This window comes from Plecotus auritus, assembly GCF_963455305.1.
Source record: "Plecotus auritus genome assembly, chromosome: 6".
Lineage (NCBI taxonomy): Eukaryota > Metazoa > Chordata > Mammalia > Chiroptera > Vespertilionidae > Plecotus > Plecotus auritus.
The window spans coordinates 91,765,437-91,837,525 of NC_137773.1; the positions used below are offsets into that span (position 1 = coordinate 91,765,437).

The following is a 72,089-nucleotide window of genomic DNA, read 5'->3' on the forward strand; positions in this document are numbered from 1 at the left end:
AATATAAAGAATGAATTTTTGAATTAACATAAAATTAAAAGATGTAGAAATTTAGACATGAAGATTTAAAGTAAATGGTAGACATGAACTTAAATGATGAATTAATTTGCCTACATTCATGCCTCAAAGGCATCAAAATCTGGAGCACATTTACATTTATGCAATAAGAAATTCTCTACCAGCTAAAGAGGCTGAATATCTCCAAACTGATTACACATTTCCTTTACTTAAAGGGGGATTATTACTCAAAATGTCTTTACCCAGGGAAGGATAAATGAATGAATTGAGACACTTAATCTCAGCTTCCTGAAGAAAATTTTCATTGGATAAAGGTGTATTCACTTTTTAATGCTAATGTAAAATTACCACACAAGTGATTTAAAACAAACACATTCATGGTCTTACAATTCCTGAGGTCAGAAACAGGAAATCTCAGTGGGCTAAAATCAAGATGTTTGCAGGGCTAGGATTTATCTGGAGGCTGCAGGGAAGAGTCTATTTTCTTTCCTACTCCAAGCTTAGATTAGCATGTAAAATAATTGATATATGTTTCTTATAACTAACAAATATTTCATAGTGGGGGACTAAATGATAGCTCTTAACTTGTGATATAAGGAGGAAATGCCAAATTGTTTTGGCTAATGTGTCATGAAGCCCAGTGTGTAACACACAAAGTTTATATCAAAGAAACTTAGTTTCCCCCTTTGTTGAAAAGAAAAATATCAATTGTCTGTAGATATTAGGGGCTGTGTCCCTATAAAAAGTCAATATTTGGAGAGTCAAGTTTTTTAATCCATACTACATCCTCAGTCTTAAATTTGGAAAAATTTTAAATCAGGGTTGAGATAGGTGCTGGAATGTTAGTCCTCTGAAACCCAACAAATGTAATGGGGAATAACTAGTAAAAACTGGACTCAATTGAATCCTAAACTGGTCTTTTGGGAACGCAGACTCTCCAGGAAAACATTCCCTTCAGTCCAGACCCACAGGGAAATCAGGTGATTAGGAGTTGGAGTAACAAGACAGAAATGCACCTAATGAGCAGACATAGGAAGCTGTAAATATCTCCTCATTTCCAGTCTCTCAGCGTGTGTGACCTTGGGCTGGATGGGACCTGGTTGTTGCTTTTGGAATCCTAAGTTTGTCTAGGAGACCTGTGCTTGCCTCCTTCCTGCTGTCTTGTCTGGGCAGAGAGCTTCAGTCTCCATCATCACCCATCCAGGAGATTGGACTTCCCCATGGAGAACTTCCCCTCAGAGTTCCCAAACAGGTGAGTCCAGAGGTCCAGTAGGTACTACAGGAAAGGGTCAGAGAGAGTCAAAGCCAAGCACATGTACCTGAGGTCTCTTGATAGGCACCGGCCTGTGGCTGTTTATTTACCTGATTAACAAATTAATGGCTAATTTATGATGCTAAAAGAAGTGAACATTGAACTAATTGCTGACAATTAACTGATGAAGGACCAATTAGACTGTAAATGTGAGGCATAAAGTAATTCAAGTAAAAGTAGAATCTGTACACTGAGTTTTGCAACTAAAGAGAGTAGGAAAATAGACTACTTACTAGGTATGGAGGGATGTCCAGTGAAGTAAGGGCAGTTCTTTGTTATTATCATGGTGTCTATTTGACTACATTTCCATTGATAAGAAAGATCTAGGTCCAATATATTTCTTGCAAAAAAAGTAGTTCATGAGACATACATTTCACAGGATCTTCTTTCACTTTGGTATTCAATTCACATGAAAAAGAATATATTTGGTAAGTAAAAAAAGGTATGCTAAATAGCTTAACTTTGCAATTATTTCGTTTCTGTGACCTGAATATATTTGTGGGTTAGTTATCCATTTGTTTTCTCTCTTGTAAGTTGTCTGTACAAGTCCTGACATTTGTGTAGCTGGATTAGAGTATTTTTATTACCGTTTTTGATTGCATTCTTCTAAACAAGGAATTGGAGGTTTCACCCACTTTGTTGCTTGTCATTGAGTACCTTCATGGGCAATTGTGAATGTTTTTAATAGTGTGGGCTCAGGTCTGTCACTCAGTTATTCTCTCCATTGCTTTTTAATTTTTACTTTTCTCACTGAAAAATAGTCAGCTGTTACTTTTATATTCTTCACTTGTGAATCTTTGGTATCAGCAAAAATGAAAGTGAATCTTCTTCTGTGTACATAGTGCTAGTAAATGACCCTACACCCACATTCCCAACTTGTTTCACATCTCCATTTATACCTTATTGTTCTTTTTGGCCTTTTGTTGTTAGCTCTATTTAAAAAATATGCATCATCTTTTACAGTACTCTGGAAGGCATTCTCTTTTATTTACTAAAGATTACCTTTACCTCCATTAGCATATTTGAACCCCATGTCTTTATATAAGAAGAAACTATAGTTTTGATACTGCTTTCCTCCAAATTTAAAATTCATTCTAGCCTTGCCAGCATGGCTCAGTGGTTGAACATCAACCTGTGAACCAGGAGGTCACAATTCAATTGCTGGTCAGTCCAGGTTGCAGGCTTGGTCCTTGGTAGGTGGTATGGGAGGGGGCAGTCAATCAATGATTCAATTTCATCATTGATGTTTCTATCTGTCTCTCCCTCTTCCTTCATCTCTGTAATCAATAAAAATATTTTTAAAAAGCCATTCTATACAATTCTTTTATTTCAAAGTTATTGGAAATTTAATCTGTTAATGTTATTAAGTTATTAATAACATCTGTCTCTATATATATTAATTCAATTCTCACTTAATTTTGTTTCATACAGTTCTTTTGTAACCATTATACTTAACCTAATTTCACTCCTTTGATAATCTTTATTCCATAAATTCTTATGTTTAAAAAACTTCCTTCTGTGTTATGCATACATATACACTCATATGCATTTGTACAAATGCATAAATAGCATCTTGTGCCCATCAGAAAATCTTTTTATGTGTTGTGCAGTGTTTTTTTTTTCTAAGTATCCACTCTTCCTTATGATCTTTCATCCAATAAACTAGTGTGATGCCAATTCATTATTACCATGTATACAAAATATTTTATGATGTGGCTGTGTTATTCACACTTGAAAGCCTTTCCTATACAGTTTCAACGAATTGCTATTATAACAATTATATAAAAATATTTTTAATTGTTATATTAAAATTCATGGTTCTCTAATGGGTAGACAGTATTTTTTTTCCCCAAGGGGACACTGAGCAATGTCCAGACACATTTTTGTCTGTCATATGGAAGGTGTAGGTAGAGTCCAGGGATGCACAGGAGAGACCACACCACAGAAAATGATCTGGCCCAGAATGTCAATAGTGCAGAGATTGATCAACCATGGCTGAAAGAATATATGTACTTGTAATATTTATAGCTGTCTTCAGATTGGTTTCACAATGTTATAACACTTTACTGTTCTGCCAGAAAAGAAAATAAAGTACCCCTTTGCTACCTGTTTGCAAGTTCCAACCCTAGTCAGTGCAACAACTTTTTAAGTTTTACTCAGGCTGAGAGATGTGAAAGAATTTTTTTTCTGAAATTTTTTCTGAGTTTCATCAAAGATTCATATATTTTATGGCCTGTTAATTTGAATATTATTTTATATGCCTATTGTTCTTTCATATTTAGCCTTTTAAATGATTTCTAAACATTATTATGGTGGGGCAGGTTGAAGAGGGTAACGGAGATAAATGGTGATGGAAGGAGACTTGACTTGGGTTGCTAAACACACAATACAATATACATGTAATGTTTAATAGAATTGTATACCTGAATACTACCTGATTTTGTTAACTAATGTTATCCAAATGAATTCTATGAAATTTAAAAATAAATATAAATATAAATCATTATTTTTCAATTGACTTTGGGGGACGTTATTGCCATCAAAATTTTTTACATTTTATTTAGTTATATCTGTCTGTCTCATTACTTCTAATTCAACTGACTTAATTATGATGGTTTGGCCCACTTATACATATTAATATGCAGTTTTCTATCATTTCATATGAAAAGGATTGGTTACACTTAACAATGAGTAGGCAATCCGTCTGACTTTTTGTAATGTTACTGGGGGAGGGGAACAACTTCATTTCGTTCCAGGTTGATATATTCCCAGCTTTTATTAAACAATTCAATGTTCCCAAATATATTGAAATGCAGACTTTCCATGGGTTCAGTGCACTTATATACTGAGACCTAATTCCTGATTCAGTCAACAAATAATAACGGAGCATCTGCTGTTTGCCACAATTTCTAGAAACATTATTGATTATCTTCTATGTCTATGCCATTGCCAATTTGATTACTAATCCAAGTTACTAACACTAAATTATTGCTATTTCTTATACCTTGTTTTGGTTAGTTTTTGATGCTCCACTTAATTTTCTTTAATATAGTTGCTTGGAATTTACTCTGTTTAACCAGGTTTCATTCTCCTTGTCATGCCTTTCATTTCATAATTTCACATTTACTTAAAGATTTGCCTATAAAAGTGCACATGTATGCACACACATTTGTGAAAATACATAGGTGAACAAAACAGGTGAAGTCCTGCTTGTCTGGATCTGGCACTGTGATTGTGAATTCAGAGTACAATGAAAAAATGTTCCCTTAAAAATATGGTCAGGATTAAATCATATGAAGAAGGTTACTCAGTGTAGAAGGATGGCTCCTCATGGCGTGTGGAGGATTTATTGATCATGTCCTGGGAGGCCTTTGCACATTGGATGAAGACCAGAATGAGAATTAGACTGTGTCCCTTGATTTGTCAAAAATGAGATCAAAACCCAAAGTCCAAGATAAACAATGATGCCACATAAGAAAAGCAGGAAAGGGGCTTGTCTCATCCACCATCAACCATATAAAAACCAAAATCTAATAAGTATAGAAGAGGCACAGAAAAAAACAGTTTTCTACTCTTTGATGTCAAAAATACCCAAACAGTGTTGTTTTTAGATATTTCCTTTTGTGAGTTATTAGTTTATTTATTTATTTTTTTGGTCCGTTTTCTCTTGGGGTAGTTACATCATCTTATATAATAAAAGCCTAATATGTTAAGTGTCTGGTCATCCTGTCAGCTGTTCAACCAATCAAAGTGTAATATGCTAATGATATGCTAAGGCTGCTCAACTGCTCGCTATGATGTGCACTGACCACCAGGGGGCAAATGCTCCAACCCGTAGGTTAGCTTGCTGCTGGGGTTCAGCCGATTGGAACTGAGCAAGAGGGCCGGACATGCCCTGGAGCCCTCCTGTGGTCCCTCCCCAGCTAGCCAACCTCCTGCATACTTCCCTGGCACCAATTGTACACCGGTGGGTTCCCTCGCCCTGGCCTGTACCCTCTTGCAATCTGGGACCCCTTGTGGGATGTCAAAGAGCCAGTTTTTGGCAGAACGACCAGCTGCTATGACACACACTGACCACTAGGGAGCAGATGCTCAATGCAGGAGCTTCCCCTTGGTCAGCCGTGGGCAAACTGCGGACCACGGGCCGGATCCGGCCCGTCCAGCTGTTCTATCTGGCCCGCGGAGCCTAAAGAGCGGAGGGTTCTCTTGCTCTCCCCTCTGCTCCTTCACCAGCAGCAGTGTTAACATGGCAACGTCAGGAAACATGGCCGCAGCTCCTTTTTCTGAGTGGGCTGATTTATATCCGCCCATTCAGTAGAAGGAACAACCTCTCAATTTTCCAGAGGCTCCTTGTAATGCCCGAGGACGCGTCTCCCAACATCACCCTGGGAATGCGTAGACACGTTATCATGGTGATGTAGGGAGACACGCCCCTGGAGAGCACAGTATCAGAGCCTTTCTGAGGTAAGATTAAGAGCTCTACTCAATCGCTTCTCGGCCTTTTGGCTAAGATCAAGTGTGAAGAGCTCTACTCAAACACAATTTTTTCCTGTTCCCACATTCTGTACATCACAATGACTTGTTAATAAAACAACAAAGACTTTCAGCTTTTAGGGCTTGTATCCACTGCAGTTTTTTTTTTCCCACTGTGGACACACGCAGCAGGGAAAAAGACACACAGAGGACATGTCACACTAGCCATGCTGTGGCTGCATTTTTTTGCTGATACGGATGCGGTATCAGTAACGCTACCGTGGCCACTATCCGCATGTGTTAGCGGCAAAACAAATGCATTTTGCGCTGCATTTGCTTCTCCCCCTTGCGCCTGTAAAAATGCATGCTACAGGGCATTTGTGTTAACATGCACCACTGCACATTAGCATCAATGCAAACATGATGGAAACCTGTGTACCCTGCATTAACCCTAGCTGTGCTGCATTGCAGTACTGTACCACACTGCAACGGCAGCACGGCTAGTGTGAATGAGCCCTAATTCAGTGGGTTGAACATAAAGATTGTATAGAAATGTGATGAACTAAAGATTTTATTACAAAATCGCTTAATTTCAGGGTTTCAGAAGTAATTGGACAAATGAAAAACTGAAAATCAAATGTTCATATCTAATACTTGGATGAAACCCTTTCCTGGTAATGACAGCCTGAAGTCTTGTACTTATGGACATCACCAGATGCTGGGTTTTCTCCTTTGTAATGCTCTGCCAGGCTGTCACAGTAGGGGTATATATATAAATATCCTGCCATTTCCAGCTTTTAATAAGAAAAACTGTTGCAATGGGCATTTAAAAGTGGCACTTGGTTGTTTTTATAGAGTCCAGTGGATGCAATCTGACATTGATAATGGGCTCTTTCACACTATGTGCACTGCGGCTGTTTTTTGCCAGTAACGGAAGTGCTAGTGGTAACTACTGGTTACCCATGTTTTGCACTGCCCTAGCACCTCCCATACAAGTGTGTCTGGAAGACACAACAATGTGCAGCTATGTGTGTTACCATAAAGAAAGGGCCTGTGTGAAAGATACACAGGTTTCCTATGGAGGAAAGGGGTTGTTCTCTATGGTCAGTGTGTGCCTCTGTCCCATGTCTGAACTTTTCCAGATGATTTTGTTATATATATATTTTTTAGAAGACCGAAAATGTTATAGTAGAGCAAATTTAATCACTTATTTTTATACTTTACTGTCTTATTTTAGTAAAGAATTTAATAAGAGAACGGTACTGTTGGTTTTAGCCAAATATTAAACATGAGTGGACCAAAGAAAAAAAAGTGGACAGTGAATGCCAAGTGTTTAAGAGGGAGTGGACAACAAAATATTTTTTCACCGAAGTCTGATCAATGCCGGTATGTCTGATATGCCAGGAAACACTTGCAGTCTTCAAAGAGTACAATCTCAGCTGTCACTTTGCCACAAAGCATGGCAACTATGCTAGCCAGCAGTCACCTCAAGAACGGGAGGCTACTGCACAGAGGTTGATGGCTAAATTACAGGCTCAGCAAAATGTCTTTCACAGACAAACTGCAATTCAAGAGACAACTACCAAAGCAAGTTTTATGCTATCATTCAAATTAGCAAAAGCTAGCAAACCTCTCTCTGAAGGCGAGTTTTTGAAAGAATGTATGATAGAGACAGCAGGTCTCTTGTGTCCAGAGAGCAAAGGCAAGTTTGAAAAACTCAGCTTATTGCGCAGGACAGTGACTCTTCGAGTGGAACTGATTGATGAAGACTTGGCCAGCAAGTTAAATAGTAAGGCAGAGTTATTTAAGTTTTATTCACTAGCATTGGATGAAAGTAATGACGTAAAGGACACTGCTCAGCTCTTAATTTTTATCTGAGGGATTAGTGACAATTTTGAAATTACAGAGAAGTTTTTAGCCATGGAGTCACTGAAAGGAAAAACACAAGGAGAGGACTTGTATGACCGGGTGTCTACTGTCATCGAGAAAATGAAGCTACCATGGAGTAAACTTGCTAATGTCACGACAGATGGATCTCCAAATTTAACTGGAAAAAATGTTGGACTGCTAAAAAGAATTCAGGATAAAGTGAAAGAGGAGAACCCTAACCAAGATGTTATTTTTCTTCACTGTATTATTCATCAGGAATCATTGTGCAAGTCTATATTACAACTTAATCATGTTGTTAATCCAGTCGTAAAGCTTGTTAATTTCATTCGAGCAAAGGGACTTCAGCACCGTCAGTTTATTAAGTTTCTGGAGGAAACTGATACGGATCACCATGACTTACTTTACCACTCTCATGTCCGCTGGTTGAGTTTGGGCAAAGTTTTTCAACGAGTGTGGGAGCTCAAAGAAGAGATTGGTGCATTTTTGAAATTAAAGGGGAAGTCTGACGAATTTACTGAGCTGAGTGACAAGAATTGGCTGTGTGACTTTGCATTTGTTGTAGATATATTTTCACATTTGAATGAGCTAAATGTGAAGCTACAGGGAAAAGATCAGTATGTACATGACATGTACACTAATGTGAAAGCCTTTAAATCGAAGCTGATTTTCTTTTCCAGACAAATTTCAGACAAAGTCTTCACTCATTTTGCCACACTAGCCACACAGAAGGAGACCATCCAAAACGTGAAGAAATACAGCAAATCACTGGATGACCTGCATGCAGAATTCTGTCGTCGGTTTTCTGATGTTGAAAAAATTGACCAGTCACTTCAACTGGTGGCCTGTCCTTTGTCACAAAACCCTGAAACAGCACCAGAAGAGGTGCAACTGGAACTCATCGATCTTCAGTCTGACTTTGTCCTAAAGGAGAAATTCAGCTCTCTTGAACTAAGAGACTTTTATGCTTCACTTAATGAAGCCACTTTTCCAAATATCCGGAGGATGGCACAAAGATACTGGTGCTGTTTGGGTCAACCTATGTTTGTGAGCAGACATTTAGTGTCATGAACATCAACAAAGCCCCTCACAGATCCAGCTTAACTGACAAACACCTCAGATCTATCCTGAGAATAGCCACAACAAAACTAACTCCAGACTTTGATGCATTAGGTAAAAAAGGAGACCAACAACACTGTTCCGACTGAAGTTGATGTTTTAAAGACCAAAAACCTTTCAACCCAGTCTACATTGCCATCTACATCTACGTCCCGGGCATAATTTGGAAGTTGCACTGAAGAAAATGTTTAATTTACTGTTTACACATTTTGTTCTTTTCTATTTATTTTAGTTTTAAATTATTTTATTATATTTAAGTTTAATTTGAAAGGCTTTTGTACCTTTCCTTTGTTAGGCAATTTTATTTTGCCTTTGCCATCTTCAATATAAGGTATGTTATTGTGCTATGATTCCTCCATTTTTTGAAGTTTCAAATTATAATCATTAGTGTTTACATTCTTCTTGTTAAAATGTTTGAAATGAATAAAACTATTGAAATAATAAAAAAAAAGACCGTACCCTTTTATGTAATGATGTTTACTTTGAATTTATATTAGTTCACACAAACACTCCATTCATGCTTTTGTTCCGGCCCTCCGGTCCAGTTTAAGAACCCATTGTGGCCCTCGAGTCAAAAAGTTTGCCCACCCCTGCCCTTGGTGGTCAGTGTGCTCCCACAGGGGGAACACTGCTCAGCCAGAAGCCCAGCTCATGGCTGGTGAGCTCAGTGGCGGTGGTTGGAGCCTCTCTTGTCTGTGTGGCAGTGCTAAGGATGTCCAACTGCTGGCTTAGTCGGATATCCCCCGAGGGCTCCCAGACTGCGAGAGGGTGCAGGCCGGGCTGAGGGATTTCCCTTCCCCCTCCCCCACTGAGTGCACAATTTCATGCACTGGGCCCCTTGTATATCTATAAATACCTTTGTATTTTTGACAATTTTATTTTTTCTCTTCTATTATTTTTGCTTGACTTTGCTGGGGATATAATTAGGGTTGTAAAGCAGTCAGAATCCAAAGAAGATTTTCCTTCCTCATTGTCTCTCAAGGACCACCTGAGCAAATTAAATATCTCTTCTTCCTAATGACCAGTTTTCGCTCTCTCTCCCTCTAAGTTTATTTAACCTATTGTTTATATTTCTTTAACTACAGGACAGAAAACGTGCATAGCAACATGAAACTCCAAGCTTATTTGTCCATGGAATGCTTACAATAAGAATATCTAAATTCTATTGCTAACTTCTTTTTGGATAAGCTGCTTGATTTCGACACATTGACTTATATCTTCTCATAGTCTAAATAGTATGGGAGTGAGAAGCACATGGAAATAACACAGATGAAGAGGCCACGTTATTCTATAGTGTGTGTGTGTGTGTGTGTGTGTGTGTGTGTGTGTGTGTGCACATCTTGTAAACTGAGAGCAGAGGTGCCTGGCCTCATATATTCCAATGTGACTCTAATATGAGGAGATACTAAGGATGGGATCCTTTTCAATTCACAAGATGCTTTTGCAACCAGATTAATAAAGTACAAGATTTATATAGTGTGAACAAGGCACTCTCTATGACTTGAAGTTACAAGAGCAACATGCAAGCTACCTTGTTTCTTAATATCCACTGACTCCACCTCTGATCCTGCTTTGCTATGTTTATTTCCCTTGACACTCTGGCTCATTTTGAGCCCTGACTTTCTGAACAATCATCTTCCTCAGGGCCTTTGCACTGGCTGTCTCTTTGCCTGACAAACACTTCAGCTTCAGTCTCCCAGTTAGTCTTCTTTGAGGTATCTGTTAAGTGTCACCTGTTGGCAAGTCTTGGCTAAACTGTTTCAAAAAGATCACTCTCTATCCACTCTCTCCATTTAATGTGATTTACTTTTCTTAATATCATCTTCACCATTGGTTATGTTTTATTATTATTTTATTATATTCTTTCTCCATCATTAGTTTGTAGAGACCTTGTTTTTCAGCATCCCATGTTGTGAACAATGCCTGGAACATGGTCTATGGTCATTATATATTCCTCAAATGCATAAAAGATATTCTCAATAAAGCAACAATATATACAATGTTTAAAGAACAGGTTGATGGTAGAAAAGAAAATTCTATTGAGAAATGCCAATAGAGATACCATGATAGGGAATAAATCACACACCAGAAATGGAAATTATTTTCCTGATTCTAAACATAAATATGTCATTTATACTCAGTGACTAATGCTTGCTAATGTGAAAATTTGTTTTTGTTTTCTTCTATTTTCTGGTAGTCATGTTCTCCAACACAAGAAATCAAGCAATGGTACACCAATTTCAGAATTCCTTCTTCTGGGACTTTCACAGGCACAAGAACTACAGCCTCTCATATTTGGGCTTTTCCTCTCCATGTACCTGATCACTGTGCTTGGAAACCTGCTCATCATCCTGGCTGTCAGCTCAGACTCCCACCTCCACACACCCATGTATTTCTTCCTCTCCAACCTGTCCTTGGTAGACATCTGTTTTACCTCTACCACCATCCCTAAGATGCTGTGGAACATCCAGACACAGAACAAAGTCATCACCTATGAAGGCTGCATCACACAGATGTATTTTTTCATACTTTTTGCTGGGTTGGACAACTTAATCCTGACTGTGATGGCCTATGACTGGTTTGTGGCCATCTGCCACCCCCTGCACTACATGGTCATCATGAAACCCCAGCTCTGTGGACTGCTGGTTCTGGTGTCCTGGATCATGAGTATCCTGAATTCCTTGCTAGAAGGCTTAATGGTTTTGGGTCTGCGCTTCTGCTCAGACTTGGAAATACCCCACTTTTTCTGTGAATTCAATCAGGTGCTCCAACTTGCTTGTTCTGACATCTTTCTTAACAACATTATAATGTATTTTTCAGCTGGACTGTTAGGTGGTGGTCCCCTTGCTGGGATCCTTTACTCTTACTCCAAGATCATTTCCTCCATATGTGGAATCCCATCAGCTCAGGGGAAGTATAAAGCATTTTCTACCTGTGCATCTCACCTCTCAGTTGTCTCCTTATTTTATGGTACAGCCCTAGGAGTGTATCTCAGCTCTGCTGCTTCCCAGAGTTCACACTCAAGTGCAATAACCTCGGTGATGTACACTGTGGTCACACCCATGCTGAACCCCTTCATCTACAGTCTGAGGAACAAGGACATAAAAAGGGCCCTGGAAAGATTCCTTGGCAGGTAAGCTTTTCATGGGCCAACTGTACTAGGCTGAACAATTGCCCAGGAATGAAGGGTTCAAATCCTCAAGGTCACAAGTTCTGACACAAATTAATTGAATATTAGCACCATATGTAATTAGAAATTCTCTTTTATCTCATAGGTTAACGTGAATTACTTTAGCATAATTTAATATTTTATGACACTTTTCATTCCAAGTAATTTTCCTTTTTTTTTTTCCTGAAAGAATAGTCATGATTTATACTACCCCTGTGTACAAAATTATACTTGGATGCTAAGGTCGTTTGTATAATTTTATTTTAGACCAAAACCTGAGACCATAGTTTTCACTTATATGTTCATTATTCTTTTCTTTAAAAAAATATTTTAATTGAGATCTTGAACGGGAAAGTGGAGCTTATCAGAAGCCTGAGAATCCACAACTGCGGCATCCACAGAACAGCTGCGAGCCCCAGAACACCGGTCCCCAATTGGCACAAACACACGGATTCAGAGGAGCTCTACACTCCACCACGGAAAGGTCAGATTTCGCCTGGGATAAGGTGAGGTCTCTGGTCCCGGCGGGAGAGAGGAACGCACGTTTTATGGGAGTTGGAGGACCGGGGAAGTCTGTGCCTAGAAAAATCCGTGGCTGTTGGGGCTGGCATCATCTGTGAATGTGGAAGGGGGTTCTCAGAGCTGCTAACAGAAGGGCTCTCTAAAAAGCAACCCATTTTGATCTGACGTGCAGGGACACCCTAAGAATTTCAAAGGTGTGCCGGCTGCCTAGACTTGCGCGCACCCCCGGAGTTCGCACACTTGGGCTTTTTCATCTTCAAATCCTTGCTTCTGATTACTAAGCCCAATACATAGGATCACCCAGTTGGGGACACCCTGGGAGACTGCAGGGGAAAGTGTTTTTCTGGAACCTGGGGATCAGAGCAGGGAGTGACCATCAGAGAGCCAGCTCTGAGGCAGCCCACTCCCACAAACAGGTAGTGAGTGCCACAGGGAAAGAAGGCTCTAACACTGCCTGGAGAGGTCATATAGAGACCCAGAAGTCAATCCAGAAACACTGCCATCCAGGGGCTGAATCACAAATTGACTCTTGTGTAATCAAAAATAAAGGAATATGAGAAATTAAGACACACGGCCTGCTTAAAATCAGGACTGGCTTACAACACCGAAGAGCAGTGGAACGCAGGGAACTGCAATACTGTCTGGACTGAGAAACAGGCATGCCAAACAGAATAACAGAAAAAGTGAATGACCTTCACTACTGCACATTTTATTTTTATTTTTTTACTTTTTTATTTTCATTTTTTGCATCTTTTACTCAAGAAACTAATTTTTTTTTTCTTTTTTCCTCACTTGATTTTACCTTTTTAATTATTAAATTTTTATTTTCAATTTGTATTATTACTACTGCTATTTTATCTTTTTTTTTAAGTGTCATTTTATTTTCTCTTCATTTTATTTTGGGATTAGTGTTCTACATTCTATTTTCATCTTTCCTTTAGCATCGTTTTACTCTACCTTAACTCTACCTTTATGCCATCACTCTCTTCCTAACCTTCCTCTTTTCGGTGTCCTGTTTATCTTACCCCTTTCCTGCTTTAGATTTTCCCTATTCTTTCTGTGTACCCCTTGTTAAAATTTCACCCTAATTACATATCTAATCTCTAATCCCCTGCTCCAAGTCCATACACACCTCTCTTCGCTGTCTTAACTATGCAAAAAATTGTTTTTCTCTCTGTCCTTTTGTTGTTGTTCTCTTGAATGTTGATTATATCAATTTTTTTTTCAAATTTTTATTAAGGTATTATATGTGTACATATCTTACCATTGCCCCCCACCCCCACCACACTCCCATACATGCCATCACCCCCCAATGTTTTGCATCCATTGGTTACTCTTATATGCATGCATACAAGTCCTTCAGTTGAGCTCTTATTTCCCCCACCTCTCCCTAACCTTACTGCTGTAATTTGACAGTCTGTTTGATGCTTTACTGCCTCTGTAACTATCTTTTTGTAAATCAGTTCATAATGTTTTTCATTATCCCCAAATGAGTGGGATCATGTGGTATTTTTCTTTCATTGACTGGCTTATTTCACTTAGCATGATGTTCTCTAATTCCATCCAAGTGTCTACAAATGGTAGTAATTCCTTCTTTTTTATGGCAGCATAGTATTCCATTGTGTAGATGTACCATAGTTTTCTGATCCAGTCATCTGCTGATGGGCACCTAGGCTGTTTCCACATCTTAGCTATTGTAAATTGTGCTGCTATGAACATAGGGGTGCATATATCCTTTCTGATTGGTGTTTCTGGTTTCTTAGGATATATTCCTAGGAGTGGGATTACTGGGTCAAATGGGATTTCCATTTTCAGTTTTTTGAGGAAACTCCATACTGTTCTCCACAGTGGCTGCACCAGTCTACATTCCCACCAGCAGTGCACAAAGGTTCCTTTTTCTCCGCATCCTCGCCAACACTTGTCGTTTGTTGATTTGTTGATGATAGCCATTCTGACAGGTGTGAGATGGTATCGCATTGTCGTTTTGATTTGCATCTCTCGGATAATTAGTGACTTTGAGCATGTTTTCATGTGTCTCTTGGCCTTCCTTCTGTCTTCTTTCGAAAAGATTCTATTTAGGTCCGTTGCCCATTTTTTTATTGGATCATTTATCTTCCTTTTATTAAGTTGTATAAGCTGCCTGTAGATGTTGGAAATTAAACATTTATCAGTGATACCATTTGCAAATATGTTCTCTCATACAGTGGGGTTTCTTGTTTTTTGTTGATGGTTTCTTTTGCTGTGCAAAAGCTTTTTATTTTGATGTAGTCCCATTTGTTTATTTTCTCTTTGGCTTCCATTGCCCTAGGGGCAGTATCACTGAAAAAGTCCTTTTGGCATATGTCTGAGATTTTGCTGCCTGTGGATCCCTCTAGTATTTTTATGGTTTCCCGTCTTATATTTAAGTCCTGTATCCATTTTGAGTTTATTTTTGTGTATGGTGTAATTTCCTGATCTAGTTTCATTTTTTTGCATGTATCTGTCCAATTTTCCCAACACCATTTATTGAAGAGACTGTCTTGACTCCATTGTATGCTCATGCCTCCTTTGTCAAATATTAATTGCGCATATTGGTTTGGGTCGATATCTGAATTCTCTATTCTATTCCATTGATCTATATGTCTGTTCTTGTGCCAGTACCAGGCTGTTTTGAGGACAGTGGCTTTGTAATACAGCTTGAAATCTGGTATTGAGATCCCTCCTACTTTATTCTTCTTTCTCAGGTTGCTGAGGCTATTCGGGGTCTTTTTTTATTCCGATGAATTTTTGGAGAGTTCTTTCTAGATCTGTGAAATATGCCATTGGTATTTTAATGGGGAGTGCATTGAATCTATAGATTGCTTTGGGTAGTATGGACATTTTGATGATGTTGATTCTACCAATCCATGAACATGGTATGTTCTTCCATCTGTTTACATCTTCCTCTATCTCTTTTTTCAGTGTCCTGTAGTTTTCCGCATATAGGTCTTTTACCTCCTTGGTTAGGTTTATTCCTAAGTATCTTAATTTTTTTGGTGCGATGGAGAATGGGATTGCTTTTTTAGTCTCTCTTTCTGTAAGTTCACTGTTGGTGTATAGAAATGCCATAGATTTCTTGGCATTAATTTTGTATCCTGCTACATTGCCGAATTCATTTATTAAGTCTGTTAGTTTTTTGATGGAGTCTTTCGGGTTTTTTATGTACAATATCATGTCATCTGCAAATAAAGACAGCTTTACTTCTTCTTTTCCAATTTGGATGCCTTTTATTTCTTCTTCTTGTCTAATTGCAATGGCTAATACTTCCAGTACTATGTCAAACAGGAGTGGTGAGAGTGGGCATCCTTGTCTTGTTCCTGTTCTTAGGGGAAGTGGTTTTAGATTTTGCCCATTGAGTATGATGTTAGCTGTGGGTTTATCATATATAGCTTTTATTATGTTGAGGTATGATCCCTCTATTCCCACCTTGTTGAGAGTTTTTATCAAGAAAGGGTGTTGGATTTTGTCAAATGCTTTTTCTGCATCAATTGATATGACTATGTGATTTTTATCTTTCAATTTGTTTATGTGATATATCACATTTAATGATTTTCAGATATTGTACCATCCTTGCATTCGTGGAATAACCCTACTTGGTCATGGTGTATGATCTTTCTGATGTACTGCTGGATCCGATTTGCTAGAATTTTGTTGAGGATTTTGGCATCTACATTCATGAGGGATATTGGCCTGTAATTCTCCTTCATTGTGTTGTCTTCATCTGGTTTTGGTATTAGGGTGATGCTGGCTTCATAGAAAGAGCTTGGAAGTGTTCCTTCCTCTTGAATTTTTTGGAATAGTCTGAGGAGGATAGGTTTTAGTTCTTCATTGAATGTTTGGTAAAACTCTCCTGTGAAGCCGTCTGGCCCCGGGCTTTTGTTTGCCGGAAGCTCTTTGATGACTGCTTCAATTTCTTCCATAGTTACTGGCATATTGAGCTGTTTAGATTCTTCTTGATTGAGTTTTGGAAGGTTATATTTTTCTAGGAATCTGTCCATTTCCTCCAGGTTGTCCAGTTTGTTGGAATAGAGTGGTTCGTAGTATTTTTTAACAATCCTTTGTATTTCGGCGGGATCTGTTGTTATTTCACCTCTTTCATTTCTGATTTTGTTTATTTGGGTCCTCTCTCTTTGCTTCTTGGTGAGCCTGGCTAGAGGTTCATCAATCTTGTTTATCCTTTCAAAGAACCAGCTCTTGGTTTTGTTGATCTTTTGTATTCTTTCTTTGGTCTCTATGTCGTTTATCTGTGCTCTGATCTTTATTATTTCCTTCCTTCTGCTTACACTGGGCTTTTCTTGTTGCTCTTTTTCTAACTCTTTGAGTTGTTGGGTTAGGTAATTTATTACCCCTGTTTCTTGTTTTTTGCAGTAGGCTTGTAGAGCTATGAACTTCCCTCTCAAGACTGCTTTCGCTGTGTCCCATAGATTTTGGATTGTAGTGTTTTCATTGTCATTTGTTGCCATGATGTTTTTTATTTCTTCTTTGATCTCTCTGGTAACCCAGTCATGGTTTAATAGCATGCTGTTTAGCCTCCATGTGTTTGATTTCTTTTGGTTGTTTTTATTGTAGTTGATTTCCAGTTTTATGCCACTGTGGTCTGAGAAGATGCTTGATATGATTTCTATCTTCTTGAATTTGAAGAGCCTTTGCCTATGTCCCAACATATGGTCTATCTTTGAGAGTGACCCATGTGCACTTGAGAAGAATGTATATTCTGTTGCTTTGGGGTGAAATATTCTGAAGATGTAAATTAATTCCATCTGGTCTAGTGAGTCATTTAGGATTGATGTTTCTTTGCTGATTTTTTGTTTAGAGGATTTGTCCAATGGTGATAGTGCGGTATTAAAGTCTCCTACTATGATTGTATTGCTGTCAATCTCTCCCTTGATATCCTCCAGGAGTTTTTTTATGTATTTGGGTGCTCCTGTATTGGGTGCATATATGTTTACCAGAGTTATTTCTTCTTGTTGGATTGCTCCCTTTAGTATTATGAAGTGGCCTTCCTTATCTCTTGTTATGTCCTTCAGTTTGAGATCTAATTTGTCAGATATAAGTATTGCTACCCCAGCTTTTTTTTCAGTTCCATTTGCCTGGAAAACCTTTTTCCATCCCTTCCCCCTCAGTCTGTGTGTGTCTTTTTTTCTGAGGTGGGTTTCTTGTAGACAGCAGATATATGGGTCTTGTTTTCTTATCCAATCCGTTACCCTATGTCTTTTGCTTGGGGCATTTAATCCATTTACATTTAAAGTTATTATTGATAGGTACTTATTTGTTGCCATTCCTATTCTTTACACCTGTGTTCCTTCTTCGCTTCCTATTTCTTTTTTTTTTTTTTTTTTTTTTTTTTTTACAGCAGACCCTTTAGCATTTCTTGCATTGCTGGTTTGGTGGTAATAAATTACCTTAGTCCTTTTTTGTCTGTGAAGCTCCTGATTTCACCTGCAGTTTTGATTGATAGCCTTGCTGGGTACAGTATTCTTGGATTCAGACCCTTCCTTTGCATGACTTTGTATATTTCATTCCATTCCCTTCTGGCCTGATGAGTTTCTGTTGAGAAATCAGTTGCTAGTCTGATGGGGGTTCCTTTGTATGTAACTTTCTGTCTCTCTCTTGCCGCTTTTAAGATTCTTACTTTGTCGTTGGTGTTGGCCAATTTAATTATAATGTGCCTTGGCATCGGTCTTTTGGGGTTCATTTTGCTTCGGACTCTGTGAGCTTCTTGGATTTGTGTGGGTTTTTTCTTCTCTATATCAGGGAAATTTTCTGTCATTATTTCTTCAAAGAGGTTTTCTATTCCTTGCTCAGCTTCCTTTCCTTCTGGAACCCCTATTATGTGGATGTTGTTTTGTTTCGTGTTGTCCCAAAGTTCCCTTAGGCTCTCCTCCTGCCTTTTAATTTTTTTTTCTAGAGGTTGCTCTACTTGGGTATTTTTTCCCATCTTGTCTTCTAGCTCACTGATGCGGTCCTCTGCTTCCTCTAGTCTACTCTTGATGCTTTCTATTGAGTTCTTTACAGCAGTGATGTCATTTTTCATTTCTTCTTGGTTCTTCTTCATTTCCTCTTGGTTCTTGCTCATATTGTCAAATTTGTCTTCCATTCTTTTCAGCCACCTTATGACCATTTCTCTGAATTCTTTTTCTGGAAGGTTGCTTGCCTCCATTTCGTTTACTTCCTTTTCTGGTGATGCCTGCTTTTCTTTCATATGTGGGCTGTGTCTTTGTCTCCCCATGGTCTCTCTTCTCTGGGTGTCTGGTTATGTAGTTCTCTCTCTCCTGCATTGATTTAAAGGCACAAAATACAGCACTACCAGGTACAACACACAAGGCACTGAACCGAAATGTATTCACGATATTAATAACCTCCAATAAAGGTGACCACCAGAGAAAGGCAAATTAGGGGATAGGAGAGAAAGAAGAAGAGGAAAAAGAAAGAAAGAAGAAGAAGAAAAAAGGAGTGTCAAAATGAAATTGGGAAAAGGGAAAAAAAGAAGAAAAAAAAAGTAAGAGAGACAAGAAAGAGACTAAGAGAGAAAGGGAAACAGACTATATATATTGGGGATAAAACTCCTATAGAACAATCACTTATTCCAGCAAATGCCAGCAACAAGTACCTGGGAATTAATACAAACTACAACACCAACTAATATTGAGTGAGGCAAGGGAAAACAGAAGCACTAAACAAACAAAAAAATAAACAAAAGAAGTATAAGCAAATAAATCTCACAAAAAAGCATAAAAATTCGATATAATCTACATTCAAGCGAACAACAACAAAAGGACAGAGAGAAAAACAATTTTTTAGATAGTTAAGGCAGCGAAGAGAGAGGTGTGTATGGACTTGGAGCAGGGTATTGGAGATTAGATATATAAGTAGGGTGAAATTTTAACAGGGGGTAAACAGAAAGAATAGGGAAAATCTAAAGCAGGAAAGGGGTAAGATAAACAGGACACCAAAAAGGGAAAAGTGAGGAAGAGAGTGATGGCATAAAGGTAGAGTTGAGATAGAGTAAAATGTTGATAAAGGAAAGATAAAAATAGAATGTAGAACATTAATCCCAAAACAAAATGAAGAGAAAATAAAATGACACTTAAAAAACAAAAAAGGGGGGGATAAAATAGCAGTAGTAATAATATGGATTGAAAATAAAAATGTAATAATTAAAAAGGTAAAATCAAGTGAGGAAAAAAGAAAAAAAAATTAGTTTCTTGAGTTAAAGATGCAAAAAATGAAAAAAAAAATAAAAAATAAAAATAAAATGTGGAGTAGTGAAGGTCATTCACTTCCTCTATTGTTCTGTTTGGCACGCCTGTTTCTCAGTCTGGACAGTATTGCAGTTCCCTGCATTCCACTGCTCTTCAGTGATGTAAGCCAGTCCTGATTTTAAGCAGGTGGTGTGTCTTAATTCGTATTCCTTTATTTTTGATTACACAAGAGTCAATTTGTGATTCAGCCCCTCGGTGGCAGTGTTTCTGGATTGACTTCCGGGTTTATCTATGGCCTCTCTAGGGAGTGTTAGAGCCTTCTTTCCCTGTGGCGCTCACTACCGGTTTGTGGGAGTGGGCTGCCTCAGAGCTGGCTCTCCAATGGTCACTCCCTGCTCCAGTCCCCAGGTTCCAGAAAAACACTTTCCCCTCCAGTCTCCCAGGGTGTCCCCAACTGGGTGATCCTATGTATTGGGCTTAGTAATCAGAAGCAAGAATTTCAAGAGGAAAAAGCCCAAGTGTGCGCACTCCGTGGCTGCGCGTAAGTCTAGCACAGCCCTGAAATTCTTAGGGTGTCCCTGCACATCAGATCAAAATGGGTTGCTTTTTAGAGAGCCCTTCTGTTAGCAGCTCTGAGGACCCCCTTCCACATTCACAGATCACGCCAGCCCCAACAGCCACGGATTTTTCTAGGAACAGACTTCCCTGTTCCTCCAGCTCCCGCAAAACGCGCGTTCCTCTCTCGCGCTGGGACCAGAGACCTCACCTTATCCCAGGCGAAATCTGACCTTTCCGTGGTGGAGTGTAGAGCTCCTCTGAACCCGTGTGTTTGCGCCAATTGGGGAGCGTTGTTCTGGGGCTTGCAGCTGTGCCGTGGGTGCCGCAGTTGTGGATTCTCAGGCTTCCGATAAGCTCCACTTTCCGGTTCCAGATGGCGGAGACTCCGCGTCCAAGCCCGCAGCACCGGGAGGGGACCCAGCCGCAGTGGGGGCTGCCAGGTCAGGGGAACCCCGTCTAGCAGTCTCCCACCTTCTTCTGGAGTTCAGCTGCCCCCCAACTTGCCAACAAACACTCCTTTTGCGACCCTCAGCTTTTCTTTCTTTCTGCTCCGGGACAAGGCTCGGAACACGTCTGTCTATTCCGCCGCCATTTTTTTCTCCCTGATTATATCAAATTTTTAAGCTTTTTTGTGAGATTGTTTTGCTTATTCTTCTTTTGTTTATTTTTTTGTTTGTTTTGTGCTTCTGTTTTCCCTTGCCTCACTCAATATTAGTTGCTGTTGTAGTTTCTGTTAATCCCCAGGTACTTTTTGCTGGCATTTGCTGGGATTAGTGATTGTTCTATTGGAGTTTTATCCCCATATATATAGTTTATTCCCCTTTCTCCCTTAGTCTCTTTCTTGTCTCTCTTACTTTTTTTTTTCCTTTTCCCAATTTCATTTTGACACTCCTTTTTTTCCCCTTTCTTTTCCTCTTGTTCTTTCTCTCCTATCCCCTAATTTGCATTTCTCTGGTGGTCACCTTTATTGGAGGTTATTAATATCGTGAATACATTTCTGTTCAGTGCCTTGTGTGTTGTACCTGGTAGTGCTGTATTTTGTGCCTTTAAATCAACACAGGAGAGAGAGAACTACATAACCAGACACCTAGAGAAGAGAGACCATGGGGAGACAAAGACACAGCCCACATATGAAAGAAAAGCAGGCATCACCAGAAAAGGAAGTAAACGAAATGGAGGCAAGCAACCTTCCAGAAAAAGAATTCAGAGAAATGGTCATAAGGTGGCTGAAAAGAATGGAAGACAAATTTGACAATATGAGCAAGAACCAAGAGGAACTAGAGAAGAACCAAGAATAAATGAAAAATGACATCGCTGCTGTAAAGAACTCAATAGAAAGCATCAAGAGTAGACTAGAGGAAGCAGAGGACCGCATCAGTGAGCTAGAAGACAAGATGGGAAAAAATACCCAAGTAGAGCAACTTCTAGAAAAAAAAAATTAGAAGGCAGGAGGAGAGCCTAAGGGAACTTTGGGACAACACGAAACAAAACAACATCCGCATAATAGGGGTTCCAGAAGGAAAGGAAGCTGAGCAAGGAATAGAAAACCTCTTTGAAGAAATAATGACAGAAAATTTCCCTGATATAGAGAAGAAAAAACCCACACAAATCCAAGAAGCTCACAGAGTCCCAAGCAAAATGAACCCCAAAAGACCGACGCCAAGGCACATTATAATTAAATTGGAAAACACCAACGACAAAGTAAGAATCTTAAAAGTGGCAAGAGAGAGACAGAAAGTTACATACAAAGGAACCCCCATCAGACTAGCAACTGATTTCTCAACAGAAACTCATCAGGCCAGAAGGGAATGGAATGAAATATACAAAGTCATGCAAAGGAAGGGTATGAATCCAAGAATACTGTACCCAGCAAGGCTATCAATCAAAATTAAAGGTGAAATCAGGAGCTTCACAGACAAAAAAGGACTAAGGGAACTTATTACCACCAAACCAGCAATGCAAGAAATGCTAAAGGGTCTGCTATAAAAAAAAAAAAAGAAATATGAAGCGAAGAAGGAACACAGGTGTAAAGAATAAAAATGGCGACAAATAAGTACCTATCAATAATAACTTTAAATGTAAATGGATTAAATGCCCCAATCAAAAGACATAGGGTAACGGATTGGATAAGAAAACAAGACCCATATATCTGCTGTCTACAAGAAACCCACCTCAGAAAAAAAGACACACACAGACTGAGGGGGAAGGGATGGAAAAAGGTTTTCCAGGCAAATGGAACTGAAAAAAAAGCTGGGGTAGCAATACTTATATCTGACAAATTAGATCTCAAACTGAAGGACATAACAAGAGATAAGGAAGGCCACTTCATAATACTAAAGGGAGCAATCCAACAAGAAGAAATAACTCTGGTAAACATATATGCACCCAATACAGGAGCACCCAAATACATAAAAAAAAAACTCCTGAAGGATATCAAGGGAGAGATTGACAGCAATACAATCATAGTAGGAGACTTTAATACCGCACTATCACCATTGGACAAATCCTCTGAACAAAAAATCCGCAATGAAACATCAATCCCAAATGACTCACTAGACCAGATGGAATTAATTGACATCTTCAGAACATTTCACCCCAAAGCCACAGAATATACATTCTTCTCAAGTGCACATGGGTCATTCTCAAAGATAGACCATATGTTGGGACATAGGCAAAGTCTCTTCAAATTCAAGAAGATAGAAATCATATCAAGCATCTTCTCAGACCACAGTGGCATAAAACTGGAAATCAACTACAATAAAAACAACCAAAAGAAATCAAACACATGGAGACTAAACAGCATGCTATTAAACAATGACTGTGTTACCAGAGAGATCAAGGGAGAAATAAAAAACATCATGGCAACAAATGACAATGAAAACACTACAATCCAAAATCTATGGGACACAGCGAAAGCAGTCTTGAGAGGGAAGTTCATAGCTCTACAAGCCTACTGCAAAAAACAAGAAACAATGGTAATAAATTACCTAACCCTACAAATGGAAGAGTTAGAAAAAGAGCAATAAGAAAAGCCCAGTGTAAGCAGAAGGAAGGAAATAATAAAGATCAGAGCAGAGATAAATGACCTAGAGGCCAAAGAAACAATACAAAAGATCAACAAAACCAAGAGCTGGTTCTTTGAAAGGATAAACAAGATTGATGAACCTCTAGCCAGGCTCACCAAGAAGCAAAGAGAGAGGACCCAAATAAATAAAATCAGAAATGAAAGAGGTGAGATCCCGCCAAATTACGAAGGATTGTTAAAAAATACTATGAACAACTCTATTCCAACAAACTGGACAACCTGGAGAAAATGGACATATTCCTTGAAAAATATAACCTTCCAAAACTCAATCAGGAAGAATCTAAACAGCTCAATATGCCAGTAACTATGGAAGAAGTTGAAGCAGTCATCAAAAGCTTCCGGCAAACAAAAGCCCAGGGCCAGACGGCTTCACAGGAGAGTTTTACCAAACATTCAATGAAGAACTAAAACCTATCCTCCTCAGACTATTCCAAAAAATTCGAGAGGAAGGAACACTTCCAAGCTCATTCTATGAAGCCAGCATCACCCTAATACCAAAACCAGATGAAGACAACACAATGAAGGAGAATTACAGGCCAATATCCCTCATGAATGTAGATGCCAAAATCCTCAACAAAATTCTAGCAAATCGGATCCAGCAGTACATCAGAAAGATCATACACCATGACCAAGTAGGATTTATCCCAGGAATGCAAGGATAGTACAATATCCGCAAATCAATAAATGTGATACATCACATAAAAAAATTGAGAGATAAAAATCACATAGTCATATCAATTGACGCAGAAAAAGCATTTGACAAAATCCAACACCCTTTCTTGATAAAAACTCTCAACAAGGTGGGAATAGAAAGATTACACCTCAACATAATAAAAGCTATATATGATAAACCCACAGCTAACATCATACTCAATGGGCAAAAACTAAAACCATTTCCCCCAAAAAACAGGTACAAGACAGGGATGCCCACTCTCACCACTCCTGTTTGTCATAGTACTGGAAGTATTAGCCATTGCAATTAGACAAGAAGAAGAAATAAAAGGCATCCAAATTGGAAAAGAAGAAGTAAAGCTGTCCTTATTTGCAGATGACATGATATTGTATATAAAAAACCCGAAGGACTCCATCAAAAAACTAACAGACTTAATAAATGAATTTGGCAATGTAGCAGGATACAAAATTAACGCCAAGAAATCTATGGCATTTCTATACACCAATAGTGAACTTACAGAAAGAGAGACTAAAAAAACAATCCCTTTTACCATCGCACCAAAAAAAATTAAGATACTTAGGAATAAACCTAACCAAGTAGGTAAAAGACCTATACGCGGAAAACTACAGGACACTGAAAAAAGAGATAGAGGAAGACATAAACCGATGAAAGAACATACCATGTTCATGGATTGGGAGAATCAACATCATTAAAATGTCCATACTACCCAAAGCAATCTATAGATTCAATGCACTCCCCATTAAAATACCAATGGCATATTTCACAGACCTAGAAAGAAAAAATTCATCTGGAATAAAAAAAGACCCCGAATAGCCACAGCAATCCTGAGAAAGAAGAATAAAGTAGGAGGGATCTCAATACCAGATTTCAAGCTGTATTACAAAGCCACTGTCCTCAAAACAGCCTGGTACTGGCACAAGAACGGACATATAGATCAATGGAATAGAATAGAGAATCCAGATATCGACCCAAACCACTATGCGCAATTAATATTTGACAAAGGAGGCATGAGCATACAATGGAGTCAAGACAGTCTCTTCAATAAATGGTGTTGGGAAAATTGGGCAGATAAATGCAAAAAAATGAAACTAGATCACCAACTTACACCATACACAAAAATAAACTCAAAATGGATACAGGACTTAAATATAAGATGGGAAACCATAAAAATACTAGAGGAATCCACAGGCAGCAAAATCTCAGACATATGCTGAAAGAACTTCTTCACTGATACTGCCCCTAGGGCAACGGAAGCCAAAGAGAAAATAAACAAATGGGACTACATCAAAATAAAAAGCTTTTTCACAGCAAAAGAGACCATCAACAAAACAACAAGAAATCCCACTGTATGGGAGAAAGTATTTGCAAATGTTATCGCTGATAAAGGTTTAATCTCCAACATCTACAGGCAGCTTATACAACTTAATAAAAGGAAGATAAATGATCCAATAAAACAATGGGCAACGGACCTAAATAGAATCTTTTCAAAAGAAGACAGAAGGAAGGCCAAGAGACACATGAAAACATGCTCAAAGTCACTAATTATCCGAGAGATGCAAATCAAAACGACAATGCGATACCATCTCACACCTGTCAGAATGGCAATCATCAACAAATCAACAAACGACAAGTGGATGCAGAGAAAAAGGAACCCTCGTGCACTGCTGGTGGGAATGCAGACTGTTGCAGCCACTGTGGAGAACAGTATGGAGTTTCCTCAAAAAACTGAAAATGGAACTCCCATTTGACCCAGTATTCCCACTCCTAGGAATATATCCTAAGAAACTAGAAACACCAATCAGAAAGGATATATGCACCCCTATGTTCATAGCAGCACAATTTACAATAGCTAAGATTTGGGAACAGCCTAGGTGCCTGTAATCAGAAGACTGGATCAGAAAACTATGGTACATCTACACAATGGAATACTATGCTGCCATAAAAAAGAAGGAATTATTACCATTTTTAGGCACCTGGATGGAATTAGAGAACATTATGCTAAGTTAAATAAGCCAGTCAATGAAATAAAAAGCACATGATCTCTCATTTGGGGATAATGAAAAACATTATAAACTGATGAACAAAAAGATAGATACAAAGGCAGTAAAGCATCAAACATACTGTCAAATTACAGCGGGAAAATTAGGGAGAGGTGGGGGAAATAAGAGATCAACTGAAGGATTTATATGCATGCGTATAAGAGTAACCAACGGATGCAAAACATTGGGGGGTGACGGCATGTATGGGTGTGGGGTGGGGGGGGCAATGGTAAGATATGTACACATATAATACCTTAATAAAAAAAATAAAAAAATATTTTAATTGATTTCAGAGAGTGGGAGGGAGAGGTAGAGAAAGATAGAAACATTCATGTTCAGAGAAAAACACCAATCAGCTGACTCCTGCAAACCCCACACTAGGGATTGAGACTGCTACCCTGGCACATGCCCCCACCATAATTGAACTGTGACCTCTTGGTGTACAGTCAATGCTCAACCACTGAGCCATGCTGGCTGGGCTATCATTATTTTCTATAGCGCTACCTTTACTGCTATTCTTAATAATGTTGACTTTAACATGTTAGTATGATTAATGGCTAGTTTCCTGGTTTTATATTCTTCATTCTATTATTCAGCTGTGTTTCCACATACCTACCATAGCCACTAGCAAAAATTGACTATCAAACACATTTCTAAGGAGATTCTATAAGGAAATACACATTATAATACATAGATTGGGATTCTATGGTTAGAGATAACCTAAAATGTAATGAAGCAATAATAGCCATACAATTTTTTACTGTTCAAAATGTTTTTCATTCATCTAATCAATAAAGTGTGGAATATGTTATCGATGTGTAAGGCTACTTATTCATTAGGGTGAAAAATTAGTTGGAGTATTTTATGATTTTTTTCTGAACTATTTCATTGTTTCTGCTTTAAAACGTTGTTTTTATATGGTCTTTTTAAAGTGAGAGGAAGAGAGAGAGAGAGACATGGAAGCAAGATGGAAATGTCAATCTTCTGTAAATCTTGAAAATGACATCCCATCACCATTGTCTTACTCTACTGTTAGAAGTGCCCACATGCAAGGAGGGGATTACACCTGGATACCAGGAGGCATGGATCATGAGGGCTGTCTTGGAGTCTGTCCAATTATTTTTCCCTTCTTAGAGTATGGTTCCACCACCAGCTCAGTTGTTCAGGCCCTAAACGGTGGTGTCATCCTGTCCATAAGGCATTCTAACCTTGTTCCAAATGGCCTTTCTTCTTTCATACTGTCTTGGTCTTCCTTTTCTTCTTGGAAGTTTAGTCCCACCACAGGGCCTTTGCCCCCACTGTTCCTCTGCCTGGAACTCTCTTCCCCCAGATATCTGCATGGCTCCTCCTTCAGCGTCTTTCATAGGCTGCTATCATATGTCCCTCAGCCTTCTGTATGTCCTTTTTCAAAAAGTGTCTATTTAGGTCCTTTGCCTATTTTCTGATTGGATTGTTTATCTTTCTTTTGTTAAGTTATATGAGTTCCCTGTAAATTTTGGAAATTAAGCCCTTATCTGAGATAGCATTGGTAAATATGTTCTCCCAAGCAGTGGGCTTTCTTGTTGTTTTGTTGATGGGCCAGCACCATTTATTGAAGAGACTGTCTTGACTCCATTGTATGCTCTTGCCTCCTTTGTCAAATATTAATTGAGCATAATGGCTTGCGTTGATTTCTTGGTTCTCTGTTCTGTTCCATTGGTCTATGTGTCTGTTCTTGTGCCAGTACCAGGCAGTTTTAGAATAGTGGCCTGTCATATAGCTTGATATCTGTTATTGTGATCTCTCCAACTTTGTTCTTCTTTCTTAGGATTGCTGTGGCTATTTGGGTTCTTTTTTATTCCACATGAATTTCTGGAGAATTTGTTCTAGGTCTGTGAAATATGCTGTTGGTATTTTAATGGGTATTACATTGAATCTATAAATTGTTTTGGGTAGTATGGACATTTTAATGATGTTGATTCTACCAATCCATGAACATGGTATGTTCTTCCATTTGTTTATATCTTCCTCTACCTTTCTTTTTTTCAATGTCCTATAGTTTTCCAAGTACAGGTCTTTTACGTCCTTAGTTAAGTTTAGTCCTAGGTATCTTAATTTTTTTGTTGCAATGGTAAATGAGATTGTTTTTTCAGTTTCTCTTTCTGTGAGTTCACTATCTATACTAATAAAAGAGTAATATGCTAATTAGACTAGACATCTTCAGGAAGTCCTTCTGGACAAAGCCACAGTGGCGGGGGCCAAGGCAGAGGCAGTTGGGGGTGATCAGGTGAGCAGGGGAGGGTAGTTAGGGGTGATCAGGCTGGCAGGGGAACAGGTAGGGGCAATCAGGCTGGCAGCAGAAGGCCGCTAGGAGTGATCAGGCCAGCAGGAGAGCAGTTAGGGGGTGATCAGTCTGGAAGGGTAGTAGCTAAGCGGCGATCAGGCCAGCATGCAGAGGTAGTTAGGGGTGATCAGGCCAGCAGGCAAAGGCAGTTAGGGGAGATCAGGCAGGCAGGCAGGTGAACGCTTAGGAGCCAGTAGTCCCAGATTGTGAAAGGGATGTACAAGGGGCCCGGATTTGAGACGGTGTAGGCCAGGCTAAGGAATCCCCTGCCCATGCATGAATTTTATGCACCAGGCCTCTACTTGGTGTATAAAAAAGTCAAAGACTTCTGGGTGTTAATTTTGTAACCTGTTACATTGCTGAATTCATTTATCAAGTCTAGTAGTTTTTTTATGGAGTCTTTAGGGTTTTCTATGTACAATATCATGTCATCTTTTGCCACAACCTTTTGCAGTGAGGATTCAGAATCTGGAGAAGAGGCCACACATAAATGGATACACTGGAAAAGAAATATAAATTTAAAAGGCATGGGGGAAAGCCAGGCAGAGACCTCACCCTCTAGTGGAGCGGCTGTCCAAATCTCCAGACCCATGGCTTTTTTTTTTTTTTTTTTTTTTTACATTTCAATTATGTTTTTATTATTATGTAGACACTTAAATGTAATAAGATGAATTAAAAGAAAAGGCTGCAATTATATTGTTCATAAATTTTTCATTGGCATGCATATTACAGAAACAGACTGAAGATACTTCATACTGAAGAATACTTCTACTTTGGTTTTATGTATAAGTAGACATATACTCTTTGTGGTATTGTTTGGAGATGATGTTTAGTAAAGTTGAGTCAAAGATAGAATTGTCAAGGAAAGAAGAATATTTAAGTAATGCATTTTATCTTAAGTACAGTATTTTCAAAAAATTAGAGAATTTGAACATTAAACATTTTGTGGTTTCTTTGTTAAAAATAGTTGTGTTTTGAACTATTTTTGAGCATAAAATAACATAAAATGTACCATAGTTTTTAAAAATGTGAATTTTCTATAGCATAAAAATGACAATGCTGATTATGAACCAAAGAAAATATTTTTCAAACAATAGCAATCAAACAATTGGTAGGCTACTTGGCAAAACATATCATAAAAATTAGCACATAAGAGTATATCATTAAATGCATTCCAGTTTGTACATATATAAATAAAGTTTTATTTATAAAATATAAAAGAGTAATAAACAAGTTACTAATATATAAATAACTAATAATTCTTTTTTATTGATTAAGGTATTACAAATGTGTGGTTATTCTCTCATTGTCCCCCCCCCCCCCCCCCGCAACCTCCTCCCCAAATCTGCCCTCACTCTCACCTTCTGTTGTCTGCGTACATTGGTTATGCTTATATGCATGCATACAAGTCTCTTGGTTGATCTCTCCCCCTAACCCCCACCCTCGCCTACTTTCCCTCTGAGGTTTGAGCATCTTATTGATGTTTCACTGTCTCTGGATCTGTTTTTGTTCATTGGTTTATGTTGTTCATTATAATCCACAAATGAGTGAGATCATGTGATATTTATCTTTCTCTGACTGGTTTATTTCGCTTAGCATAATGCTTTTCAGCTCTATCCATGCTGTTGCAAATGGTAGGAGTTCCTTCCTTTTTATAGCACCATAGTATTCCATTGTGTAGATATACCACAGTTCTTTAATCCACTCATCTGCTGATGCACACTTAGGCTGTTTCCAAATCTTAGCTATTGTACATTGTGCTGCTATGAACATAGGGGTGCATATATCCTTTCTGATTGGTGTTTCTGGTTTCTTGGTATATATTCCTAGGAGTGGGATTGCTGGGTCAAATGGGAGTTCCATTTTTAGTTTTTTGAGGAAACTCCATACTGTTCTCCACAGTGGCTGCACCAGTCTGCATTCCCACCAGCAGTGCATGAGGGTTCCTTTTTCTCTGCATCCTTGCCAGCACTTGTCGTTTGTTGATTTGTTGATGATTGCCATTCTGACAGGTGTGAGATGGTACCTCATTGTCATTTTGATTTGCATCTCTTGGATGATTAGTGATTTTGAGCATGTTTTGATATGTCTCTTGGCCTTCCTTATTTCCTCTTTTGAAAAGTATCTATTTAGGTCTGTTGCCCATTTTTTGGTTGGGTTATTTACCTTCCTTTTGTTGAGTTGTATGAGTTCCCTGTAAATGTTGGAGATTCAACCCTTATCATTGATAACATTGGCAAATATGTTCTTCCATGCAATGGGATTTCTTGTTGTTTTTTTTGATGGTTTCCTTTACTGTACAAAAGCTTTTTATTTTGATGTTGTCTTATTTTTTTATTTTCTTTTTAGTTTCCAATGCCATAGGAGCTGTATCAGTGAAAAAAATTGCTTTGGCATATGTCTGAGATTTTGTTGCCTTTGTATTCCTCTAGTATTTTTATGGTTTCCTGTCTTATGTTTAAGTCCTTTATTCATTGTGAGTTTACTTTTGTGTATGGTGTAAGTTGGTGGTCTAGTTTCATTTTTTTTTGCATGTATCTGTCCAATTTTCCCAACACCATTTATTGAAGAGACTGTCTTGACTCCATTGTATGTTCTTGCCTCCTTTGTCAAATATTAATTGAGCATAGTGGTTCGGGTCAATTTCTGGGTTCTTTAGTCTATTCCATTGATCTATATGCCTGTTCTTGTGCCAGTACCAGGCAGTTTTGAGAACAGTGGCTTTGTAATACAGCTTGATATCTGGTATTGAGATCCCTCCTACTTTGTTCTTCTTTCTCAGAATTGTTGTGGCTATTCGGGTTTTTTTTTTTTTATTCCAGATGAATTTTTGGAAAGTTCGTTCTAGGTCTGTGAAATATGCCATTGGTATTTTAATGGGGAGTGCATTGAATCTATAGATTGCTTTGGGTAGTATGGACATTTTAATGATGTTGATTCTACCAATCCATGAACATGGTATGTTCTTCCATCTGTTTATGTTTTCCTCTACCTCTTTTTCAATGTTCTGTAGTTTTCTGAGTAGAGGTCTTTTACCAAAGAGCTGGTTCTTTGAAAGGATAAACAAGATTGATGAACCTCTAGCCAGGCTCACCAAGAAGCAAAGAGAGAGGACCCAAAAACAAAATCAGAAATGAAAGAGGAGAAATAACAACAGACCCCACCGAAATACAAAGGATTGTTAAAAAATACTATGAACAACTCTATTCCAACAAACTGGACAATCTGGAGGAAATGGACATATTCCTAGAAAAATACAACCTTCCAAAACTCAAACAGAAAGAATCTAAACATCTCATTAGGCCAGTAACTATGGAAGAAATTGAAGCAGTCATCAAAAAGCTTCCAGCAAACAAAAGCCTGGGGCCAGACGGCTTCATAGGGGAATTTTACCAAACATTCAAAGAAGAACTAAAACCTATCCTCCTCAGACTATTCCAAAAAATTCAAGAGGAAGGAACACGTCCAAGCTCCTTCTATGAAGCCAGCATCACCCTAATACCAAAACCAGATAAAGACAACACAATGAAAGAGAATTACAGGCCAATATCCCTCATGAACGTAGATGCCAAAATCTTCCACAAAATTCTAGCAAATCGGATCCAGCAGTACATCAGAAAGATCATACACCATGACCAAGTAGGATTTATCCAGGGATGCAAGGATGGTACAATATCTGCAAATCAATAAATGTGATGCATCACATAAACAAATTGAGAGATAAAAACCACATAGTCATATCAATTGATGCAGAAAAAGCATTTGACAAAATCCAACACCCTTTCTTGATAAAAGCTCTCAGCAGGGTGTGAAGAGAAGGATCATACCTCAACATAATAAAAGCCATATATGATAAACCCATAGCCAACATCATACTCAATAGGCAAAAACAAACCATTTCCCCTAAGAACAGAAACAAAACAGGGATGCCCACTCTTACCACTCCTCTTTGACATAGTACTGGAAGTATTAGCCATTTCAATGAGACAAGAAGAGGAAATAAAAGGAATCCAAATTGGAAAAGAAGTAAAGCTGACCTTATTTGCAAATGACATGATATTGTACATAAAAAAACCTGAAAGACTCCATCAAAAAACTATTAGACTTAATAAATGAATTCAGCAATAGAGCAGGATAAAAAATTAATGCCAAGAAATCTATGGCATTTCTGTACACCAATATTGAACTTACAGAAAGAGAGACTAAAAAAGCATCCCCATTTACCATTGCACACAAAAAAATTAAGATACATAGGAATAAACCTAACTAAGGAGGTAAAAGACCTATACACAGAAAACTACAGGACACTAAAAAAAGAGATAGAGGAAGACATAAACAGATGAAAGAACATACCATGTTCATGGATTGGTAGAATCAACATCATTAAAATGTCCATACTACCCAAAGCAATCTATAGATTCAATGCACTCCCCATTAAAATACCAATGGCATATTTCACAGACCTAGAACGAACTTTCCAAAAATTCATCTGGAATAAAAAAAAAAACCCGAATAGCCACAGCAATCCTGAGAAAGAAGAACAAAGTAGGAAGGATCTCAATAGCAGATATCAAGCTGTATTACAAAGCCACTGTTCTCAAAACTGCCTGGTACTGGCACAAGAACAGGCATATTGACCAATGGAATGAAATAGAGAACCCAGATATTGACCCAAACCACTATGCTCAATTAATATTTGGCAAAGGAGGCATGAACATACAATGGAATCAAGACAGTCTCTTCAATAAATGGTGTTGGAAAAATTGGACAGACACATGCAAAAAAAAAAATGAAACTAGACCACCAACTTACACCGTACACAAAAATAAACTAAAAATGGATAAAGGACTTAAACATAAGACAGGAAACCATAAAAATAGAGGAATCCAAAGGCAACAAAGTCTCAGACATATGCCGAAGCAATTTCTTCACCGATACCACTCCTAGGGCAATGGAAACTAAAGAGAAAATAAACAAATGGGACTACATCAAAATAAAAAGCTTTTGCACAGCAAAAGAAACCATCAACAAAACAACAAGAAGGCCCACTGTATAGGAGAGCATATTTGCAAATGTTATCACTGATAAAGGTTTAATCTCCAACATTTACAGGGAACTCATACAACTTAATAAAAGGAGGATAAACAACCCAATAAAAAAAAAAATGGGCAACGGACCTAAATAGATACTTTTCAACAGAAGACAGAAGGAAGGCAAGAGACATATGAAAACATGCTCAAAGTCACTAATCATCCAAGAGATGCAAATCAAAATGACAATGCGGTACCATCTCACACCTGTCAGAATGGCAATCATCAACAAATCAACAAATGACAAGTGCTGGCGAGGATGCAGAGAAAAAGGAACCCTCGTGCACTGCTGGTGGGAATGCAGACTGGTGCAGCCACTGTGGAGAACAGTATGGAGTTTCCTCAAAAAACTAAAAAAGGAGCTCCAATTTGACCCAGTGATCCCACTTCTAGGAATATATCCCAAGAAACCAGAAACACCAATCAGAAAGGATATATGCACCCCTATGTTCATAGCAGCACAATTCACCATAGCTAAGATTTGGAAACAGCCTAAGTGCCCATCAGCAGATGAGTGGATTAGAAAACTATGGTACATCTACACAATGGAATACTACGCTGTTATAAAAAAGAAGGAATTCTTACCATTTGTAGCAGCATGGATGGAACTGGAGAGCATTATGCTAAGTGAAATAAGCCAGTCAATTAAAGAAAAATATCACATGATCTCACTCATTTATGGATAATAAAGAACACTATAACCCGATGAACAAAAAGATAGATACAGAAAAGCATCAGACTGTCAAATTACAGCTGGAAGGTTGGGGAGGGGGTGCTGATAAGAGATCAACCGAAGGACTTGTATGCATGCATATAAGCATAACCAGTGTATGCAAGACACTGGGGGGTGAGGGCATGTATGGGAGTGGGGTGGGGGGGGCAATGAGAAGATATGTACACATGTAATACCTTAATCAATAAGAGAGAGAGAGAGAGAGAGAGAGAGAGAGAGAGAGGAACATCGATCAGTTGCCTCCTGCACACCCCCTACTGGGGTTGTGCCCACAACCAAGGTACATGCCCTTGAATGGAATCTAACCTGGGACCCTTCAGTCTGCAGGCCAGTACTCTATCCACTGAGCCAAACCAGTTAGGGCTCAGCTGAATTTTAATGTCCCAGGGGGGCTGGTTTAAGACCCTTCTCTACTATCCTATCTGCCACTTCTCAGTTTCCTGTTAGGTAATCAGCACCGTGTTGAAGTTCCCAGAGATCCACCACTCTTCTGTGTCTGTCTCCACAGCCCTGGTTTCAGGCAGGCGGGACCAATCTGTCCACTTTGTCTGCCTGCTTTCAGTCGTATTTACAGAAGCATCTATTTCTGACACAGGCTCTAGGTGGGGGTGTTACTGTATTAGTTTCCATGACCAAATGGCCCCTCAACCCCGACCCTGAGGGCTACCTGGGGGTATTCAGATTCCTTGTTTCCCTGCAGAGCTGGAGGCTGGGTGTGGCTGCCCTGCTTGGAGGGGCTGGCTCTTCAGGAGAAAAATTGCTGTTTAGGGTTGGAGGAACTGGACTGTCCCAGAGCTGGATTCATAATCACCTCTCCCTGTCTTGCTCCACGGCCTCCACAAAACTGAACCTCCACCTGCACTACAGCCTCGATGAGTGTTTGTAATAGAAAGATCCTATGTACTGGATTTAGTGAGTAAAAGCAAGGAAAATATAAAGACAGAGCAACCATGCCGCTGCTTATCTCTCCCCCGGCACTGCGCAGCCAGTGCAGAACTTCAGCCTGCCTTTCTGGGCGCAGCCTCCCAACAGCTGAGGACTTAGATGTAAATTCCCCAGCTTCCAACAGCCCTTTGGATCCCCTTCCACATTTGAGTGTTATGCATGTCCAGAAAAGTAAAGGCGATTCTTTTTTATCATGGGGTCTATTCCACTACGTTTCCATATTGAAGAGAAAAATCTAGATTCAATATATTTATTGTAAATATTACCTTGCAACAGTAGTTCATGTATATTTCACACTGTATCCTTTTGCTCTGGTTATTCAATTCACATGGAACAGAATTTATTTGATAAGTAAAAAGAGGTATGCTAAATAGCTTCACTTTGCAATTACTTCATTACCTGTGACCTGAATACATTTCTGGGTAATTATTCACTTGTTTTGTCTATTGTCAACTGTCTGCACAAGTCCTGGCATTTGTGTAGTGGGGTCAGAGTGTTTTCATTCCTCTTTTGTTTTTGTTGCATTCTTCTATACAAGGAATTGTACTCTTTTCCACCAAATCTGTTGTCATTGAGTACCTCCATGTGTGTATATGTGGGGAATTGTGAGTATTTATTAATATTGTGGGGTCAAAGCCCTGACTGGTTTGGCTCAGTGGATAGAGCGTCGGCCTGTGGACTGAAGGGTCCCAGGTTCGGTTCCAGTCAAGGGCATGTACCTTGGTTGTGGGCACATCCCCAGTAGGGGGTGTGCAGGAGGCAGCTGATCGATGTTTCTCTTTTATGGGTATTTCTAACTCTCTATCCCTCTCCCTTCCTCTATGTAAAAAATCAATAAAATATATTTAAAAATATTGTGGACTCAATCTACCACTCAGTCATATTGTATTCTCTCAGTTTCTTCTTATTTTTCACTACTCTTATTGAAAAAAATAATTCACCTGTTACTTGTATATTTTTCACTTGTGAATCCTTGCTCTCAACAAAAATGAAAGTGAATGTTCTTCTGTGTACTTAGTGCTAATAAATTAGCCTACAACCATATAGCCAACTTGTTTTACATCTCCATTATCCCTTATTGTCACTTTCAGCCTTTTGTCATAACCTCTATTTCCAAAATTTGCATCATTTTCTACTGTCCTCGGGAAGGCATCCTCTTTTGTATTTGACTAAAGATTAATTAGCTTTACTTTCTATTAGCATATTTGAATCTAATAACTTTATATAAGAAGAAATTATAACTTAGACACTGCTTTCCCCAAAATTTAAATGCCATTGTATAATACTATCTAATAAAAGAGCAATATGCAAATTGACCATACCTCCGCAACAACCACAAGCCATGCCCACCAGCCAATCAGGAGCGAGTATACAAATTAACCCAACCAAGATGGCTGTGGCCACAGAGAGCAGGAGGGAGGCTTGGGTTTCCCTGGCAATGGAGGAAGCCAAGCTTCCGGCACACCCTGGCAGGCCCAGGCCTGCAATCAAGGCTACAAAGTTTCAATTATAGAAGATAAATAAATCCCAACAAAAATGGCTGCAGCCATGGAACGAGCAGGAGGCTTGGCTCCGCTGAAGGCTACAAAGTTTCAATTATAGAAGATAAATAAATCCCAGATACCAGGGCCTCCTGTTGGTTCTACGGGGGGCGTGGCTGGCCTTCAAACCACCACAGGCCCCTCGCCCAGGCCTCCTCATGCCCCAAGGGAACCCCCACCCTGATCCGGTACACCCTTCAGGGCAAACCAGCCAGCCCCCTCACATGCACCAGGCCTCCATCCTATCTAATCTTATATAATAAAAGAATAATATGCAAAATGACCGTCACTCCAACACACAAGATGGCTGCCTCCATGTGGTCAAATTTTGACTGCCCCCATGTGGACACAAGATGTCTGCCACAAGATGGCCAGCATGGGAGGGCAGTTGGGAGGGACCAGGCCTGCAAGGGAGGGCAGTTGTGGGTGACCAGGCCTGCAGGGAAGGGCAGTTGGGGGTGACCAGGCCTGCAGGGGAGGGCAGTTAGGGGGCAAACAGGCTGGCAGGGGAGCTGTTAGGCATCAATCAGGCTGGCAGGCAGGGGTCCTCGAACTATGGCCCACGGGCCACATGCGGCCCGCCGAGGACATTTATCTGGCCCGCCGGGTGCCGTTGCCTGTCCTGCTTAGCAGCCGACTCGTACTGGGCCCGCAGTGCGCATAGGAATTTGTTCATAGGGTTTTTTTTAAAACTATAGTCCAGCCCTCCAACTGTCTGAGGGACAGTGAACTGGCCCCCTGTTTAAAAAGTTTGAGGACCCCTGGTGTAGAGCCTTGTGGGTCACAAGCAGGTCTTTGACTTTTGTTTTGAGTGTGGGAGCAGAGGTTGTCCTCTGGTCACTGTTGTTGGAATAGCCTATGTGTGTGTGGTGGGAGGGGGTAAGTGGAGCTGAAAGGTCAGGGAAGAAGTGACTGAATTGTTCCAAGTAGAAGACAATGGGGCTGGTCCAGGATGTGGCCATGGAGGAGGTGAAAAGTGGGTGGATTCTGGATGGATTTTGAAAGTAAAGCCCTCAGGGTTTGCTGATTCTGGGGTTTAGGGGAGCGGGGAGAGCCACAGAGATAGAGAGAGACATATGATTCTAGGATTCTGACTTGAGCACCTGGGCCACTAGCAAAAACACTGAGGCCCACAGAGGCAGAGGGAGGTGACAGGTTCCACATGGGTCCACAGTGGCTTCATCCCCAGCCAAGGCCTGGCCCTGATGTGAGAGCTCTGGTGGTGTGGATATCACGAGGGGCAGAGCCTGCTCAAAACCAGGCACCTTCTTTCGTTGCCTCTCAAGTCCACATCCCAGTACCTCCCCTCTGGCTCTGTTCTCTTCCTTTTAGTCTTGTTTCCAGAACTCCTGCTCCCTGGAGACTCAGACCATGTGCTTCTGATTCCTTCGTCCTAAACTCATATGGTATGAGCACCCATGAAAGCCTTATGTGGGAGAGGCTGGAAGCAGGGGTGGGGAGGGGGACATTCCTCCCTCCGGAGTGGGTAGGGCTGTTTCCAGAAGCCCAGCAGCATCTCCAGGGCATCCGGGAGAGGGGAGGCATCCTCCCAAGCCAGCCCAGAATGGCTGCTTCCCAGGGCAGCATTCCAAGTATTGGCCCCTTGGTGCCCACCCCCAGCCATGGCTCCAGCTGCTCTGACCCTCCATCTCCCAGTTCTTCCCGCACATTTTCTCCTAGGAGTCATGATTGTAGCATTTGATTTTCCTCACCCCCTCCTTCCAGGCCAGCTCTGCCACTCCCCGGGACATCCTTTCCAGCGTTTCCATGAGCCTGGATATCAGGGCGTCTCAAATAGCATCAGCAGGCCCTGTGTGGGACCAGAGCCACAGGGCAGATGTCCAGCCCTTCCTGGTAATTTTCCTGTCCTCCTTTCCACCATCTGGGCATCTCTGGGTCCCTCCTGTCTCTCCATGCCAAAGGCCTCAGAGGGGTCATTTTAACTCACTTGTCCTTAACTGAGCACTGACAGCTGCTCTAGTTACTGCTTTTCTAGGTTATGCATCTAGACAGAGACCAATACATGGAAGAAAGTGCTTTTAGAGGCCTTTATGGGCCTTAATAATTCAGCCCATCTATCTCCTGATGGTCTATGAAGGAGGAACTTGTGTTCCCGTTCCTTTAAAAAGATAGGGAGATTGGAGCACAGACAGGTGAGGATGCTCACCCAGGGCCACACCACCAGACAGTGGCAGATTTAGGACCTGAACCCTAACTACTCTGGTCTTCTGCTCTCATGAAAGCTGTTGACAAGGTTCCAGCTTTCAGTTCTGCCCAGATGAAAGAGACAGGAAATTGCAAATGAGCAAGAATGTACCATTCAGTGAGAAGAGTGATGAAGATCTCAAAAGAGGAGGACTGTGGGAATGCCAGCCTTGGTTTGGGGTGAATGATTCACTCAGACTCATAACCTAGAAAAGCTGTTATACTCCTGGTCACAATTTATTACAGGGAAAGGATACAGATTAAAATTGCAAAGAAAAAGGCACATGGGTGGGACTCACGGGATACCAGGAATAAGCTTCCAAGTGTCTTTTCCCAGTGCAGTCCCACCTGTCAACTCTCCCAGCAATGATGTGTGACAACCTGCACTGAGCATTTCAGGGAAACTCACCTGAGCCTTGATGTCCAGGGTTTTTACTAGGAGTTGTTCACTTGAGCATGGCTGACCACTCATGTGGCTGACCTCAGCTTATTCAGAGGACAAGCTAATAGTGCATGGTGACCCAAGGCCTCCACCATGAGTCACATTGTGAGCATGACTCTCTGGTGTGGTCTAAAGTCTAAGGTATACAGACACTCTTATCAGACAAGACACTCCAGGTCCTTAAAGATGATCTCCCAGGAGCAAGGCAAAAGCATCATGCAGACAGACCTTCCTTTGAAAGGTGCAAGCCCTCTAAGTTATTTATTTATGGCACAGGAGTAAATAGTGGATCAGGAATGCATATTGAAAGAGTTCATGTTAAAGTTAGAGCTGGAATGAAGTGGGTGCTTCCCTGATCCAGCCTTCATATGAGACTGCAGCCCAGGGCAATACCTGTGCAGCAGCCCATGAAAGACCATGAAGGAGGAGCCATGCAGATGTCTGGGGTGAGAGAGTTCCAGGCAGAGGGAACAGAGTATAAAGATGGAACTGAGATCTCAAGTAGAGAAGAAAGGCCAAGAGCAGGTGAAAAGGAGGTGATATCAGAAGGGCCATTTGGAATGCCTTATGGACAGGATGACACCCCCATTTGGGGCCTGAAAAACTGGGCTTCTAGTGGACCCATATACATATCTATATATCTATATATCTATATATCTATATATCTATATATCTATATATCTATATATCTATATATCTATATATCTATATATCTATATATCTATATATCTATATAACTATATATCTATATATCTATATATCTATATATCTATATCTATATCTATATTTGTCTATATATATACATATATATATATATATATATATATATATATAGAGAGAGAGAGAGAGAGAGAGAGAGAGATTGTTCACTCACTGTCCCTTTGGTATATTTGAAAAAAAAATTTAGAAAAGGGAAGATATTTAATTTAGAAGAAGTCACATTTGTAGGGAGCACATTGAAAATTTTCAAACAGTAACAGGAAAATATTTTAAAAAGAAACACAAAGAACACTCCACATAATTCTTCACCCAAATGAATAAGGAACGTTATACATGGATATCATATTCCACACTTTATTTTTTTATTATTTTACTATTTTTATTATTTTTAGAGAAAGAGGAAGGGGGATAGAGATACAGAGTTAGAGATAAGTAGATAGATGAGAGATAGATAGATGATAGATAGATAGATAGATAGATAGATAGATAGATCAGTAGATAGATACAGAAGCATCAATATGAAAGCTAAACATCAAATGACTGCCTCTTGTAGGTGCCCCAAAGGGATGGAACCTAAGTATATGATTTGACTTGGTATTAAGTACACAGCATTTTTGGTGCACAGGAGGATACTCAACCAATTGGGCAACTGGGCCAGGACCATATTCCATACTTTAGTGAGTAAATGTGCAGCATGACAAATATTTTTTAACTAGAGGCCCGGTGCATGAAAATTCATGCACTCAGGGGGGTCCCTCAGCCTGGCCTGCACCCTTTCACAATCTGGGACCCCTCAGGTAGGGTCCCTAGGCCTGGCCTGAGATCAGGGCCTATTGGGGCTTTCCGTCCCCAGGCTGCAGGCAGCTGGCCCCACCCCCGCCACTGCCACTGCTTGCCATCTGTGCAGCTCTGCCCCCCCTCCCCTGCCACTGGTGGCCTCTCTCTGCAGGCGACAGGCTGGGGTGCAATGGCTTGGCTGGCCTGGGCCTCCCTCTTTTTTTGCTGGGGGGCTGGGCCAGCCCTGAGAGGGGCCGTCTGCCTACCTGATCACCCCTAACTGTTGGTCTGCCTATCTTATCACCCCTAACCACTCTGCCTGCCTGCCTGATTGCCCCTAATGCTTGCTTGGGGCAGGGCCAGCACTGACTTCCAGTTGGTCAGCCTCTGGTGGTTACTGGTCTATCCAACTCAGGGTTTTTATATATTAGGATAGTAATAAATTATATGGCTATTTTTTGATTCATCATATTTAAGGTCATCTCTGACTCTAACCATATTAGATCACTCTATTAAAATCTATGTATCCATGAGACTCTTTTTGGAAACATGTATTGAATAGTCAATTGTTGCCAGTGGCTAAGCTAGACATGTGGACACACAGCAGAATAACAGAATGAAGACCATAAAACCAGGAGGCCAGCTATAAAACCTACTACATGTTAAAGTCTAAATTATCAATAAGAGCAGTAAAGGTGGTGCTATAGGAAATAATGATGACCATATAAGTGAAAACTGTGGTCTTAGATTTTCCTCTAAAATAAAATTATGCAAATGACCTTAGTAGCCAAGTATAGTTTTGTCCATTGGGGTAGTATAATTCATGAAAATTCTTTCAGGAAAACAATAGGAAAATTACTTGGAATGATATATGTCATAAAAGAATAAATTACACTAAAGTAATTCATGTTAACCCATCAGATAAATGAATATTTCCAATTTCTTATAGTCCAAAGATTGGATTAATTCAGACTTCTGACTCTGAGGCTTTGAACCCTGAATTCATTGTCATTTCTTCAAACGAGAACAGTTGGCCCTTGAAAAGCTTACCGGCCAAGGAATCTTTGCAGGGCCCTCTTTATGTCCTTGTTCCTGAGACTGTAGATGAAGGGGTTCAGCATGGGTGTGACCACGGTGTACATCACTGAGGCTGTTACACTTGAGTGTGCATTTTGGGGAGCAGAAGAGCTGAGGTAAACTCCTAGTCCCGTACCATAAAATAAGGAGACAACTAAGAGGTGAGATGCACAGGTAGAAAATGCTTTATACTTCCCCTGAGCTGAAGGGATTCCACGTATGGAGGAAATTATCTTGGAGTAAGAGCAAAGGATCCCAGCAAGAGGACCAACACCTAGCAGTCCAGCTGAAAAATACATTATCATGTTGTTAAGAAAGGTGTCAGAACAGGCAAGTTGGACCACCTGATTGAGTTCACAGAAAAAGTGGGGGATTTCCAAGTCTGAACAGAAGCGCAGACCCAACACCATTAAGCTTTCTAGCAAGGAAACCATGGCACTCATGATCCAGGACACCAGAACCAGCAGTCCACAGAGCTGGGGGTTCATGATGACCATGTAGTATAGGGGGTGGCAGATGGCCACAAACCGGTCATAGGCCATCACGGTCAGGATAAAGCTGTCCAACACTGCAAAGAGTATATAAAAATACATCTGTGTGATGCAGCTTGCATAAGTGATGGCTTTGTTCTGTGTCTGGATGTTCCACAGCATCTTTGGGATGGTGGTGGAGGTGAAACAGATGTCTACCAAGGACAGGTTGGAGAGGAAGAAGTACATGGGTGTGTGGAGGTGGGAGTCTGAGCTGACAGACAGGATGATGAGCAGGTTTCCAAACACAATGATCAGGTACATGGAGAGGAAAAGCCCAAACATGAGGGGCTGTAGTTCCAGTGCCTGTGAAAGTCCCAGAAGAAGAAATACTGAAATGTGTGTACCATTGTCTGGTTCCATGTGTCAGAGGTGACTAACAAAAGAAAAGAAAAAAAAAAAGAAAATAATGAATAACTAATTTTCACATTAGCAAGCATTAATAACTGAGAATGAATGACACATTTATATTTTAGAGTTAGGAAAATAATTTCCATTTCTGTTGTGTTACCTGGTCCCCATTATGGGTATATCTATAGGCATTTCTCATTAGAATTTCCTTTTCTAAAATCAACTTGTTCTTCAAACAAAATGTATATTTCTATGTTATTGAGGATATTTCCATGCACTTGAAGAATATATATTGACTACAGACCATGTTTTAGTCACTGTTCAGAGTATGGGATTCTTAACAATAAAAATCTACAAACTAATGATGGCAAAATAGTATAATCAAATAAAAATAATAATATAACATACCAATGGTGCAACTTTTACAAAAAAAAGTAAATCACATTACATGGAGAGAGTGGATAGAGGGTGTTCTTTTCTTTAGAGATTAGTAAGACTTGCCAAGTTTAGCCAAGGTGTGCTGATATTGCTAAGGGCGTGAAAGTGCTCACAAAACAAAGATCAATAGCAATTGAAGAGGTCGAAAAACTGTTGCTAATTTGGATAAAGAAAAGCATTTAGCTGGTGACAGCATTTTGGAAGCAATGATATATGGAAAAGCGAAGATACTGCACTCCTGGATTGAGGGCTGACAGTGAGTAAGGGGTGGTTCAATAAATGAAGAAAAGAAGGGTTTGTTTATAGATTGTACAATACTATAGATATGTACTGTATATAATATAGGTTAAAACAAAGAATCATTTGGGGGTCTGCAACAAAGTAATTCAATTTACATTATTTCTAATGGGAAAAAATGATTCAGTTTTTAAACAAATCTCTTCTCAAACAGCCTTCTGGGATGAATTAAGTTTGAGCACTGAGTTTACACTGAATTATGTGAGAGTCTCAGATGTGTGGCTCTGGGATAGGAGAACACACCCACCATTTCCCCTGTAGTCTGAATGGCACCTCTCCCTTAGGAGATATACAGAGGTCCCATCTTCCCAATTCTGCCCAAAGCCCTTTCAGAAACAGTTTTTTCAGTGACTAAGTCTGATAGTAAATGGGCATGTGTAGGCTGGAAAGGCAGATCCCAAAGTGCCTGGGAGGTTTGCTGACCCACCTTTGCTGCTGTAAAGCCATCCTTGGAGAGTAGCTTGGTTCCTTGTATGCACAGTCAAGTGCAGTAGAGGCAGCCACAAAAGGGGATCACTTCAAGCTTCGAATAGCTTGTTGAGAATCAATCATAAGCATCTTCTGACATAGGCTAGCACCAAAGTCCCTACCAGGAGGCCCAGAATCAACATACAAAACAGCCTCAGACAACATAAGAGAAGGATACAAAGGAGATCCCAGGAGTGCACTAAACTCTGCCTAGATAAACTCCACTATGTTTTTTTATGTCATTATTTTCTTTTTATTGCTTTGTTATTATTTTCTCTTTTTTTCACATCTCTTATTTTTCTCTTTCCTTTTGTATTCTGTTTTTTCTTTCTTTTACTTATTTTTCTCTTTCCTTACTTTTTCTTTCTTCTTTTTCCCCACACTGTTTTTCTTGTTATTCTTTACTAGTGTCCCAGAGCACTGATTCATGCACATTGAAAGGAAATTAATTAGTCCCTCCAGTGTAGGGACTAATGCAGGCGGTCCTGGGTGGTGGCCTGTGGGTTGGGACTGGGCGAGAGGGGTCAGACATGCCCTGGAGCCAACCTCCCATGGTGTCTCCATGGCTGGCTGCACCTGAGTCATCATCACAGCTCAAAGGGCGTCTGTGGAGTGAATGGGGTCCCTCTGGAAGGTGGGGTCCCTTGGCCTGGCCTATGGGGATCAGGCCGAAACTGGCTCTCTGACATCCCCTGAGGGGTCCCAGAGTGTGAGAGGTATCACAATGAATCGGGCTCCCTCCTCTCTGGTTCTGGAGTGCGTCACCTGAGAACAGCCGCTGCCAAGTGACCGCAGCTCAGCAGCTCCTGTGTTGAGCATTTGCCCCCTGGTGGTCAGTGCACGTCATAGCTACTGGCCTGTTGGATGATTGGACAGTCACTTAGCCATATAAATATTCTTATTTTTCTCTCCCTTCTTTACTTTCATATTATTTTTCTTCCCCATATTTTCTTATTGTATTCTTTTATTTTTCTTCCTTTATTATTCTTGTTCTCCCTTCTCTTTGTTTTTTTCTTTTGCAGTTGTTTTTATTGGGCTCCTTTGTATGTTTTTGTTATCTTTCTTGTTTGTTTTGTTTTGTTCAATCAGCAACTGTGGAACAGCTCACAGGATATGGTTGGGGTTGAGCCGCACAGACAGCGAGCCTGAGGGTGGATCCCACTCACAAATGGCACAACAACCATTAAGACCCAGTTACAACAGAAGAGCCCATCCCCAAACCCCTAAAAAAACAACAACACCATACAAGTGTGTTTGTAGAGCATCTAATTCAGGAGATAAAGGAGACTGCACCACTGGGTCCCACAGGACACTTTCTTTGAAAGACCACCTCATGAAGACTGGGAGTCATAGCATTTCTATCTAATACACAGAAACAAACACAAAGAGACAGCTTTGGGAGAAAATATAAAATCCCAAGATGAAAGAAAATGAGGAATATCCAGAAAAAGAGCTAAATAAAATGCAGGCAAGTAATTTATAACATAGAGTTCAAAGTAATGGTTATAAGGATGCTCAAGGAGCTTAGTGAGAACTACAAGGACCATAATGGGAACTACAAGGAACTTAGTGAAAAAGGACATAGGAGCCATGAATAAGAACAATGCAGAAATGAAGAATACTACCTGGTGAAATAAATAGACTTACAAGTCCAGAAAGCACAAAGAGTCCCAAACCAGCAGAACCCAAAGGGGCCCACATCAAGACACATCATAATTAAAATGACAAGGGTTAAAGACAAAGAGAGAATCTTAAAAGCAGCAAAAGAAAAGCTGTTAGTTACCTACAAGGAAGCACCCATATGACTGTCAGCTGATTTCTCAACAGAAACTGTGCAGGCCATAAGGGAGTGGCAAGAAATATTCAAAGTAATGAATAGCAAGGACCTACAACCAAGATTACTCTACCCAGCAAAACTATCATTTAGAATTGAAGGTCAGATAAAGAGATTCACAGACAAGAAAAAGCTAAAGGAGTTCAACACCACCAAACCAGTATTATATAAAATGTTGAAGGGTATTCTTTAAGAGGAGGAGGAAGATGAAGAAGAAGAGAAAAGCAATAAAAATATGAAAAATAAAATGGCAATAAATACATATCATTAATAATGGAGTCAAAAAATCAAAATAAATGAACAAGGAATCTAATGAACAAAATAAACTGATGAATAAAATAGAAACAGAGGTGCATGGGGACATGGAACAGACTGATGAATCCCAGAGGGAAGGGGCAAGGTGGGGGGTGCAAGAAGAGATTAACCAAGGAATTTATATGCATATATGTGTTACCTATGGACACAGACAATAGGGTGATGAAGACCTGGGGTCGGGCAGAAACCAGGTGGAGAGGAGTAGTGGGGGGCAAAAAAGAGACATCTGTAGTACTCTCAACAATAATGATAAAAAAAGAAGTGAAGAATACCATATGTGACATTAACACATTGCAGACAGATCATGAGACATACCGGTTTTTCTCTTCTAAGGATTGTGGCCAATCACAAGAATTCTTGGCTTTTCATTGTCATTTAAAGAGAAACAGTCTAAGGGAAAAGCATTTGCTGAAATTAAAAATTACAAAAGGAATAAAAAGTGATTAGTTTTTTGTTGTTAGCAATAAAAATAACTGTCTTTATATCAATTTGATATTTTTAAAGTGCTCAGTAACCATGGATAGTGACGAAGAACATGATAAAATTCTGGATATATTTGCTGACGATATAGAAGATATTCCAAATGAAAGTGATGAAAGCTTTGACAGTGGCAGTGATATAGTTATTCCCTCAAAAGGGCGAAAAATAGTAATTTCATGTGATTCACTGCAGAAACTTTATATAAAAAGAAAAATCCTACTAAAGTTTGGAAAGTATGCAAATATAATGATAAGAAAAGAGAAACGCATTACATTTGCCAGCTTTGTTTAGTTCCACTTCATATTACACAGTGTTTACAAAGTTTCATACTTTAAAAAGATATTAGCTTGTAAGAACTTGTAATAAATAACTTCAAAATGCAATGGGTATTTAATTTTAAAGTGTGCCTTTAACATTTATGTAAAATGTTTTTTGTACTCCTTCAATAGAAACTTATCTGGCCACTGGGTAAAGCTAGCAATAAAACTACTGGTCTGCAATGTGTTAAGAATACACGGGAAACAATACAAATAAAGCTGGATGAAACAGAGAAACAAAAAGAAAAAGAATTAAAAATAATGAGGATAGTTTAAGGGAATTTTGGGACAACTTGAAATGTAACAATATATACATCATAGAGGTAGAGAAGGAAAAGAAAGTAAAAAAATAAAATAAAAAAACAGAAAACTAGTTTGAAGAAATAATGATAGAAAATTTCCCTAACCTGGTCAAGGAAAAAGTCATACAAGTTCAGGAAGCACAGAGTCCCAATCAAGATGAATTCAAAGAGACCCACCAAAGACACATATTAATTAACATGGCAATGGTTTAAGACAGAGTAATAATCTTAAAGACAGCAAGAACTAAACAGTAAGTGACCTACAAAGGCGTTTTCATAGGCTGTCAGCTGGTTTCTCAATAGAAACACTGTGGTAAGAAGTGAATGGCATGAAGTACTCAAGGTAATGAAAAGTGAAGATCTAAAATCAAGACTACTCTATCCAGGAGGCTATCATTCAAAATAGATTGTGAAATAAAGAACTTCCCAGACAAATAATAAATAAATAAATAAATAAATTAATTAATTAATTAAAGGAGTTTAACACCACCAAACCAGCATTGCAAGAAATGTTAAAGGCACTGTAGTAATAATAAGAAATAGAGAAACATAGGCATAAAGAATTAAAATGGCAATAAATAAGTACCTATCAATAATAACCTTAAATGTAAATGGATTAAATGCTCCAATCAAAACACACAGGGTAGCTGAATGGATACAAAAACATGACCCTCAAAATGACTCACACAGGATCAGAGTGAAGGGATGGAAAAAAAATTTCCATGCAAATAGAAAAAAAAAAAACAACCTGGGAAGCAATATTCATATCTGACAAAACAGGCTTCAAAATGAAAGCCATAACAAGAGACAAATGAAGGTCACTACATAATATTAAAGGGAATGGTACAACGTGAGGATATAATGAAGGAAAACACATATGCATTTCTGATCAGAACCGCAGTTTGCTTTTAATAATTTAAACATACCATTCTAGCATTGATGTGATACCAATTAAATGATAAAGATTATGAAAGACCACCAAAAGTGTGAGTAGCAGTCACACTATGAACTCTTATGTAGCCAGTGAAATAAATCCACTGATCTATCAAGCAAACAGCAATCTCTTGTCTCTGGGCTAAGTTGAATCATCTCTCAGGTGACGATAGATAAATGTTCTTGGCTTCCATTCTCTGCGACCCTGTCACGCAGGGTCAGATGTGTTATTGACTCACCAGGATTAGATCTCTGAGAGGAAGGTCATTGTGGGGACTTCTGAATTCCTCCCTGAAGGGTTGATGATAGAGACTAAAGTTCTATTCACAGCAGGAAGGTGTACAGCATCAGTCTCCAGCCAGGATTAGGCCTCCCAACAAAGAACAATGACAAATAAAATAACCATGCTCCTCTCAGTCTAGTTAATACACGCTGAGAGACTGGAGCGGAGAAGATATTTATAAATCCCTGTACCTGCTCCTCAGGCACATTTCCCTCTTGTTACTCTTACCTCTAAGCACACGATTTCCCCAGGAAATAATGTTCTGGACAGAAAGGAGGATTTTTCCAGACTCACTGTTTCCAACCGACCAGGTTACAAGTCATGTGAATTCAGTTTTTTTCCCTTTACTCCTTCTCCATGAACTCTCCTCTCATCCAGATCTCTAAATCTCCTAGCGTCCCATCTCTACTCTGAATTAAGTGTGCTTCAAGTCTAAGACAGAGTAACCTGTCTGGAGTAGGTCTCTTCTGTCTTCAGCACCGATTGTGGTGAGGACACAGTCCTGCTATCTCTAGAAAATTTCTGTTCTTCTTTTAAACAAGGTGAGAGCTGATTCTTTAGACAATAAACCTTGGGCACTACACTTGTTGGCTTCCTGACATTTTTCTTATAACAAAGAGGAATTTTGTACTTTCATCACAAGTTAAGACTGTCCTTTGGTCCCTCATTATAAAAGTAATTGTTAATTCTAAAATAATATTTAGATCTTTTTATGCACTATAAACTTAGTGATCTGCCCAAAGTTAATAACTGAGTAATTGATGGGCCTTCATTATAATTATGTCAGATGCTTCTAGGGCAGCAGTTCTCAACAAGAAATGATTTCTCCCTGGGGCTGTTAGGCAATGTCTGAAGAGATGACACTAAACAACTATAATCTACAGGAAAGCACCCTCCCTACCCCAAATTATTATCCTGTCCCCTATGTTAGCAGTGACCAGGTGAGAACACCTGTTCTAGGCCAGTACCTCTCCACGTCATTCTACATACAAATCACCAAGGTTTGTCATTCAAATGGAGATTCTGATTGATCAGGTCTCCAGGGGCCCAGGGACTGCATTTCTGACAAGTTCCCAGGTGGTGTTGATGCTGCAGGTCCTCCTGGTCTGTGGACCACTGTGTGAGTAGCTAGGCTGTGGCTCTGTGTCAGAGTCAGGTGTAAGTGCTTTCAGGTCCTCTGAACCAAAAAATCATCTTTGCATATACTTTTGAGGGAATAGTGTATTCACTTATTCCAGAGGTTATGATAAATTCTGTGTTTGTTTCTTATATATAAGGGCCCTTCAGTGACACAAACCAATGCACTTCTGAAAAAGACTTTGTAGCAGGCAGCATAAGGGCTTCCAAAAGATGACCACATTCGTACCCCAGTACCTCCGAATATAATATATTTTACAACAAGGGAAGGATTAGAGTAGCAGATGGAAGAGGTTTGTTAATTGACTGACTTTAAGATAGAAGATCAGCCAGGCTCATCCAGGTGGGACTAAGGTAACCACAGTGGTTCTGTAATGTTGAAGAGAGAGAAAACAGAGTTGCTCTCAGAGACCTTTTGAAAATGCTGCATGGCTGGCTTGAAGATGGAGGAAGGAACATGAGCCAAGCAATGCATATGGCCAGCACTGCTAACAGGCATCAGAGAGAAACAGATCCTCCCCTGAGCCTTTAGGATCTCACCCCTGCACACATTTTGATATTATCCACTGGGACTCATTGAAAACCTCTGACATCCAGACTGTAAGAACATATATTTGTTTGTTTTAAGCAGCTAGTGTGGGAATACATTACAGCAGCTTTAGGGTTCTAATATAGACATTTATTCAATAAAATTTGTTTGACAGAACTGAGTTTAAGCCTCTTTAGTCATTAGCTTCCCTTGAGTAAGGGCATTTTCTGTTAAAAACACACATAAGAGTAAAAAAGAAATTTTAACAGATTTGGAGATATCCTCCTCCCTCACCCCTCCCCACTCAGCTGGTACAGTGAAGGCCTCACTGCATAAATATAAATTGACTGTGCTGTCTCTGTGGCATTAAGCTTTAAAGAACAATGGGTGACTTTTATTTCTTCATCTATATAACTACTAGAGGTCTGGTACATGGATTCGTGCACCAGTGGGGATCCCCCGGCCTGGCCTGTATCCTCTCACAATCTGGAACCTCTTGGGGGGTGTTGAAGAGCCAGTTTGGCCCAATCCCCACAGGCCAGGCTGAGGGACCCCACTGGTGCACCAGGCCTCTAGTATGAATATAAGATCTTTGGTTAATCTCTCCCCACCCTCCCTCTCCCCCCTCCCCCCTTCCCTTTGAGATTCATTATTCTGTTCTGTTTCCATGCATGTGCATTGAGAGTCTGTCCCCTGGTGGTCAGTGCACGTCATACCTACTGGTCAAATGGTCAAACGGTCCAACAGTCACTTAGGCTTTTATATGTATAGATAGTAACTTTTTTACTTAGCACCCTATATCTTTGCCTAGAAGTTGGTCAGTCCTTAATTTATATTCCCTGAATGCATGCCAGAATTCCTCATTAAAAGTGGAGAGCTCATGACCACTGAGGGAAAATGCTGAGTGTAGGGTAGGAATTCCTGCCAATTGTTCCAATAGAGAAAGTAAATGGGCAACAAATCCAAGAATATATGCAGCCTTGCCAGGAATAAAATAATTCAAAGTAACACTATTTAGTATTCCCATTTAGCCTTATCGATTTTTTAATGTGAATACCCAGCATGAGAGAAGATACTGCAATTTGTCTCACGAACTGCTTTTGCAAAGTACCATCTACCTCCATTGGTCAGGATCTTTTCAATAAATACAAACATGCTCAAATATACCACATCTTAGAAATTTGATGCAAACACTCTCACTTCACTGCACGGTCCTCCACACCTAATACCTTATTTCCATCTCCCTGAACATTAAAACTTCTCAGATATGTGTTCATTTTACTGCAAACATTTACGCATCTCACTTATTCTATGGTGTCGTCCAACTTTATAGGTGTACCTATCACTTAAGTGTCAACTATGGTCCTTATAATGCAGATTCAAACAAACACAACCTTCTTATTGTATTAACTAAGTTAATCACACATTAGTTACTAAGCAAGAATATAGATACAGTGATCTCTTGTCTCTGGGCTAGGCTGATTAGGGTCACAGTGACTCAGGTAAAAGTTGTCAGGTTCCATTCTCTCTGATCCTTTCCTGATGTACCTTCTGGCTTCCCAAGCTCACCTGGATGGGTCTCTAAGAGGAAGGTCTCTGTGTGGAAGTCTGAATTGCTCCCTAGATGGTTGATGATGGAGACTGAAGCTCTGTCCCACATGAGACATCAGGAAGGAGTGAAGTGTCAGTTCCCAAGCCAGCTTAGGAATCAAAAGCAGCAGCCTTACCCTGTCCCCCAACATTGTATAAGCCGAGGATGGCACAGGGGAGATAGTTACAGCTCTCTCCATACCTGCCCATCAGGTACATTTCCCTTGTGTTATTCCAACTTCTAGGCACATGATTTCCCTCTGGGCCTCTGGAATAAACAGAAAGATATTTTTCTTAATGATTATCTGATCACAAGTGGCCAGGTTGTAAGTCAAGTTAACTCACTTTTTATGACTCCTTGTCTTGACCTCACATCTTTTCTGGAAGTCTAAACTCTTAGCTATCCTCTGCCTAATTTCACATTTTCTACAAATTCTGATTTGGGTTGGGAAACAGACCTGATATCTTTGGAAAATAGCGCTTCTCCTCTTCAGTAAGGCAGAACTTCATTCCTCTGAGATGCAATCCTGGCCACCACACTCTTAGGCTTCCTGATACATCTGTCGAAATAATTAGAGGTTTTATATTTTTATCACAAGTTAAGAGCTGTCATTTAGTGCTTCATAAAATATTTATTAATTAGAAGTGATACATTTGGATATTTTTATGCCACATGACCTGAGCTTATCATTTTATAAGAATTGTCTGACTTAATTTTTAGAAAAATCCATTCCATCAGGTATTATTATTGTGAACAATTATTATTGCAGAAATGGGCCTCCAAGGAGTTTACTAATCTGCTCAAAGCTCAAACTGATAAGACCTAGGGTTTTGATTGGAATTCTCACTCATGATCTCACAAAATATCATTCATATGTGGAATCTAATTAACAGAATAAACAGATGAACAAAAAGGATGCTTGTAGTTTTCACTGTGGTATAAAGGTTCCCAAACACTTGCCTCAGGGGCCATTTGGTAATGTCTGTGGGATGCTGATATTACCAATAATACCCACACAAGTAATTGTCCCGCCTCAATTGTCACTATGAAAAGGTGAGAACAAGTAGTCTAGACCAGCACTTCTCCAACTTCACTGTGCATATGAGTTACCCAGGAGTCTAGTTTGAATGTAGAATCTGAATTATCAGGTCCTGGTAGGCTTGAGATTCTGAGAATCAAACAATCTCCTGGGTGATGTTGATGCTACAGATCCTGCTCTGAGGACCCCTCTTTGAATAGCAAGACTGTGGTTCTGTGTTAGAGTCAGGTGCAGGTAGTTTTAGATTTTCTGAATAAAAAATTGTAGTTGCATGTATTTTGAAGAAATAGGGTATTCACTCATTCTGGAGGCTGTTATAAATTTCCTGTTCACTTATTTCCTGTAAGTATTCATGAATGACATCCTATGCTATACTTCTGAAAAATGTCTTCTTCAATTCTTTTATATGTGTCCTTGAAAAATCAAATTATACACACACACACACACACACACACACACACACTTTAAGTTTATCTTTGTTGTTGAAAGTATTACAGATGTCCCTCCTTTTTCCACCCCATTAACCCCCTCCACCCATCTCTCCCAGCCCTTCACCAGGATATTGTCTGTCTCCATGTGCTATGCATATATGCATATAAGTTTCCTGGTTAATCTCTCCCCGCCAACCCCTACCCCCACCTTCCCGCTGAGATTTGTCAGTCTGTTCCATGTTACTATGTCTCTGTATCTTTTTGTTCATCTCTTTATTTTGTTAATTAGATTCCACGTATGAGTGATATCATGTGACACTTGTCTTTTTCTGACTGACTTATTTGCTTAGAGTAATACTCTTCAGGGCCCTCCATGCTGTCTCAAAGGGTAAGAGATCCTACTTTTTGACTGCTGTATAGTATTCTATGGTGTAAATGTACTGCAATTTTTTTAATTTAATAAATCTTTATTGTTCAGATTATTACAATTGTTTCTCCTTTCCCCCCCATAGCTCCCCTCCACCCGGTTCCCACCCCACCCTTTGCCCTTACCTCCCCCAACACTGTCCTCATCCATAGGTGTATGATTTTTGTCCAGTCTTTTCCTGCACCCCCCATACCCCTTTCCTCCTGAGAATTATCAGTCCACTCCCTTTCTATGCCCCTGATTCTATTATATTCACCAGTTTATTCTGTTCCTCAGATTTTTAATTCACTTGATTTTTAGGTTCACTTGTTGATAGATATGTATTTGTTGTTCATAATTTTTCTCTTTACTTTTCTCTTCTTCCTCTTCTTAAAGAATACCTTTCAGCATTTCATATAATACTGGTTTGGTGGTGATGAACTCCTTCAGCTTTTTCTTATCTGTGAAGCTCTTTATCTGACCTTCCATTCTGAATAATAGCTTTGCTGGGTAGAGTAGTCTTGGTTGTAGGTTCTTGCTATTCATCACTTTGAATATTTATTGACACTCCCGTCTGGCCTGCATAGTTTCTGTTGAGAAATCAGCTGACAATCGTATGGGTGCTCCCTTGTAGGTAACTAACTGTTTTTCTCTTGCTGCTTTTAATATTCTCTCTTTGTCTTTTGCTCTTGGCATTTTAATTATGATGTGTCTTGGTGTGGTCCTCTTTGGATTCCTTTTGTTTGGGGTTCTTTGTGCTTCCTGGACTTGTAAGTCTATTTCTTTCACCAGGTTGGGGAAGTTTTCTGTCATTATTTCTTCCAATAGGTTTTCAGTATCTTGCTCTCTCTCTTCTTCTGGCACCCCCATAATTCTGATGTTGGTACGCTTGAATTTGTCCCAGAGGCTCCTTATACTATCTTCAACTTTTTGGATTCTTATTTCTTTTTTTTTTGCTTTTCTGGTTGAGTGTTTTTTGCTTCTTTGAATTTCAAATCTTTGACTTGATTCTTGCGTTCCTCTAGTCTGCTGTTGGGTCTCTGTATAATATTTTTTATTTCAGTCAGTGTATGTTTAATTTCTAGTTGGTCCTTTTGCATATCTTCGAGGGTCTCGTTATATTTATCAGCCTTTTCTAGGATATTCTTGAAAAGCCTTATAACTGTGATTTTGAATTCTATATCCAGTCGTTTGTTTTCCTCCATTTCTTTCGTTTGTGGTCTGTTTCTTCATCTCCCCATTTTTCACTGCTTCCCTGAGTTGGTAGGGTAGGTTTGTGTGCTAGGTTTCCTATATGGCCCAGTGGGTCAGCCTCCCCAGTTACCTGAGGTGGACACTCTTGGTGCACCCCTTTGTGGACTGTGTGTATAGCCTTGTTGTAGTTAAGTTTTGATTGTTGTTGGTATCACCGGGAGGAATTGACCTGCAGGCCAGTTGGCTGTGAGGATCAGCTGTGTCTACACTGGGAGATTTTCGGTGCTGGAGACAGCCTTATAGGATTAGCCTTGCCAGATTGCAAAGGCCTCTGTGCTCAGCTTGGAAGGGGTGGAGTCTCAGGGCGGAGCAGACAGTCTTGGCTTCCCGTCAGCCCTGCCCTTGCTCGGGAGTCTCCAGACCTCTGCCTTCCGCGGTTTCCGAGTTTCCGCCTTACAGTCCAGATTTCTCCCATAAGAGCGTGGGTCTCCAGGGGCTCGCCCGGAACTGCGGTTCAGTGCAGTCAGAAGCCTCCGACTCCCCTCCACCAGGGACAGCCTGTGGTAACCTGTTGGGAGCGACCTCAGTTGACAAAGTCCTGAGAGCGCGGGTTTCACAAAGTGGCCTGCCTGTTCCCAAGGTTAGTCATGCATCCTGCCCCTCTTAGGCTTAGAGACCCTTAAGCACAATAGTTTAGTAATCACACATTCTGCCCCCTAGAGCTTAGTTAATCTTCAAGCACAGTTTACGTATAAGCGTAATTATCCTTTAGCAAGGAGCATGGCTGGATTATCTCATGGAAAGGAACTTAGGTGGCGTCAAAGGTGTGTACAGGTATAGCCGTTGGAATCTTAGCCAAGATAAGGAACTTTGTGTAAAGGTCAGTAGGAAACCTAAAACAAAGGGGTATAATTATGTTTACCACATAATAGGAATGATGTATTGTATGGAATGTAACTGACCCTGTATAAATATATAGTGAAAAATAAACTCGGGACTGTAAGCGGGAAGTGCTACAGTCCTCCCGATCCCATTCTGTTTTCTGTCTGTCTTTTCTCATCCTCTCCCCCTCTTGCAGGTACTGTTAGACTGATGCCGGCAGGCTCCGGCAGTAACCTCTGCAGTCAGTCGTTGTGCGCACTCGTGCCTCCAGACCCCTGCCGCTGCGGATCCCCTGAGTCTCCGAGTTTCTGAGTCTTCGTGTGCCTTTCTCTCCACCCAACAGTCCAAACTCCCCCGTATGAGCCTGGGTCCACAGGATTTCGCCCAGAACTGAGGTTCAGTGCAGTTGGAACTGGGGTTCAGTGCAGTCGGGGGCTTCCTTCCCCCTCTCTCCAGAGAAAGCCAGCCAGGCACTCGGCCGCCCTTCCTCTCTGCATGTGCGCGTGTCTCCGTACCTCAGCTCTTTGCTGCTCCTTCTCCGTGAGCTTTCCTCTTTCCTTCTAGTTGTAGAATTTCCACTCAGCCAGCTTTCCTGTGGTTCTGGATGGTGTCCATTCTGTCTTTTAGTTGTAGTTTTGAAATTGTTGTGCAAGGCAGCAGTTTAGGTGCTTACCTTTGCAGCCATCTTGGTTTCTCTTGTCCTGCAATTTTTTTATTCACTCATCTACTGATGGGCACTTGGGCTGTTTCCAGATCTGAGGTATTATAAATTGCTCTGCTATGAACATAGGGGTGCATACATTCTTTTCTGATTGGTGTTTTGGGTTCCTTAGAATATATTCCTAGAATCAGTATCACTGGGTTGAATGGCAGTTCCACTTCTAATTTTTGTGGAAACTCCATACTGTTTTTCATAGTGGCTGCACCAGTCTGTATTCCCACCAGCAGTGTACTAGGGTTCCCTTTACTCCACATCCTTGCCAGCACTTGTCATTTATTGATTTGTTGATGGTAGCCATTCTGACAAGTGTGAGGTGATACCTCATTGTCCTGTTGATTTGCATCTCTCTGGTGATTAGTGACTTTGAGCATTTTCTTATATGTCTCTTGGCCAGGCCATCTGTATGTCCACTTTGGCGAAGTATCTATTTAGATCATTTGCCCATTTTTTAATTGGATTGTTTGTCTTCCTTTTGTTAAGTTGTATGAGTTTCTTATATTCTTGGCTATTAACTATCATATGGAAAATATGTTCTCCCATATAGTGGGCTTCATTTTTATTTTGTTGATGGTGTCTTTTGCTGTAGTCCCATTTGTTTATTTTCTCCTTAGTTTCCCTTACCCTAGAAGATGCATTGACAAACATATTGCTACAAGAGATATCTGATATTTTGCTTCCTATGGTTCCTTCTAAGATTTTTATGGTTTCACAACTTACATTTAAGACTTTTATCCATTTTGGGTTTATTCTTTTGTGGTCTAGTTTCATATTTTTACATGTTCCTGTCCAATTTTCCCAACATCGTTTATTGTAGAGACTGTCTTGACTCCATTGTATGCTCTTGCCTCCTTTGTCAAATATTAATTGAGTATAACAGCATGGGTTGATATCTTAACTCTCTATTCTGTTCTATTGATCTATATGCCTATTCTTGTGCCAGTACCAGGCTGTTTTGATTACAGTGGCTTTGTAGTATAACATGATGTCTGGTATTGTGAAACCTCCTCCTTTGTTCTTCCTTATCAAGATTACTGTGGCTATTCAGGATCTTTTTTGGTTCCATATAAATTTATGGAGTGTTTGTTCTAGATATATACAATATGTCATTGGTATTTTAATAAAGATTGTGTTGAATCTATAGATTGCTTTGGATAGTAGGGACATCTTGATAATGTTGATTCTACCAATCCATGAACACATTACATTCTTCTACTTGTTTATACCTTCCTCTATATCTTTTTTCAACATCCTATAGTTTTCTGAATACAGGTCTTTTACCTCATCTGTTAAGTTTATTCCTATGTATTTTAATTTTTTAAATTTTTTTTGTTGCAATGGTAAATGGGATTGCTTTTTTTATTTATTTTTATTTTTTTATTTTAATAAATCTTTATTCAGATTATTACAATTGTTTCTTCTTTTTCTCCCCATAGCTCCCCTCCACCCAGTTCCCACCCCACCTTCTGCTCTTACCTCCCCCCCACTGTCCTCATCCATAGGTGTATGATTTTTGTCCAGTCTCTTCATGAACCCCCCATACCCCTTTCCCCCTGAGAATTATCAGTCCACTCCCTTTCTATGCCCCTGATTCTATTATATTCACCAGTTTATTCTGTTCCTCAGGTTTTTAATTCACTTGATTTTTAGGTTCACTTGTTGATAGATATGTATTTGTTGTTCATAATTTTTCTCTTTACTTTTTTCTTCTTCCTCTTCTTTAAGAATACCTTTCAGCATTTCATATAATACTGGTTTGGTGTTGATGAACTCCTTCAGCTTTTTCTTATCTGTGAAGCTCTTTATCTGACCTTCAATTCTGAATGATAGCTTTGCTGGGTAGAGTAATCTTGGTTGTAGGTTCTTGCTATTCATCACATTGAAAATTTCTTGCCACTCCCGTCTGGCCTGCATAGTTTCTGTTGAGAAATCAGCTGACAATCGTATGGGTGCTCCCTTGTAGGTAACTAACTGTTTTTCTCTTGCTGCTTTTAATATTCTCTCTTTGTCTTTTGCTCTTGGCATTTTAATTATGATGTGTCTTGGTGTGGTCCTCTTCGGATTCCATTTGTTTGGGGTTCTGTGCATTTCCTGGACTTGTAAGTCTATTTCTTTCACCAGGTGGGGGAAGTTTTCGGACATTATTTCTTCAAATAGGTTTTCAGTATCTTGCTCTCTCTCTTCTTCTGGCACCCCCATAATTCTGATGTTGGTATGCTTGAAGTTGTCCCAGAGTCTTCTTACACTATCTTCAACTTTTTGGATTTTTTTTTTTTTGCTTTTTGCTTTTTCGGTTGAGTGTTTTTTGCTTCTTTGTGTTTCAATTCTTTGACTTGATTCTTGTGTTCCTCTAGTCTATTTTTGGGTCTCTGTATAATATTTTTTATTTCAGTCAGTGTATGTTTAATTTCTAGTTGGTCCTTTTTCATATCTTCGGGGGTCTTGTTATATTTATCGGCCTTTTATAGGATATTCTTGAAAAGCCTTATAACTGTGGTTTTGAATTCTATATCCAGTCTTTTGTTTTCCTCCATTTCTTTCGTTTGTGATCTGTTTCTTTGACGCCGCATTTTCACTGCTTCCCTGAGTTGGTAGGGTAAATTTGTGTGCTAGGTTTCCTATATGGCCCAGTGGGTCGGCCTCCCCAGTTAACCTGAGGTGGACACTCTTGGTGCACCCCTTTGTGGACTGTGTGTACAGCCTTGTTGTAGTTAAGTTTTGATTGTTGTTGGTATCACTGGGAGGAATTGACCTCCAGGCCAGTTGGCTGTAAGGATCAGCTGCGTCTATGCTGGGAGAAGTTCGGTGCTGGAGACAGCCTTATAGGATTAGACTTGCCAAATTGCAATAACCTCTGTGCTCAGCTTGGATGGGGTGGAGTCTCAGGGCGGAGCAGACAGTCTTGGCTTCCCGGCAGCCTTGCCCTTGCGCGCACGCGCAGACCTCTGCCTTCCCCGGCTCCCGAGTCTCCGCCCGAGAGTCCAGACTCCCCCCACAAGAGCGTGGGTCCCCAGGGGCTCGCCTAGAACTGGGGTCCAGTGCAGTCAGAACTGGGGCTCAGTGCAGTCAGGAGCCTCTGACTCCCTTCCACTAGGGAAAGCCTGTGGCAACCTCCGCAGCCTTTGTGCGCACTGGCACACGTGCCCCTTCAGACTTCTGCCTTCCCCAGCTCCCGAGTCTCCACCCGAGAGTCCAGACTCCCCCCACAAGAGTGTGGGTCCCCAGGGGTTTGCCCGGAACTGGGGTTCAGTGCAGTCAGAACTGGGGTTCAGTGTGGTCGGGAGCTTCCTTCCTCCTTCCGCCAGAGAAAGTCAGCCAGGCTCTCAGCCGCCCTTCCTCTCTGCGCGCACAAAGACCCTTTGCCGTACCTCCAACTCTCTGTGAGCTTTTCTCTTTCCTTCTAGTTGTGGAATTTTCACTCAGCCAGCTTTCCTGTGGTTCTGGATGGTGTCCGTTCTGTCTTTTAGTTGTAGTTTTGAAATTGTTGTGTGAGGCAGCAGTTTAGGTGCTTACCTATGCCGCCATCTTGGTTTCTCTGCTTTTTTATTTATTTATTTATTTATTTATTTTTAGTTTTTCTTTCTGAGAGTTCTTTATTGGTGTATAAAAATGCCACTGATTTCTAGGTGTTAATTTTCTAACCTGCTACGTTGAGGAATTCATTTATGAAATCTAGTAAATTTTTGGTGGAGTCTATAGGGTTTTTTTTATGTACAATATCATGTCATTTGTTTTCTTCCTACTCTCCTATTTGGATGCCTTTTATATTTTCTTCTTGCCTGACCACTGTGGCTAGGACTTCCAGTACTATGTTGAAAAAGAGTTGTGAGTGCAGACACCCCTATCTTGTTCTTATTCTTGGGTGAAATGGTTTTAGTTTTTGTCCATTGAGTACAATGTTGGTTGTAGGTTTGTCATATATGGCCTTCATGTGTTGTGATATGATCCCTCTATCCTTCTTGGTTGAGAGTTTTTATCAAAAACAGGCATTGAATTTTATCCATGCTTTTTCTGCATTAATTGATATGACCCTGTGGTGTTTGTCTTTTAATTTGTTTATGTGATGTATCACGTTTATTGATTTTTGAATATTGTACCAGCCTCCCTCCCTCAAATAATATATTACTGAAGAAGATTTTATAGTAAGCAGAAAGAGTGCCTTCAAAAGATGTGATGCATCCTAGGCCCTAGAAAATTGTAATATGTTATTTTTCATAGCAAAGGATGATTAAGGTAGTAGATGGGATGTGTTTGCTCATCAGCTGACTATAAGATAAAATTGGCCAAGCATCAAAAGCAAAAAAAAAAAAAAAAAAAAAAAAAAAATGGTACCACATAGAACAAAAAGCTTTGCACAATAAATAAATAAATATCAACAAGACAAAAAAGCAACTCACTGAATGAGGGAAGATATTTATAAGTATTATATTTGATTAGGAGTTAATATACCAAATATATAGTTGATTCATACAACATAAACAACAAACAATTCAATTTAAAAATGGACAGAAGACTGAGTAGGCATTGCTCCAAGCATACATACAGATGACCAACAGCACTTGAAAAGATGCATCTGGGTAATGCAGGCTTCATATTTTATGACTTTACTCTGTGTCTGGATGTTCACCAGCATCTTTGGGACTGTGTTGGAGGTGAAACATATGTCTACCAAGGACAGGTTGGAGAGGAAGAAGTACATGGGTGTGTGGAGGTGGGAGTCTGAGCTGACAGCCAGGATGATGAGCAGGTTTCCAAACACAGTGACCAGGTACATGGAGAGGAAAAGCCCAAATATGAGGGGCAATAGTTCCAGTGCCTGTGAAAGTCCCAAAAGAATAAATTCTGAAATTTGGGTACCATTGCCTGCTTCCATGTGTTGGAGGTGACTACAAGAAAATAGAAAAAGTATATAATTTTCACATTAGCAAGTATCAGTAACAGAATAAATGACATATTTATTTTAGAATCAGGAAAATAATTCCATTGTTGGTGTGATCTGGTCCCCATTATGGTGTCTCTATTGTTATTTGTCATTAGAATTTCTTTTCTTACCATCAACCTATTTTTTAAACAAAATATAGATTGTTGTTTTACTGAGGATATCTTTCATGCATTTAAGAAATATATATTGACTATAGACCATGTTCCAGGCATTGTTCAGAGTATGGGATGCTGAAAAACAAACTATGAACTAATGATGCAGAAATAATATAATCAAATAAAAATAATAATATAACATATCCAATGGTGCTACAAAGAAAAGTAAATCACATTAAATGGAGAGAGTGGATAGAAGGTGCTCTTTTTTACAGAGTTTAGCCAAGACTTGCCAACAGATACCTCAAAGAAGACTCAGTGGGAGACTGAGTGGGGAGTGTTTGCCAGGCAGAGGGAACAGCCAGTGTGAAGGCCCTTAAGAAGATGATTGTTTACAAAGTCAGGGCTCAAAATGAGCCAGAATGTCAAGCAAATGAGCAAGGCAGAGCAGAATAAGAGATGATGTCAGAGAATATTGAGAAATAAGGTAGCCTGTGTGTTGCTGTTGAAATTTTAAGTCACAGAGTGCCTTGTGCACACTATGTAAATCTTGCACTTAATTAATCTGGTTCCAATAGCATCCCATGAATTGAAAAGGATCTCCTCCTTGTTACCTTTCCTTTCCTTGATATTAGAGTCACGTTGGAATATATCAGTCCAGGCACTTTGCTCTGAGGACTGCTCTCAATTTACAACACACACACATACACACACACACACACACACACACACCCCTCAGGCCTCTTCATCTGTGTTATTTTCTTGTCCTTCTCCATTACATACTATTTAGGTTATGAGAAAATACAACTCCACGTGACCAGATCAAATATCTTTTCCAAAAAGAATTTAGAAATAGTACCTAGATATTCCTATCATAAGCCTCCCATGAACAAATAAGCTTAAGATTTCATATTGCTATGCCCTTTTTCTATCCTGTATTTAAAAAAACATAAATAACAGATTAAATAAATATAGAGGGAGAGAGAGCTGTAAAATGAACACGAGGAAGAAAAGACATCTAATTAGCTCAGTTGGTCCCTGGGAGACAATGAGGAAGAAAAATCTTTGGATTCTGGCTGCTTTCCAAACTTAATTATAACCTCTTAAGGTGAGACAAAAATAACAAAATAGACAAAATAAATTTTTCCAAAAGTCAGAGGTAGTTATAGATATATGGTACAACTACCCCAAGTGAGAACTGACAAAAAAAAAAATAAATAAATAAACCAATAACTCACAAAAGGAAATATACAAAAACAATGCAGGTTGAATATTTTAACATCAAGCAGTAGGAGACTGTGTTTTTTGTGTGTGTGTGTGTGTGCCTCTTCCTATATTTATTTGACCAGAGGGTTTTTTATCTGATTAATGGCAGATGAGACAAGACACTTTCTCCCTTTTTTATTGTAGCATCTTTGTTTATCTTGGACTTTGGGTTTTGATCTCATTTTTGACAAATATTGAGTAAACTCTAATTATGGTTGCAGTCTTCATCAAATGTGCAAAGGCCGCCAGGATATGATCAACAAATCCTGCACATGCCCTGAGGAGCCATCCTTCTACACTGAGTAACTTTCTTTTTTTTTTTTTTTTTTTTTTTTGGTGTTTTATTTTTATTTTTATTTTTTTTTTCAAATTTTTATTAAGGTATTATATGTGTACATATCTTATCATTGCCCCCCACCCCCACCCCACTCCCATATATGCCCTCACCCCCCAATGTTTTGCATCCGTTGGTTACTCTTATATACATGCATATAAGTCCTTCAGTTGATCTCTTATTTCCCCCACCTCTCCCTAACCTTACCACTGTAATTTGACAGTCTGTTTGATGCTTTACTGCCTCTGTAACTATCTTTTTGTTCATCAGTTTATAATGTTTTTCATTATCCCCAAATGAGTGGGATCATGTGGTATTTTTCTTTCATTGACTGGCTTATTTCACTTAGCATAATGTTCTCTAATTCCATCCAAGTGCCTACAAATGGTAGTAATTCCTTCTTTTTTATGGCAGCATAGTATTCCATTGTGTAGATGTACCATAGTTTTCTGATCCAGTCATCTGCTGATGGGCATTTAGGCTGTTTCCAAATCTTAGCTATTGTAAATTGTGCTGCTATGAACATAGGGGTGCATATATCCTTTCTGATTGGTGTTTCTGGTTTCTTAGGATATATTCCTAGGAGTGGGATTACTGGGTCAAATGGGAGTTCCATTTTCAGTTTTTTGAGGAAACTCCATACTGTTCTCCACAGTGGCTGCACCAGTCTGCATTCCCACCAGCAGTGCACGAGGGTTCCTTTTTCTCCGCATCCTCGCCAACACTTGTCGTTTGTTGATTTGTTGATGATAGCCATTCTGACAGGTGTGAGATGGTATCGCATTGTTGTTTTGATTTGCATCTCTCGGATAATTAGTGACTTTGAGCATGTTTTCATGTGTCTCTTGGCCTTCCTTCTGTCTTCTTTCGAAAAGCTTCTATTTAGGTCCGTTGCCCATTTTTTTATTGGATCATTTATCTTCCTTTTATTAAGTTGTATAAGCTGCCTGTAGATGTTGGAAATTAAATCTTTATCAGTGATACCATTTGCAAATATGTTCTCCCATACAGTGGGGTTTCTTGTTGTTTTGTTGATGGTTTCTTTTGCTGTGCAAAAGCTTTTTATTTTGATGTAGTCCCATTTGTTTATTTTCTGTTTGGCTTCCATTACCCTAGGGGCAGTATCACTGAAAAAGTTCTTTTGGCATATGTCTGAGATTTTGCTGCCTGTGGATTCCTCTAGTATTTTTATGGTTTCCCGTCTTATATTTAAGTCCTGTACCCATTTTGAGTTTATTTTTGTGTATGGTGTAAGTTGGTGATCTAGTTTCATTTTTTTGCATGTATCTGTCCAATTTTCCCAACACCATTTATTAAAGAGACTGTCTTGACTCCATTGTATGCTCATGCCTCCTTTGTCAAATATTAAATGCGCATATTGGTTTGGGTCGATATCTGGATTCTCTATTCTGTTCCATTGATCTATATGTCTGTTCTTGTGCCAGTACCAGGCTGTTTTGATGACAGTGGCTTTGTAATACAGCTTGAAATCTGGTATTGAGATCCCTCCTACATTATTCTTCTTTCTCAGGATTGCTGTGGCTATTCGGGGTCTTTTTTTATTCCAGATGAATTTTTGGAGAGTTCTTTCTAGGTCTGTGAAATACGCCGTTGGTATTTTAATGGGGAGTGCATTGAATCTATAGATTGCTTTGGGTAGTATGGACATTTTAATGATGTTGATTCTACCAATCCATGAACATGGTATGTTCTTCCATCTGTTTACATCTTCCTCTATCTCTTTTTTCAGTGTCCTGTAGTTTTCCGCATATAGGTCTTTTACCTCCTTGGTTAGGTTTATTCCTAAGTATCTTAATTTTTTTGGTGCGATGGAAAATGGGATTGCTTTTTTAGTCTCTCTTTCTGTAAGTTCATTGTTGGTGTATAGAAATGCCATAGATTTCTTGGTGTTAATTTTGTATCCTGCTACATTGCCAAATTCATTTATTAAGTCTGTTAGTTTTTTGATAGAGTCTTTCGGTTTTTTTATGTACAATATCATGTCATCTGCAAATAAGGACAGCTTTACTTCTTCTTTTCCAATTTGGATGCCTTTTATTTCTTCTTCTTGTCTAATTGCAGTGGCTAATACTTCCAGTACTATGTCAAACAGGAGTGGTGAGAGTGGGCATCCCTGTCTTGTTCCTGTTCTTAGGGGAAATGGTTTTAGTTTTTTCCCATTGAGTATGATGTTAGCTGTGGGTTTATCATATATAGCTTTTATGATGTTGAGGTATGATCCTTCTATTCCCACCTTGTTGAGAGTTTTTATCAAGAAAGGGTGTTGGATTTTGTCAAATGCTTTTTCTGCATCAATTGATATGACTATGTGATTTTTATCTCTCAATTTGTTTATGTGATATATCACATTTATTGATTTGCGGATATTGAAACATCCTTGCATTCCTGGGATAAATCCTACTTGGTCATGGTGTATGATCTTTCTGATGTACTGCTGGATCCTATTTGCTAGAATTTTATTGAGGATTTTGGCATCTACATTCATGAGGGATATTGGCCTGTAATTCTCCTTCATTGTGTTGTCTTTATCTGGTTTTTGTATTAGGGTGATGCTGGCTTCATAGAAGGAGCTGGGAAGTGTTCCTTCCTCTTGAATTTTTTGGAATAGTCTGAGGAGGATAGGTTTTAGTTCTTCCTTGAATGTTTGGTAGAACTCTCCTGTGAAGCCGTCTGGCCCCGGGCTTTTGTTTGCCGGAAGCTCTTTGATGACTGCTTCAATTTCTTCCATAGTTACTGGCATGTTGAGCTGTTTAGATTCTTCCTGATTGAGTTTTGGAAGGTTATATTTTACAAGGAATATGTCCATTTCCTCCAGGTTGTCCAGTTTGTTGGAATAGAGTTGTTCGTAGTATTTTTTAACAATCCTTTGTATTTCGGCGGGATCTGTTGTTATTTCACCTCTTTCATTTCTGATCTTGTTTATTTGGGTCCTCTCCCTTTGCTTCTTGGTGAGCCTGGCTAGAGGTTCATCAATCTTGTTTATCCTTTCAAAGAACCAGCTCTTGGTTTTGTTGATCTTTTGTATTGTTTCTTTGGTCTCTATGTCGTTTATCTGTGCTCTGATCTTTATTATTTCCTTCCTTCTGCTTACACTGGGCTTTTCTTGTTGCTCTTTTTCTAACTCTTTGAGTTGTTGGGTTAGGTAATTTATTACCCCTGTTTCTTGTTTTTTGCAGTAGGCTTGTAGAGCTATGAACTTCCCTCTCAAGACTGCTTTCGCTGTGTCCCATAGATTTTGGATTGTAGTGTTTTCATTGTCATTTGTTGTCATGATGTTTTTTATTTCTTCTTTGATCTCTCTGGTAACCCAGTCATGGTTTAATAGCATGCTGTTTAGTCTCCATGTGTTTGATTTCTTTGGGTTGTTTTTATTGTAGTTGATTTCCAGTTTTATGCCACTGTGGTCTGAGAAGATGCTTGATATGATTTCTATCTTCTTGAATTTGAAGAGACTTTGCCTATGTCCCAACATATGGTCTATCTTTGAATATGACCCATGTGCGCTTGAGAAGAATGTATATTCTGTGGCTTTGGGGTGAAATGTTCTGAAGATGTCAATTAATTCCATCTGGTCTAGTGAGTCATTTAGGATTGATGTTTCTTTGCTGATGTTTTGTTTAGAGGATTTGTCCAATGGTGATAGTGGGGTATTAAAGTCTCCTACTATGATTGTATTGCTGTCAATGTCTCCCTTAATATCCTCCAGGAGTTTTTTTATGTATTTGGGTGCTCCTGTATTGGGTGCATATATGTTTACCAGAGTTATTTCTTCTTGTTGGATTGCTCCCTTTAGTATTATGAAATGGCCTTCCTTATCTCTTGTTATGTCCTTCAGTTTGAGATCTAATTTGTCAGAAATAAGTATTGCTACCCCAGCTTTTTTTTCAGTTCCATTTGCCTGGAAAACCTTTTTCCATCCCTTCACCCTCAGTCTGTGTGCGTCTTTTTTTCTGAGGTGGGTTTCTTGTAGACAGCAGATATATGGGTCATGTTTTCTTATCCAATCCGTCAGTCTATGTCTTTTGATTGGGGCATTTAATCCATTTACATTTAAAGTTATTATTGATAGGTACTTATTTGTCGCCATTTTTATTCTTTACCCCTGTGTTCCTTCTTCGCTTCCTATTTTTTTTTTTTTTTACAGCAGACCCTTTAGCATTTCTTGCATTGCTGGTTTGGTGGTAATAAATTCCCTTAGTCCTTTTTTGTCTGTGAAGCTCCTGATTTCACCTTCAATTTTGATTGACAGCCTTGCTGGGTACAGTATTCTTGGATTCAGCCCCTTCCTTTGCATGACTTTGTATATTTCATTCCATTCCCTTCTGGCCTGATGAGTTTCTGTTGAGAAATCAGTTGCTAGTCTGATGGGGGTTCCTTTGTATGTAACTTTCTGTCTCTCTCTTGCTGCTTTTAAGATTCTTACTTTGTCATTGGTGTTGGCCAATTTAATTATAATGTGCCTTGGCGTCGGTCTTTTGGGGTTCATTTTGCTTGGGACTCTGTGAGCTTCTTGGATTTGTGTGGGTTTTTTCTTCCCTATATCTGGGAAATTTTCTGTCATTATTTCTTCAAAGAGGTTTTCTATTCCTTGCTCAGCTTCCTTTCCTTCTGGAACCCCTATTATGCGGATGTTGTTTTGTTTCGTGTTGTCCCAAAGTTCCCTTAGACTCTCCTCCTGCCTTTTAATTTTTTTTTCTAGAAGTTGCTTTTCTTGGGTATTTTTTTCCATCTTGTCTTCTAGCTCACTGATGCGGTCCTCTGCTTCTTCTACTCTACTCTTGATGCTTTCTATTGAGTTCTTTACAGCAGCGATGTCATTTTTCATTTCTTCTTGGTTCTTCTTCATTTCCTCTTGGTTCTTGCTCATATTGTCGAATTTGTCTTCCATTCTTTTCAGCCACCTTATGACCATTTCTCTGAATTCTTTTTCTGGAAGGTTGCTTGCCTCCATTTCGTTTACTTCCTTTTCTGGTGATGCCTGCTTTTCTTTCATATGCGGGCTGCTTCTTTGTCTCCCCATGGTCTCTCTTCTCTGGGTGTCTGGTTATGTAGTTCTCTCTCTCCTGGGTTGATTTAAAGGCACAAAATACAGCACTACCAGGTACAACTCACAAGGCACTGAACAGGAATGTATTCACGATATTAATAACCTCCAATAAAGGTGACCACCAGAGAAAGGCAAATTAGGTGATAGGAGAGAAAGAAGAAGAGGAAAAAAGAAAGAAAGAAAGAAAAAAAGAAAAAAGGAGTGTGAAAATGAAATTGGGAAAAGGGAAAGTAAAGAGAAAAAAAAGTAAGAGAGACAAGAAAGTGACTAAGAGAGAAAGGGGAACAGACTATATATATTGGGGATAAAACTCCAATAGAACAATCACTAATCCCAGCAAATGCCAGCAACAAGTGCCTGGGGATTAATACAAACTACAACACCAACTAATATGGATTGAGGCAAGGGAAAGCTGAAGCACAAAACAAACAAAAAAATAAACAAAAGAAGAATAAGCAAAACAATCTCACAAAAACAGCATAAAAATTGGATATAATCTACATTCAAGCAAACAACAACAAAAGGACAGAGAGAAGGACAAGTTTATGGATAGCTCAGACAGCGAAGGGAGAGGTATATGTGGACTTGGAGCAGGGGATTAGAGATTAGATATGTAAGTAGGGTGAAATTTTAACAAGGGGTAAACAGAAAGAATAGGGAAAATCTAAAGCAGTAAAAGGGTAAGACAAACAGGACACTGAAAAGGGGGAGGTTAGGAAGAGAGTGATGGCCTAAAGGTAGAGTTGAGATAGAGTAAAACGATGCTAAAGGAAAGATAAAAAATAGAATGTAGAACCCTAATCCCAAAATAAAATGAAGAGAAAATAAAATGACACTTTAAAAAAAAAAAAAGATAAAATAGCAGTAGTAATAATACGGATTGAAAATAAAAATGTAATCATTAAAAAGGTAAAATCAAGTGATGAAAAAAGAAAAAAAAGTTTCTTGATTAAAAGATGCAAAAAATGAAAATAAAAAAAAATAAAAAAATAAAAAAATAAAAGGTAAAAATAAAATGTGAAGTAGTGAAGGTCATTCACTTCCTCTGTTTTTCTGTTTGGCACGCCTGTTTCTCAGTCCAGACAGTATTGCAGTTCCCTGCGATCCACTGCTCTTCGGTGTCGTAAGCCAGTCCTGATTTTAAGCAGGCGGTGTGTCTTAATTTCTCGTATTCCTTTATTTTTGATTACGCAAGAGTCAATTTGTGATTCAGCCCCTGGGTGGCAGTGTTTCTGGATTGACTTCCGGGTCTATCTATGGCCTCTCTAGGCAGTGTTAGAGCCTTCTTTCCCTGTGGCACTCGCCACCGGCCTGTGGGCGTGGTCTGCCTCAGAGCTGACTCTCTGATGGTCACTCCCCGCTCCGATCCCCAGGTTCCAGAAAAACAACTTTCCCCTGCAGTCTCCCAGGGTGTCCCCAACTGGGTGATCCTATGTATTGGGCTTAGTAATCAGAAGCAAGGATTTGAAGAGGAAAAAGCCCAAGTGTGCGAACTCCAGGACTGCGAGTAAACCCAGGCACAAAGGGAGCGCACGGGCTGCGCGTAAGTCTGGACAGCCTGAAATTCTTAGGGTGTCCCTGCACTTCAGATCAAAATGGGTTGCTTTTTAGAGTGCCCTTCTCTTAGCAGCTCTGAGGACCCCTTTCCACAATCACGGATCACTCCAGCCCCTACAGCCACGGATTTTTCTAGGCACAGACTTCCCTGGTCCTCCAGCTCCCGCAAAACGCGCGTTCCTCTCTCCCGCCGGGACCAGAGACCTCACCTTATCCCAGGCGAAATCTGACCTTTCCGTGGTGGAGTGTAGAGCTCCTCTGAACCCGTGTGCTTGCGCCAGTTGGGGAGCGTTGTTCTGGGGCTCGCAGCTGTTCCTGGGGTGCCGCCGTTGTGGATTCTCAGGCTTCAGATAAGCTCCACTTTCCGGATCAAGATGGCGCAGACTCCGCGTCCAAGCCCGCAGCTCCGGGAGGGGACCCAGCCGCAGTTGGTGCTGCCAGGTCAGGGGAACCCCGTTCAGCAGTCCCCCACCTCCTTCTGGAATTCAGCTGTCTCCCAACCAGCCAACAAACACTCCTTGTGCGTCCCTCAGCTGTTCTTTCTTTCTGCACCGGGACAAGGCTCGGAACACGTCTGTCTATTCCGCCGCCATTATTCCCTCCCTGAGTAACTTTCTTCATATGATTTAATCCTGAGCATTGTCATGCAAACATTTATTTCATTGTACTCTGTCTTCACCATCACAGTGCCAGATCCAAACAAGCAGGGATTCACCTGTTTTGTTAACCTTTATATTTTCACAAATGTTTGTGAATATATGTGCACTTATATATAGGCACACACCTTTAAGTAAATGTGAAGTTATGAAATGAAAGGAATGACAGGGATAATGAAACCTGGTTAAATAGAGTGAATTGTAAGCAACTGTATTATAGAAAATTGAGTGAAGCACCAAAAACTAACCAAAACAAGATGTAATAAGTAGCAATAATTTAGGGTTACCAACATGAATTAATAATAAAACTGGCAATGGAATACACATAGAAGGTAATCTATAATGGTCCTGGAAAATGTGGCAAAGAGTGGATGCTCCATTATTATTTGTTCAATGAATCAGGAATTAAATATCAGTAAATAAGTTCATTGAACCCATGGTAAGGTTGCATTTCAATATATTTGGAATGACTGAATCCTATATAATAAAAGCCTAATATGCTAAGTGTCCGGTCGACCAATCAGCCATTCAACCAATCAAAGCATAATATGCTAATGATATGGTAAGGCTGCTCAACTGCTCGCTATGATGTGCACTGACCACCAGGGGGCAGACGCTCTGACTGGTAGGTTAGCTTGCTGCTGGGGTCTGGCAGATTGGGACTGAGGGAGACAGGCCGGACATGCCCTGGAGCCCTCATGTGGTCCCTTCCCCCTGGCCAACCTCCTGTGTCCCTCCCTGGCCCCAATTGTGCACCAGTGGGGTCCCTCGGCCTGGTCTGTGCCGTCTTGCAATCCAGGACCTCTGGCTCCTAACTGCTCACCTGCCTGCCTGCCTGATCACCCCTAACCACTCACCTACCTGCCTGCCTGCCTGATCGCCTCTAACCATGGGTGGCTGCCTGGCTCTCTCCCTCGCAGCCGCGGGCAGCCACCTGGACTGGGATCCCTCCCTCCTGCCCATTCCTCGCAGCCTTGGGCGGGTGGGTGGGAGGCCAGCTGCCTGGGCCAGAGTCCATCCCTCTTGCCCAAGCCTGCACAGATGCAGTGGCTTCCTGGATCCCACAGCCACTGCCTGCCCAGAGCAGCTGAAAGGTCCTGAAGGAAGGACGGAGGTCCGAATGACTTCCACTCTATCTAATTAGCATATTACCTTTTATTATATAAGATAGTGTTACAGATATATTCTCTTTCCCCACTTCTCCCTACCTCCTCCAAACCCCTACCCATCCCCCATGTCTTCACTACCCTATTGCCCATGTCCATGGGCTATGCCTATAAGTATATAAATTCTTTGGTTTATCTATTCTTGTCCCCCCAATCCCACATTGAGATATGTCAGTCTGTACCATGCCTCCATGCTCCATTCTGCCATTAGATTCCACAAATAAGTGAGATGATGTTATATTTGTATTTCTCAAATTGGCTTATTTTACTTTTCATAATATCCTCCAGGTCCATCCATGCTTCCCAAAGGGTAAGAGATGCCTCTTTTTTACAGCTGCATAGTATTCTATTGTGTAAATGTCCCGCTGCATTTTAATCTATTTACTGACAGACCCTTGGGCTGTTTCCAAATCTTAGCTATTGTAAATAATACTGCTATGAACATAGAGGTATATGTATTCTTTCTGATTGATGTGTTGAGGGTTGTAGAATATATCCCCAGAAGTGGGATCACTGGGTCAAATGGAAGTTCCATTTTTAATTATTTTAAGAAACTCCATACTGTTTTCAAAAGAGCTGCA

General features: G+C 39.8%; 2 protein-coding genes across 2 annotated transcripts in view; one reads left to right on the plus strand and one right to left on the minus strand.

Annotated features, from left to right (window-relative positions):
- LOC308252321 (olfactory receptor 7A10-like) overlaps positions 1–11,946 on the plus strand; it is a gene marked incomplete at its 3' end in the record, with an annotated part of 19,169 nt that extends 7,223 nt beyond the window's left edge. Inside the window, exon 2 of the mRNA XM_080676725.1 lies at positions 11,054–11,946. Within this exon, the coding sequence (XP_080532851.1) occupies positions 11,054–11,946 (893 nt within the window). The remainder of the gene's footprint in view (positions 1–11,053) is intronic.
- Positions 11,947–41,918: 29,972 nt separating this feature from the next.
- Positions 41,919–42,842, minus strand: LOC308252309 (olfactory receptor 7A17-like; the record flags this gene model as incomplete). Its single annotated transcript, XM_080676715.1, has 1 exon — positions 41,919–42,842. One exon carries the CDS (start codon positions 42,840–42,842, stop codon positions 41,919–41,921), a length of 924 nt encoding a protein of 307 aa, XP_080532841.1.
- Positions 42,843–72,089: the final 29,247 nt, after the last annotated feature.